We start from the raw sequence: 72089 nt of genomic DNA, 5'->3' as shown, positions 1-72089 counted from the left end.
TTTAGTCATGGTCAATTGTGAGTTCACCAAAGGGAAAATAAGAAGTTTTTTATAGGAAACATGGCATGGGTCAAGGCAAAAACATGAAGATCGGAGAGAAAATACATTCATTTTTTGTGGCACATTGATATTGAAAGGAACTATAATAATTATCTAAAATTTATTCATGGGTTTGGGATGAAGCCATTAGATAATTGGTTGGAGATCCAAGAGCCAATGCCTTGATGTATATTGTGTTTGAGTATGTGGAGCCGCAACATTCAAAATTAAAAGTCAGATGTTTATTGATAAAGATCACACTCCAATGGATGTCTCATAGTCTCAATTAAAGGATAGTTACACATGAGAGCATAATATTACACAGTGAGTAGTAAGCTCAGGTGTGGCTATGGCTTGGTTCAATAGAGTAAGGATGAGCCAAATGTTAATAGGAGCATATGATCAGTCTGACCATAAAAGGCAACATAGAAAGAGCATGTACATGGGCCAATGGTGATCATCTCTATCTTAGAATGTATATGAGACTTGGAAGCACGAGTTATGATATGCCAATTATTTGACATCATGTCAATGGATATAATGCTCATGATGTTAGGTAACACAAAGTGTTTGCAAAAATGCCAAAGATTCTTGAAGGCCATCAAAACATGACAGGTTTTTCATTATTATTTAAATCAAGTGGTGATGAGAATATGGCATCAGGAACTCAAAGGGTGATAAATACTGGTTAAGGATTCATATACCTATGTGATGGAACTACCATTTCTCAAAAAATTAAAGTATCAAAGATCATCAATATAAGAATGTGATCATTGGAATCATAAAGGGCAACTTTGGATCATGTTGCCCAATCATCCACATCATTGTATTACCCATATACCATGTGAAGTCAAAATGGATTTTTATAAAGTCCATCATAACCTGATGACCAATTGGAAGCTTTAATAAAGTTACAAATCATGATATTTGATTATTATAAAGAAGATAAACATTGTGTTGCCGAGAAATAAAGGCAATGTGAAATTGAAAAAATACATACACCAAGAATTAGTTATTTAAATTACTGGGAAACTAATACAAAGGGAGAGACCTATTTATTGAAGATTTTCTCATATCACAGGGGTTCCACTTTTCCTTTCAGTGACTATAGACTATGTGCTATAGTAGGAAGAGGAAATTTCTAGATTTGATCTATTTTCTTGTGAGGCTATGAGAAGGTAGAGCTAGTGTTTATTTTATTTCCAAACTGTGTGTTAGAGATAGGATAGATTTTGATTTTTTTTATGTAATACAAAGGGAGAGTTTCAGTTATCTTTCGATAATGACATGGACTATAAATGTATATGAGGATCTTTGCTGTCTTTTGCATTTTGGAGAAGGGAGACTAAAATATAATGGCATCAAAACTTTGATCATGAGGAAATTTCTTGCCACTAATCACGATCTTTGTATTGTTTTCAGTTTTCTCTGAAATACATTCTAATGTCACTATTTTTTTATTACATTAACATTTCAAGATATCTTTGAATAGCTCATATTTTTTATTTTCTCAAGAGGATGGAAGATATATTCTTCGTTTCCACTTTGTAATGTAGCACCTAGAAAATAGATTTTGTGTTATTTGTTGTTCTTTCCTTTTCAGTCACTTACTTTCCACATCTGCTTTGTGTTTACAAGTAGATGTTTGTAAACCTTTTGTGCTTTTTGGTTAAAAACATCCATATCCAAATTCATTGTAGATCACATATGGGGAGCTGTACCCGAATAAATTCTGAGGGCACTTACACTCTTTCAATAGTGAAGTGACCCAACTGTTAGTGTTGATTAGTATTCTTACATGGGCATTTAGAGTTATTTTTGCATGCATTTTCTTGGAGGACAATCTGTTCACTAACATTAGTATTTCCTAATTTTACTTCTTTTCCAAGGCTTGTTGCATTATGCCTATCTATTCTAATATTATGGTTGCATAATGATACTTAGGTATCACTATTTCTTCATCTAGAGTTACATCTCCATAGTGAATTACCTTAGCAACCTTGGAGGAACTTTAGCTTGGTGCCAAGATCTATATTGGTACAGCTTCAATGCTTGCCTCTTGAAGGACTTTTGTAGGAGTTCTAGATGTTGGCAATGTTACCAATGCTTGAGTGGCCTCTTGTCACTTCTCCTTTGGTATGTCCTTACTTTCTTTAGATCTGCTATGATCAATTAGAATGATTTTAGTTGCGCCTAGTGGTCTTGTTGTAGGTATAGATGTGTCTTTTTGTCCTATTTTCTCTCTTGTGGTTTCCTTTTCCTCTTCTCTTGCAGTCTATTGTTGTTCAACCAAATCAACTTTAACATTTGTGTCAACCTTTGTGGATGTGTCTACTAATGTTTGTATTAAAGGTCGAGCACTAGTAGCCAAAGGGATGGCAGAAGGTGGTTCTTGTGTATTCACCTTATGTCTTGTAATGTCAGCTACTACCGTCTAAAGTTCATCAACGCTAACCAATATTGGATTTTCACATAATCTAGCTTGTAGTGTGGATTGGTAAAGAATCTTCTTTAGGTCTTTTGTAGTTAAGGGATTGATGTTCTAAGCTAAATTATTGGGAACATCTTTAACATTTATAGTTTCTACAGACATGCTTGTGTCATGTGGAGGGCTCATGCTAGTCATTTGTGTGTCTTGCACACTTTGTTCTTCCTACTACTCTTCAGGTCTAGCCATATTATCTTTTTCCTTTTGTGTCTCTTTTATAGTAGTATTCTTTTCTATATCTTCTTCTTCCTTACCATTGTTGTCATCATCATTATTTCTTCCCTTAAAGGGATCTTCTTCTCCTTCTTTGATAGTTGTCAACCAATACATCAATTTCCACATTTGAGTGTATTATCTAATTCAAGTGGAGTATTCTTGAATTTAGGCATCATTGCACATATTGATTCCTCAATCAAATTTTGTTCTTCTTTACCAAGTTTCCCAAAATCAATATTTTTCAAATCTCTCAAATTTACATTATTTCTAACATTTTCATAGAGATTCTCAAGATTAGATTTTGGTGGATGACTTACCAATTTAAATTGGCTTGTATCTTCAGATTCTATTGTTTCATTATCAATCTTTGGCTATGCAATGTATTTTCTCCTTTGCTTCTTCTGCTCTGGCCCTTCTTGTTTTTTAGCCTTGGCCTTTTCTTTAGCTTGCTCTTTGGCCTTTTATTTAGTGGCCCTTGTGTTTACCCTAGTTTTTGGTGTTGTAGGATTTCTTGGCTTGACTTAGCAATCTTTTTAGCCTTTGTTTTTGCCACAGGTTTTGCTTTGGCCTTTCTCTTCTTTGTTCTACCTATTCTGGTGCTTCCTCTACTTCCTTGACACCTTCTTCTTCAATGTCCTCACCCATGCCTTGGGTCAAAGAAAGAGGTTCTTGGGCTTGTTCTTGCTCTACCTCTTCTTCCTCTTCATCATCTTCTTCTTCCTCTTCACCTGCACCTCCAAATTTGGCCTTTAACTTTCTCACCAATTTATCTTTCTTCTTTATTTTGCAGGAGTTGTCTTTAATTCCATTTCACCTTTGGATTTCATAACATCATAATTACCAAATATCCTAGCACATTTATCAATCTCCTCTGCTAGGAGTGTAGTGACGGTAGATGAGGCTTCATCAACATTGATTTTTTTGGTGTAAATAGATATTTACTGTCAACACTTTACTTAAGTTTACCTGGGTTAGTACATTATTTTATTATTTATTTTTTGAGACACTTAGGAGTTTGTGTACCTTTATGAGTTGTCATGTTTACAACATAGAAGTATGCAACTCTAATTCAACACATGGTGTCTACAACATTGGAGTTTGCATCATTCACTGAGTTTTCATGCAAACAACATAGTTATTCGCACTCCTAATTTAGCACATGGTATCTACAACATAAATTTGCATGCTACACCATTGTAGGCTTATCCTCTCATCATCGCACTTACTTCCATGCTTAATGGAGGATAACCCATAGCTGGTGGACATGTGCCTTGTTGTATGACTTATCATGATGCTTATTCTTAGAAATTCTAGAAGCATCTCAGAGGTCTTTATATACAAGTACTCCTAGTGTACTTATACATTGAATTGAATACTATACAGTTACTCTGATCATATTTTGGTCTCTTTTGTGCTTGTGTTTGAGTTCCTTGATCTTGAGTGAATTTTGCCCTAAGGAAAATTCTTACATTGTATTAGAGTTGAGGGAGATTCTCATCTCAAATCCATTGAAAACCTTTTTGTTCATCTCTTGTAGGGACCCAATTTAGATCTAGCGTATCTACAACAATTAGGAGCATCTATTGTTGAAGTAGACCACACCATTGCTTCTGGAGTGATGATAGGGTGAAAATTGGCTATAAATTTGCCTATTTGAGGCAAAAGTCAATTTTGAGGCAATTTTTTTTGCAAACCAAAACCCGAAGACCTGATTTGCAAGTTGGGTATGCTCTTTTATTTGATCTGCTAATTTATTATTTAGATATGATTATTTTTGCATTTTCAAAAAAAAAAATTGAATTTTTTTGCCTAGTAGAGCATGCAAAGAATTTTTTTATGCAAAACCAGGCAACCAAACCTTGGCCTTGCAAGGAGGAATATTTGACATATTCTATTATAGGTGGCATATTCCTTTAACAAACAACATTCACATTCCATTGATAGACGAGCACCCACCGACGACCGCCCAAGAAAATTCAACATCATTTAACCATGCACCACACATTCTAGCCACAACATTGTCTACTTCTAGAAACCTTTTGTTTTATGTTCGGTGGCCATTTATTTTATACATTACTATCATCCTTGCTCCCATGAATGTAGGACTATTCACATAGTTCCTAACATTTTAAAACTCCCACCAGCATTGTATCACCAACCACTATTGAAAGTCTCCACCTGCCAATAAAAACATTTTGGCCACCAAAATTTAGTGCTACTAAACCATACGATTCTAGCACCAACATTTACTCTTTTGGCATGGAAATTGCAAACATCAAACGATCAGTAGTGGCATCATATCCAACATTCTAATTGCCTAACAAACCACAACATCACCAACACTCTACAATGACCAGATTTACAAACTCTATCACTGAATTCTTTTTTGGTGTGGGTGCATTTACTTCGAGAACTATTTTCAAGTTTCTGGCAGGCTGTGATTTACTAGGGCTTAGCTTTTCCTTTTGCAATAATCATTGCTCCCTCTGTGTAGAGTCCACACAGCACAACCTAAGCTACCTACATGACACTCATTGCTCACAGACTTCTGGACATGTCACTGCTTCCAAAGCTGACATGCATCCACCATGTGGACATCCAACCTGAAAAGCCACATCATCTACTAGCCTATCACCTACATCAGCAGCCAAAGTATAGTTAGCATTGAATTAGTAGTATATGTTAGCATTTTTTGATAATTTGTATAGCTATCATCATCAACTATATAGGTGACATCATTGCCACATCAGCAAGGGCCTATGTTTTCACTGACATTAGCAAACTACTAGCCTAAACTCGATGGTCATCTGACTGTCATTTAGAGGCATGCTTGAACTGCTATGACGGTCATTTGACTATCAAATTTAACATCATGTTTTCCTCTCTAGACCCCTCTTTAGGTGTAGTTTTGATTTGGCAACCCGACTTTGAGAGGCCATAACTTGGTCATATGAACTCTAAATTAGGTGCAATTTTTTTGATTTTGGGTAAAATTTTGTAAACTTTTCAATGGTGCATCTTTTTTCTAGTTTTGGTGCATGGATTTGTCAAAATAAGTGTTTTTTGGTGACTATACCTATCCAATCTTTCATTTTGCAACTTCAAATGCATTGTACGGGCTCATCTGGACTCCTTTTCACATTTCATTTTCTTTGAAAGTGCATATTTTTTTGTCTACTTTTTAAATCCGTAGTCAGATTATAGGCTTGTGTGGACAAAAATACCACTTTCAAGAATATGTCCTATTTTGCATTGTATTGCTTCACAATTGTTGTATTTTTGAGCTACATTGTAAAATTTTAGATTTGTACTCTATATAGTAGTTATAATTAGAAAAATTAGAAGCCCACTTTGTCCATTTTCACAAGTGGCCTATTGTACACACATTACTTATAAAGTGCCAAAATCATTCATTTGGGGAGGGGGAGATTTTTTGATTGAGTGAAAAGGGGGGGTGTGTACTGTGTATTATGTCTCCTTGATCGTGTGCTCTTTTATTATGGGTGTTACTGCATTATGTAATTGGTGTAGCAAAGAAACCTCCTGTTGATGCTAATGAAGCTTAGAAAGAAGATTGGGAATCTAAACAAGAGATGGCCCTAGGAACCTTGTTGAAAAATATCTCTAATCCCATCAAATTTCACATTAGGAAGCTTACTGATCCAATAGAGGTATGGGCTAAACTTAAAGCATTGTATGGGACAATAGATGAAGACATGACTTACACCATAGAGGACAAACTTCTCAAGTTGGATCCTAGGAATTTTGACACCATCAAAGACTATCATACCCAAGTAGACATGTATAGGGCACAACTTAAGTATTGTGGTGAACCCATCAAGGATGGAAATATGATAAAACACATCATGACTCATCTTCCACCTGAATATGGTCCCTTTTTTTCTAGTTTTAATGCACACAAATTAACAATAGGTAGTGCCTATGTTAAGCCTTCATTCAAGAAATTTTCAAAAATATTGGTCTTGGAACATGACAATCTAGTGGGTATGGGAATTCTCAAGTCTTCCAAGACCAAAGCCTTGGTAGCAAATGAAGGTAATTCAAGTGGTAAAAACTCCAACAACAAGCAGAAGCAATGGAAGGCTAAGCCACAAGATGACACACTTCAATCCTCCTCAAAACAACAATCTTCCTTAAATCAATCTTCTTCCACTCAACAATATTTTTCACAACAAGGAAAGTCTTCTTCCAAAAATAACCAAAAGGGAAACAATTCCAACAAAAAGGAGAAAGAAACTTGTTCCTATTGTAAGAGGAATGGTCATGATAAACATGAGTGTAAGGATAAGCAGATTGATGAATTGGTCAACATAATGAGGAAACACAAAATTGATGTACCAAATCCATATAAGGATGAGGGATCTTCAACCACTTCAAAGGGTAAGGGACAAGCTTTCGTAGCAAGTACAAACAATGTTGAGGAATGGGTTCTTGATTCAAGAGCAACACATCATATGGGTGCTTCAAGGGAGTAGTTTTCCTCTTTGAAACCATCAAATGTACCTTACATCTATGTGGGAAATGATACTCAAGTGTAAGTAGAAGGTAAAGGAAATGTTGAGTTGGAAAATGGCATCTTCAAGGATGTACTACATGTTCCTAACCTTAGCACCAACCTTCTCTCCATCTATCAGATAACTCACTATGGATGTGGCAAAAAAGTGGAGTTCCTCCTCGATATAGTTGTGGTGAAAAATCTCCAAGATGATTCTATGGTGCTGGTTGGAAAGGCTAATCATGAGACAAGACTTTATTCTTTCTCACATTTTGTGCCTAAGTCCACTTCCCTTGCCTTGTTGACTCATTCAAATACACAAAGTAAACTATGACATGAAATATTCGGACATCTTAATTTTCACTACCTCCAACAACTTAGCAACAAGGAAATGGTCATTGGTCTACCTCAAGTCAACTATTCAGAGGGTGTATGTCTAGGTTATGGAGTAGGCAAGCATCTTGAAGAGAAATATGACAAGGGGAAGTCTTGGAAGGCAATTGTTGTTCTAGAATTGGTTCATAGTGATGTAGCTGGCCCACTTCTAGTTCCATCATTTGGTAAGGCCCACTATGTTCTCGCATTTATTGATGACTTTCCACAGTACACTTGGGTCTTTTTTCTTTCTCATAAGAGTGAAGTATTTGATAACTTCAACACCTTCAAAGCTCAAGTTGAGAAAAAATTAGGGAAAGCCATCAAGATCCTACAAATAGATAATGGTAGGGAATATGTCAACTCTAGGCTTATAGAATTTTGCACTCATAAGGGTATTGATCTTCAACATTCATTTGTATACATGCAATAGAAGAATGGTGTTGCTAAAAGGAAGAATAGAACCCTTAAGGAAATGACCACTTGTCTACTTCAACATAAGTCTCTAGATCAAGTGTTCTGAGTAGAAGCCATGTGTTGTGCCAACTACATCCAAAACATAAGTCCACATAAGGCCTTAGATGGAATAACACCTTTTGAGGCTTGGTGTGGAAGAAAACCAAGTGTAAAGCACTTCAAATTTTTTGGTTGTCTAGCATGGGCAAGGATACCTCCACAAACGTGAAAGACATTAGAACCACAAAGAAAACCATGCATATTTGTTGGATATCCTAACCATCTCAAGGCATACAAACTAATGGATCCAGAGACTGATGAAATATTTTATGAGAGGAGTTTTCACTTTGAAGAAACTTGTCCAAGTTTGGCTTCTTTAACTCCTCCTTCTTCCTCTTTCATGGACAGTGATCATAGTAATGATAGTGACTCAAACTATGAGATTCCTCCAACTTTGACTCATAGGACACCACCTTCGCAAGGTCAAAAAAAAGTTGAGGACATTCCTTCTTCTTCCACTAAACCTCATTGGGCATGTCAAACCATTGATGCAGTAGGTTCATTGGTGGGAAATCCTTCAAACACTCGAAGGAAAAGGTTAGAGCACAAGTTATTTCCACATGCATATATAGCCATTGCTTCAGATCCACAATCATTTAAGGAAGCATTAGGGATTCCAGAATGGGACAAGGCTATGGAGGAAGAATATAACTCTTTGATGAAAAATAACACATAGGACTTAGTTCCCCTTCCTAAGGGAAGAAAGGTGGTTTAATGTAAGTGGATCTATCGAACCAAATTTGTAGTGAATGGAAGTGTGGATAAGCATAAGGCTAGACTAGTTACCAAAGGTTTCTTGTAGGTTCCAGGTATTGACTATATAGAGACTTTTGCATTGATTGCCAAGATGAACTCCATTCACCTGACACTAGATATTTATGTAGCTCATGGTTGTGTTGTACACTAGATGGATGTAAAGAGTGTTTTTTTGAATAGTGATCTTCATGAGGAAATTTATATGGAGCAGCCACAGGGGTTCGTATAGGATTCTACTATGGTTTGTAGATTGAAGAAGTCTATTTATGGTCTTAACCAGGCTCCTTAGGCTTGGTATGCCAAAGTAGATTCCTTCCTACTCTCAGAAAGATTCACCAGGTGTCATTTTGATGCAAATGTCTACATTCTTCACAAAGATGACTCACACTTGATACTAGTGCTTTATGTAGATGACTTGATCATTATAGGGAGCACTTCATCCATCATTGCCAATGTTAAGAGCTCTCTACAAGACAGATTTGCTATGACAAACTTGGGTTTGAAACATTAATTCCTTTGTATTGAGATCACATAGTCTTCACCAGGGATCACACTTTCTTAGTTTCACATGAGTGACTGCAAGCCTGCTCCTACTCCCTCCCTATCAGGTATCAAGCTAGAGGCCAAGTGCACCACTCCACTTTTTGATGCTAGCTTGTACAAATAGTTAGTTGGCAACCTTATCTACTTGACACATACACACCCTAATATAGCTTTTGAAGTTGGCATATTTTCACACTTCATGAAAGAACCACATACGCTTCATTAGAAGGTTTCCAAGCACATTTTGCACTACATAAAGGGTACACATACAGATGGGATACATTATGTAGTAGGTATAGGACTTCAACTGGTTTGATATACAGACTCAAAGTATGCAGGGGACCTTGGTTCTCAGAAGTCTACTTCAAGATATATATTTCACCTTAGTTCTGACCCTATTTGTTGGTAGAGTAAGAAGAAAAATAATGTTGCTCTTTCTCCCACATAGGTTGAGTATCGAGGAGCTATTAATGTAGCTACAGAGGCTCTTTGGTTATAGCACATCCTAGAGGAGTTTGGATTTGATCTACCTAAACCTACAGTTGTTCATTATAACAATTAGAGTGCCATTGAGATCTCTAAGCATCCAGTTCAACATCAATGGACAAAGAACATCAAGGTTCATATGAACTACATCAAAGAGCTAATAATGAGTAGATCATTGCACTACAGTATTGTCCTACAGTAGAGTAGGTCACCAATATCTTCACCAAACCCTTCACTGAGGTCAAGTATACTCATTTGTGAGATCTCTTGGGGGTGTGGAATGTTGTAGAAAGGGGAGTTCCTTGACTTCTCTCTTCTTCTTCTTTTGGGATGGATCCTTTCCTCATTTGAGGTCTTCTTCTCTCTCATCTTCTTTATTGTACTTATCTCTCTTTTTGGAGGAGGGTTTCTCCCATGAGGTTTTCCCTCTTTCTTCACTTTATGAGATATTGCATTACATCATTGTATGTAGAGCATTACTTTTGTACATGGGTACCTATCATGGCCTAGTAGCTGGGACCCATCATGCATTTGTGAGCTTAAATGCATTCCCCTAAGTTGCACTTAAGGGGTCGTGCTAGTGTAAATAGATATTTACTATTTACACTTTACTTAAGTTTACTTAGGTTTGCATTATTTTATTATTTTGCATTATTTTATTATTTATTTTGTGAGACACTTAGGAGTTTGTGTACCTTTATGAGTTGTCATGTTGACAACACATAAGTATGCAACTCTAATTTAGCACATGGTGTCTACAACACTAGAGTTTTCATCATTCACTAAGTTGTCATGTAGATAACATAGTTATTCACATTCCTAATTTAGCACATGGCATCTACAACATAAATTCGTGTCCTACACCATTGTAGGCTTATCCTCTCATAATCACACTTACTTCTGTGCTTAATGGAGGATAACCCATATATAGTAGACCTGGTTGTATGACTTATCATTATGTTGATTCTGAGGCATTCTAGATGCATCTCAGAGGCCTTTATAAATAGGCACTCCTAGTGTACTTATACATTGAATTGAATACTATATAGTTATTCTGATCATACTCTGGTCAATTTTGTGGTTGTATTTGAGTTCCTTGGACTTGGGTGAATTTTTCCCTAAGGTAAATTCTTATAGATTTCTATTCCACTCGGAATCTATAGAGACTTCCCTTATTTGGAAGCAACTATGGACTCTGCTCTAATTGTCTTTAACTAGTAGCTCATCACTCACTAGTATTTCAATCAGCATACACAAAAAACTTTTTGTGCTTGGCAACAACATGAAAAATTGAAGATTTAACCTTGAATTTTCCACAACCTCTTGCTTCTTATTTTATGCTAATGTAATCTTTTCAGTATTAATTTCTTTTGGAACTGATGTATAATGCAACACTTTTAAGTATCAACCCCACATACCTCTTGTTTTCTTAGTTTGATAAAGTGTGACCACTTGACCCATTGTGTGAAGGGATCCCTTCTCCATTTGATGTACTGCTAGCATCCTTTTTCTTCCATGTCTTGTTCATCTCATTCCTAATATGTTCAACATCAGCCTTGCCTATACCTTTATCAAATTCACAACATGGTTCCTTGGACCTAGTTAGATAATTCTTACTTATGTGACCAATCTTGTGACAACTGAAACATGTGGTTTGACTCAACCATCTTTTGTAGTTACCACTGAAGTGAGTCCTAATGTAGTTTTTAGGTACATGTCCATATTCCTAACAATAGTGATAGATATATCTTATATTGTAGTCCCAGTTGTAAGAGTTTCCATAGCTTCTTACCATTGTTGGCTTGCTTGATGACCATGTGAACTTGGATCTTCATTCAAAGGCTCTATGTCCATACTTCTGACAATTGTAGCAGTGCCCTTCAAATTTTGATACATGCATGGTTCTAGTTTTTCATTCATGTGCTTGATGACCTTGTTTGTTGTAGTTGTAACAATGAGTCATGTTCTTAGGCTTGACATTCTAATTTGTATTCTTGCTCCTGCACACATTAGGTGTATGTCCTTTCTTACCACAATGATGACACATATGTTTGGAGTTCTTACCTTTGTTGTTCCTTTCCTCAATGGATTTGGATGATTCTCCTTCTTCAATGCTTGTGTAGTCAAATCCTATGTATCTCTACTAGATCTAGGGGCTTTCAGTAGTTGCTCAAATTACTTGATGGCTTCATTTGGCTTGTTAATTTTTTTAGCAAATTCCTTTTCTCTTTTTAGTTCTTTCTATAGTTGTTCATTCTACAACTTCAATGTATTTATCTCAATGTCCTTGACATTCAACTCATAATGAGCAATCATAATTTGGCTTAAGGTATTCAATTGCATGTTTGAGATTTTGGGCAGCTCTATTGGCTTTTCTTCCAATCTGTTTGCCAAAATTCTTTTGTATTCTTCAATCATGGCCTTGTCTTCTTTAGCTTTCTTCTTTTGTTCAGTCACTTCACCTAGTAGTATAGCTTGTGATTCTTGCTCCAACTTGAGATTTATGATCTCTTCAGCTTGTGCTCTATTCTTTTCCATTGGATCTACAATTTATACATCAAATTCATTAGAGTTACCATCTGCAAATAGCTTTTTGGTGTTAGTCTCTTTGTATTGTGTGTCATTTTCTACTATAGAAATCTCTTTCCCTCTCTTTAAGGAACTCTTCAAAGCATCTATGGCTTCATTCAGTTGATGTAGTATAGCATGTTTCCCAACTTGTAGACTTCCATTTCAAGATCTTTCCACTAAGATGCAAAGCTTCTTCTTTTGAAAACTTGGCTCTAATACCAATTATTGGAATTACAAGTAAGAAAGGTAAACATGTGGGGGGAAGGGGGGGGGAGAGACAGTGGTGAATCAAAAGTAAAAACATGAACATATAAATATTTTCACCACTCATCCATCTCATGCATTCTATAGATAAATTGACATAACATCTAAAGCACATACATCTAAATCATGTAAACATATAAGCATTCACACATTTGACACCGGATATGATTACCAAGAAAACCTCCAAAGAGAAGGTAAAATTGGGGTGGGGATGACACCCACAAATCTTCACTACTACAGCAATAAAGTGTAGCCAATTAAAGTTACAATGCTTTGACCATGAATCATGATCTGCCTTGTAAAAGGCCTACCCTATTAAAGGCTTACATGACCTATTAGGTCCTACCTTGTTAGAAGATTTCAACACCCTGTTAGAAATGTGCCTAGCTAGAGGACTTCAAAAAATCCACTTAGAATGTCACCCTACTAAAGGATTTACAACAGTCTGTTAAGACTACTTTGCCTAGGAGATTTAACTAAAATCACTTGTTAGGATGTTTTAGCATGGATCGTGTGATTAGCTCTAGTAGCCTGATTAAAGATCAAATCCATATAGTGTCCTTCTTGATCCTTCCTGATCTGATTTAACAATAATTGTATTCCTCTATTCTTTGTTCTCCTCTAACTAATTCTACAATTCACTCTCTATAACTTCTACGTCTCCATGAATGCTATGTTTTCCACATGCAAACTTCTGTATACTTCTCCTTCAATTCCTTACATGCTCATATGAATTTTAGGGCTTCGTCCTCATTAAGAAGACTAGAAGACTTAGGGTTAGGTATGAATCTATGGCTGAGATTCATCCTTTTATCCACTTAATCCTTTCCTTTTTCTAATTGGCTATGTGTAATTTCATAGGGAATCCACATACAGATTCATTCTTATCTTCAAAAGACCATATTCTATCCTTTGGTCAGATGAAAAGTTGTTTACATAGTTGTTTGTGCAATCACAAACAAATATGTCCAATCTATGTTGCTCAACACTTGAAGTTATTGATGCTTGGCACATACTGTAATTCTAATTCTAACTTGGCACCTAAACTACTCAGCATCTACTATTTACTTGGCACTTGAATCACTCGGCATGTATTGTCTATCTGCTTAGTACTTGAGTGACTTGGCATAGTCTTGTATTTACATATCATACTCAACATGCATCACTAGTTCAACATGAACTTAGTAAATGACTTAAGTGTTTTGACACTCAATTGTCAAAACCAATCTAAGATCAACAAATAAGGAGAGTCTAGATCGAAAAGATGATAAAGGCAAGAATATTGCAAGGGCAGAGTGCCCTATCAAGAACATTGTGGGGTATGAGGTGTAAAAGTCTGATGAGGAGTCAGAGGAGACGAATCGAAAGATTAGGAAAATGTGGTTTTCACCCCTAGCCAACATGCCCAAAACAATATTGATAGGGAAAAGGAAAAAGAGGAGGCCTCAATTGTTTGAAAATAGGGTTATCAATGAAATCAATGTCATCAAAGAGGTACTAGGAAACCTAGAAAATAATTTTCAAAAAGACATTGAAATAATTAAAATCCTTGAAGAAGGCCTCCCCGATCAAATGCAAGACTTGAAGAAAGGCATTAGGAATGGTGACACAAAAATCCAAGGGCTAGTGTAGAAATTGATTGTTGGCAAAGGAAAAATGGATGAAAATGGCATTGAGCTTTGGGTGAACCTGACGGGAAAGGATAAAGAGCAATAGAAGGAGGCCATGATCACAGGAGGACCTAGTAAAAGAACAAGGAGAAAATTAAACAAGAACAAATCAACTATTGCACTAAAAAACATGAAGGAGGATCTAGAGGTAGTTGTGATTTAGGTGGCTAAACTTCTCAAGGAGTTGGCTTAGTTATGGTTCTCTGTTAGTTTTTATGTTTTGTATTTGGTCTAGTCTTTTTGCTAGTTTTCTAGTTTTCTTGTTTTGGTCACTGGTTGTATAGGTTGTTGGAGTTCATAATATTTTGTCCCTATTCCAACATAGTTTAAAATTTGAACTTAAATGATCGTATTTTGTAAACTTATACTTTTGGATTACAGGTCCTATTAAACCTATTTTTACCTTAATCCAAGAACAATGTCAAACACCAAATATTTAATGCCCACTTTTTTACTATGCTAAATTTAATATCAAATATAAATATAATGTCATCTGTAGTATTGTATAATCGATATAATAAGCATGTTCTAAACATTTAGTACAACCCACATCTATCTTAATATCACACATTAAAATGTTTACAAAATCTATATAGCTTTGTTCCAATAGAGCAATAATTTCTCTACAAAATTAAAAGACCATCCTCTAGGAGTATAGAGCCTACAATCATTATTCCCAACCCACCACATTTTTTTGGATGTGGCTGTCCTCTTTACAAAGTATACAATTGACCAATTTTCAAAAAATCAAAAACATCATGGATTTTTTCAAAAATTTGAGCATTTGATATTCATGATCGGCATAGTTGGTAGTCGAAAACCAAAAAAAAATATGAAAAAAATCACTATGTTTTCATGTATCTAGAAAAACTAAAATTTGACTTTGTTTTGTCTTTAATGCATTTTGTCTAGAGATTAGCCTATCCCCATTTTTTGGCCACCCTTAAACATCACATACTAAGGAGATAATTGAGTTTGAAAAAAATAAGTCAACTTTAAATTTTTTGACACTTATAATTTTAAAATGTAACTTAGTATGTGATGTTTAAGCATTGCCATTTTTAAGATGTCATCAACCCTCTGACCTCCTTCGTGCCCGAGCCTATAGATCCACTCATCACAAAATTGTCAATAGTTTTAAACTCTTGTCCAAATGATGACTCCACACATTTCGGTCATATTCTTTGAGAGAGTTAGAAGAGTGCCACGCTATAGAAATAGGCTAGTTACTCATTTCAGTCCCCATGACAATGGTGATTTGCAGTTGAAGGCGTGTTACTGTGGGAAATCAAGAGTTTTGAAAACAAAACAAAAAAGATTTTATCTCAGAGCAGCAAGGTAAAGTAGCAATGTAATGAGCATATAATATAAGAGGCAGTAATTATGTGATGGAGGAATTCATGTTGGAATATAATGCGTGTATAATATAAGGCAAAGTAGTTCTGTGATTGCGATGGAGGAATTCATGTCGAAATGCATATGGTTTGATCACCAGAACTCAACTACTGATAGCTACGTTGTCGCTGATGCCATGATGAGTTTTAGTTGAATCAGAGAAAGGTTAAAGAATCGCTCCTGCTTTCATCTTTTCCTTTTTGGTTGTCATGAGCATTTTAGAAATGAAAGTGTAGTGATGAGGATTTGGCTGCAGTGGGAGGGACGTTACAAAAGGATAGGTGAATTTGCATTCGGTAGTTTTGTCTTCACAAATGAAAGAGAGAGAGTATTAAGGAATGTGGACCCTCATACAAAGCATCTGTTGTTGTACGCCATTCATTTTTTTCTATATTATTTTATGCCTCTGCTATCAGATATTGTAAATGCATCTAATGAGTTTCTATATAGGGTCTAGAGACGTGGGAGCCCTACACTACTCCCTTCTTTGTCTTTTCAGAAATGGTCACAAAATTTGCATGTTTGGATGATTGAGATATTTGGACTTCAAGAATGGTTCAAGCCTTACCATATGCAAGGATTCTTTTGGAAGTTATGCTGATGTTTCCATATCTCACTCAATGAGTTTTCAATTTTAAAGAATTATAAAAATTGTATCTCCAATTCGAATGTTCTATCACATGCAAGGATTTTATTTCAATTTTTTTTTAACAATATTCAACATTTGACATAAGTAGTATTCATTTTCAAATTATAGAAACTATCTGGTCTATGGATAAAAAATTTGTCATTTATATATTAGAAGTGTTTTTATATTGAATGGTATACGTAACAATCAATAGTAGCTTTGTGATTGTCATATTGTCAATTTTTTTGAACATAACTAATTTGTTTGTAAGGAGAGAGCTCACCAAAGAGAGATATCTCACAAGAAACAAAAGAAAACAAAAAAGTTTTCAACTATTTTAACCTCATATTAGCATAAACTATCTTTTAATTTGACAAATCTTGACAAGTCTTTCTTCGCTTCAAAAAAAAAGTTTCTTGCAAACAAGTTGCTCCTAGTACTAGGCCTTGCATGTTTACTTTTATGATATGGAGCATCTCACTAATTCTACCATCTTGCCATCGTTTTCCTAGTTTTTAGTGATGGTTGTTTAGACATCTACTAGATCCATCCCAATTCACCATTCTAGTCCTCACAATATTTAGACACTAATGCCTTGCACTATCATCTAGCCTAGCTTCTCCCAAATTTTGACTCTAAATTCTTCTCTATGTCACTTTCTTACATCTAATGTTTTTCTTGTATTTATGTTCTATAGCATAACTCTTAGATATTAGTAATATTGAATTTCATCATCATTAGCATAGTTCACGACACATACCCAATAATCCCTATCCTATTATGTACAACAATAAAGGGCTTGAAACTAAGTAGCTTAGTTCTTGCTAAGGATATTATCTAAGCATGTGTAAATTCTCCTAGTGGTTTTTGGAAAGAGCAATGATCTAGATTTGTACATGGATTCCTATAGAATTCCCTTCCTATATTATGTTTTGGTGATCCTAATCTAGCTTACATTCGCAATATTTTTAATTTAGTTACATATTATCTTGCATTGAATTACTTACTTAACTAATTATATTATTTCATTTAGTTTATTATTCAGCTTATTAAATATTTTTGTTTAGTTTGTGAATTGAGTAGATAAGGTCACTCACAAGAATGTTATCTTCAAGTTTCCATTTTCTTAGAACTTTCATGATTTATACTCTTAAGTTTGGGAATGACAATTAAGGAGGCCAATTCTTAGTAGTGAGTAAATAAGGGAAATAAATTAATGATTTAATTTCTTATTATAGATTCATAATTGATGATATTAAAACTTGAAGTTAGTTTGACTTCATCCCAACACAAGGTACATATTCTCTTGACATAATTTAATCATTGGTGGTAAAACAAATGTGGCACATAATAATAACAATGTGAGGGGAATACAAACCATTAGTTAATGATTTCATTTAATGGATTATTGGCAAGAGACAATACTCTTAATGACTTATATGTTGTCATTGATGGAAACTATGTGCATTCCAAATAATCAGTCATCATAACTTGATCATACCAAAGGATTCACGATGGAATGGTAAGTATGACAAGAATAGAGTATATGACTATGCTTGAGAAATGCTTTGATATGGACATGCAGTTTTGATTTATGATGTGCAAACCTAGAAGGAGCATGACAAAGGTGTACTCTATCTTATTCTAGCATCATAACACTTGATGTTTTTATTAGAGCGATTTATGATGATCTATGTATTAGTTTCCTAGTTTTCTATGAAGAGCAAGGGAAAAGTTTGGTAGATGATTATGTGATCCTATTTGATTGATTTGTTGATTGTTCCATGAGTTTGACTCATAATATGGTACATTATATGTTCTTAAGGCCATCATAGTGATGATCTTAAATCTGCTTATTGGTATACAAGATTGATGTGTTTAGATGTTTGGACATATATGAGGGGTAATGTGAATGCTATTTATGTGAATATGATATAATCAGAGGTTTAGTTGACTTGAAAGTAGTGAAAAGTGATAAAGTTTATTGACTCAATTTTTTGTGCCTAAATGTAACTCCTATTGCATTTATAGATGCGATAATCAAGAATTGAAGAATAAGCTAGCTATAATGTAGATAGTAACAATATGTGAATGATAGATTTGTATTTATAGACAATATATTGACAATCATAAAATATAATTAGAAACATCGATTTTAAAAATGAGCACTTATCAAAATAATGTTATAAGAATTTGACATTTAACTAACACTTAAAAATTTGATGGAAGTTATTTATTTTAAGAGATCAGCTAAATTCCTCCCTAAAGTAAAATCAGACATGTTAAGTCTAGTACTAGAATCAAAGAAGTTGGCAAGGAAAGAAAAGTAATTAAGCACTTGTCGAGATTCATCAAATAAAATTATAATTGATACTAATAGGAAGTGGAGGCACTTGAATGGATTGCTACGAAAACGACGAACGAGAGAGGTGTGAAGGACTCCCACGTTTGCAGCCGCTAAATAGAAATTACTGATGATTACAAGTATTTACATGATTTGAAATAGCAGGGGCGTGAAATAGCAAAGGAAAATGAATGGCGGGAAATAGCATAGATGCCCTGTCCTCGATACTCTCTTACCTTTGTGAAAGACAAATAAAAGTACCAAACACCCACCTGTCCTTCTGTAACGACCCTCCTTACTGCACCCAATTGCTCATCGCCAAATGTTCATTTCTGAAGCGCCCATGAGATTCCTTTCTATTTCTCAAAACCTTTTTAAGTGTCGAAAACTATGATGTCGTAGCACATGAGGTCCTCTAAGAAACCATTTCGTAAAGAGAGTGGAAGTGGTATACTGTGATCTGCAAAAGAATATTAGAATCATGTTAAATTAGCTGAAGGTGTTTTTCATGCAATGTTACATTTAATTTTTTTTTGAATAAATACATATGTATATACAAAGGAAACATAAATTTTGTACATAAATAATCGCTTGGAAATAATTTTAGTAAATGAAGAAAACTGTGAATGGATAAACTTAGTGATTGTTGCATTTGGTAGATTTTCTAGAATGACAACTGTTAGAATCTTAATAAATTGTATTAGATTTTTTATATGTTGTGTAGCTTCATTTTAAAGTGAGTATTAGTCAATAAATAATTGGGAGTAAATTTTCTTACTTCAAATCTGTAAAATGTTGGTGTTGAAAAATGTTCAAAATAATTGATATAATTTTGACTTGTTACCTTTGTAAATTCAAATGTCAAGATGCTAATGGCTAATCATCAATACAAAGCTTAAAAGATTCTAACATGTCTCACCTTAAAATCTAAATAAATGAAGCATCTACCCATTGAATAGTCTTTACATAATTTAGCATCAATATAACCAACATATTGTAATGCCCTTACCAAGACTCAGTGAGCAGCTAGTCCTATAATCAACATAGTCCATTCCAGATCCAATCAATGTATGGTCCTAGTGCAAATTGGTGTTGTCTAAGTTTTAAGAAGAATACCTGCTTGGGTACCCATGTGCTTCAAAGAAGGTTACAACCAAAGGGGACACTAAAAAAACATCTTGATTTCCTATTTTAGTCTTTTGAATTCTCTATTATTGCAAGGTTCAGTTCTCAAAACATTGATATTATGGGTTGATTGAGTTCCAACTTTTAAGATCATCTTCCTAAAGTCAACCTTGAAGCTCTATTTTATGGAATAAGAGCCTCAAGTTTGGTCACACTCTCAGTGCAAGGATTGAGTAAGAAGAAGATCAAGCTTCATTTCTATCCATTTATTTCTTGAAAGGCCAATATCCTTGGAATGGCCTTTTGATGTCCTATTAAAGTTGATTCCTTAATGGACTTTGTGGGCTAGAAAAATCTAGTTGCCTCATGGAGGACTTGCTAAGCCTTCTTAACATATATAATGCTTCTACAACAACTCTAGTATTTGCCTAGACATTATTCTTGTTTTGTACATTAGCATTTTATGGCATCTCAAAAAGAACTCAAGAATTTGGACACCTTGTGCGTATACCTAGAAAATGGTTTTCTTTTATTATTTGAAGCTAGAAGTAATTGTTTTAGTTATTCTATCACTATACCAGTTTCTTTTATACTTGTACTTTTTTAGCGCACACAATGTTTGTAGATTATGTCAAATCCAAGCCTAGCTAGTACTGAAGGTGCCACACATTTAGCATAAGAATGGTTTGAGAGTATTAGGAAAATTTTGGTGGAAATAGATGAAATAAGGCTTCCAACTTTTGAAGCATCTAATCTAGAATGGGCAAGAACATCCTTAGTTTTGTTGCCGTAGATTGCTTAGCATTTATTATTCTTTTTCACATTTTTTTCATAGAATTATTGTGTGTTGGTATCTAGAGGAAAGTATGGAAAATTTCATTGACTTCCTTTTATCTTTAAATGAATATTTTGATTCAAAACATGGAGCAAAGATCTAGTCTACTAAAACAAGGGACTGACATGGATATTCTTAATGAAAAAAGCCCCATGTGAAGAAGTTTCTCCCCTAGAAAACTTCAAAAATGTTTGCAAGGAAGTTTTGTTTTGAGAAAAAAGACAAAGCACGAAGAATTCTAGCCAAATATTGACAAGGAAGTTTTGGGAAAAAAGAGATAGTGGAAAAAAAATTGAAACATAATATGCAAAATGTGCAACCATTGATAGATTATATGACCAAGGAAGTTTTGTTTTGAGAAAAAAGAGAAAGCACGAAGAATTCCAGCCAAATATTGACAAGGAAGTTTTGGGAAAAAAGTGATAGTGAAAAATAAAATTGAAACATAATATGCAAAATGTGCAACCATTGATAGATTATATGACCATTTTTTTTGGATAGTGATGATTTATATATTTGGAGCACAAGAGTAGTATTTAAACTCAATATGAGTGTCAATAGATGATTTGAAACTATTTTTAAATAATGAAAATTTAAATTATATTAGTTACTTTGGATAAAAAAATATAAATTTAATCAAGAACTAACCATTGTGAAAACCCCATAGATAGAAGCATTCTTATTACAATTAAAAAATTGGTCCGAACTACATGTGAAGTCAAACTATTTAAGACTTCTAAAGTTGGTTGGCCTCATCTTAATTATAGATAATTCTGCATTAATAAACATTACAACCTTAAAACAACTCAATTTGTGATAATATTTCAGCCTCAAAACAATCCAACAAAAATTTCATTATTCGCCTTAACCAATAGAGTGAAACCTCAAATAGATCTAACAACTTATTGCAATTCACATAGCCTAAAAAAATAAAATAAAAATCCTATCTCAAATTTATTGACAAAAGACTTCACAATACAAGGTAATGAAGATCTGGTGCCATAACAATCTTTTTGGCACCTTGACATTGTGTTTGCTAAGAGGCTTAGTGGCATACTTAGACCACGTAAGTTAAAGATTTGATGGATGGAAGCTCCATTTGAAACTTTGATTCTTCTTTCTTTTTATTCTTAGTTTTGTGCTTAGTTCTTTTCTTGGATGGTTATTGAAAGCCAAAGGAGTTGATTGTGAGATTATTCTAGGATCCAAAATATCAATTTTGTAAGCATAGATATCCTTCAGAAGATCATCATTTGAAATGTTATCCATGTTTGAAGGAAGAGGCATACATTAGAAGAGTACATTTTTAGTAAAGGAACCCACCACCTTGAGTCTATTAACATGCTTGCATGGCAGTGATGGAGGGTCAAGGCAATCCAATGAAGTGCATAGCTTCTACAATGCCTTCATGTGTTTCTCTAGACTTGTCATCCAGTTGTTCCTCCTCTCCTCCTCCTTCTTCTTCATCATCTTCCTCATGTTCTTCCCTTTGTTAAGCATTTTCTTCTCGTCGTGCCAATTATGGTTTACTCGTGTGTAGTGGGTTTGTTGTGTACAGTGGAAACGTTGATGGCACCCTCAAAATATTGTGGGTTAGTGATAATGATTGTAGTCTCCATGCTCGAAGCGGCCAGAAATTTTAATATTTTAGTAAAGAGATTGCTCTCTTGGAATAGAGCTATATAAATCTAAGTTGATTTCGCCAAAATTCTTGTTTACTGTTTCTACAAATTTTAGTGTACATATGGGGTATATGATATTAAGATAAACATGGATTAGTATTAAATATTTAGAACATATTTATTATAATAATAAATATATTTTATGATGGAGGATGACATAATTTCAAAAAAATCTTTGAGATATTTAAGATAATTTTAATGTTTGTACATATTTCAATGTGTGTAATAGTTATAATATGTTTAATGTATATAAATATAATGAAGATTGTTATATTAAATTTTAAAAAGCTAAAAAGTGGGTTCCTATCAAATATTTTACAGTTGTCATTGGATATTTATATATTGTTGCAATTTTTTATGAGATATAGATATTTATTTTATTTTATTTGTTAATATGTTTGTGGTCTATAAGAAAGTTCTAATAGAAACTCAACTTTATAAGACACTAATCTCTAAGTAAAAAGTAAGTTGATAAATTTTCATATAAATATACATGTGTTACTTTATTAACAATAAATAGATTTAAAAATTAATTATTGTAATGACACAAATATCAGAAAGATTTGAATTTTTTTTAATATTTTGAACATTATTTATTGTTTATAATACTTACAATATTTATAATTAATAGACAATTTGATATTATTACAAATTTAAAAAAGTAAAATAGTGGACTAGTAAAAATATTTAGTTATTTTCATTGAGTTGCATTCTTAATACTTATCATAAATATTTGAGATATGTGTAAAGTTTAAGCATATTTCAATCTATGTTCTACATACAATATATTTGATGAAGAATGTCATATTAAAATTTAAATGAATCTACAAAAGAAAAAGGTAGGTTAGTATTAAGTATTTAGTACTTATCAATGATTAAAAAATAATTATGATCCTCTCATGCGACAGGTTACGAAGCAAATGTTTGAGGTATTTTAGAGACTTATTATTTTTTGGTTGGCAAAGAAAATAGTAATATTTTCTCAATTTATTGGTAGAATATAATAAGACCTCAAAAATTTTAATGTGATACACTTTCAAAATAAAAATAACTTTATAATTTTGGATACATATTATACATATTTCACTTTTTCAACCATTGAAATGCAAAAAATAATGTATGAAATACAGTTTTATTTAGAATTGAAAATACATTTACAATTTTAGATGCTGAAGATATTAAATGCCTATGATCGAATTTTAAAAAATTTATTCTATTTCATGCATGTGATTTTTAGATCATTTGTCTATATTGTGTCATTTTCAAAAATTAAATAATGAATAATATGTTGAATTAATTAGTAATATGCATCCTCTCATCTCACTGCGTGTAATCAATTTTTCCTTTTGATCACATCCAATGATTTTTTTTCTTGATGTGTTCCTTAATTGCTTAATTTCATCAATTAGGAGTAAATAACCATTCATTCCCCCCTTTCCCATTTTTTTCATAATGAATTAGTCAAGTGTATAATTTTGAAAATATAAGGGATTTCTAAATTTTAATAACTTATGTTCTCTTCATTTTAAATTTCCACATTTTATGTCTATTTTCTTATTTTAGGATTTTGTACATTGACTTTAACTTCCATTTCATTAAACATTCCACCCACTAATTTAGCTTCCCATTCCTCCTCAAGCTTATGAAAATTCTCCAATTGTGCATTCAATCATGTCAAAAATTTTCATAATAATAATTTTCTAATTGCACATTCATTTTTTCATAAAATATCACAATTATGACATTTTCCAACTGCATATATTACACTTGTCATAACTCCCTCATTTGTCATTTTTGAGTTGTTTTTTTATGATCACAGTCTTTGATTAGATTCTAATCTTGTCCATTCATTTGGGTGCCAATACTCAATAAATCTAACTCAAAATCCTCATTCCTATAACTAGATAAGTAATCTTTCCTTGATTATAATTTCATCACTATTTCTTTCATTATTGGCACATTTTGTCAAAATGGAAGCACCATATCACTATTTAAAAAAGAATGATCACATTAATGATAAACTACGAGTTTTCTTCACTTAAGTTTTTTAAATGTTTATGCACTTTTTCTCAATGGATGTAATTGTTTGATCTCAAATTTATTTTCCTAGTGTGTTTTAGTCTTTGTCATTGGATTATTTCATAGATATTTTATAATGTTTTGATTTCCTAGTCAAGATTCTAGTGAACCTAGCATGAAACATTCTTATAGTAATTGAATTTCATCATTTTTTATGGGTTTGTAGGTACATATCTAGTATTTACAGACTTGGAGGATTGTGTTGTATGGTTGGTAGTTTTGTTGACTTGTTAGATAGTTGAGATGTTGTTTTTGTGCACTAGGGAGAAGTGTTTCACAATTACAATAATTTTGTACAGTCAAGAAGGTACAATCTATTTCTAGGATTTAGTGTCTTCTTTATATTTTTAAAAGTTTCTAAATTCTATTACAATAAATATTTTTTTGGCACTAATAAATTATGCAACAATTAGGAAATTTTGGTCTGAAGAACTCTTTATCAAATTACTAGTGAGCTTGCTATTGAATTTATGACAAATACCTTGTGTTTTTTAGAAAACTTATTCTATCATCTTAAAATGGAAGGAATTCCATGTTAAGAGTGTTTAGCCCTCTGAGTAATTGGTCTGTGATCATGTCAAGCACCTTGAATGAGTCTTTGCATGGATTTTTTTGTTTTCCCTCTCTCTCTCTCTCTCTCTCTCTCTCTCTCTCTCTCTCTCTCTCTCTCTCTCTCTCTCTCTCTCTCTCTCTCTCTATTTCTAGCCTATTTCTGACAAGTTTCCCTATGAAATTGAGGCCTTTGACATTTTTGGTCAAGGATAATCTTTTAGGTCAAGTTGAACCTCAAGCCTGATCTAGGTCAAGGACAAGCTTGACCCTAACCTAGGGAAGGTTTGAGCTCATCCTTGAACCCAGGTCCAATTTTCAAGTTCCAAGAGTTTCAAGATATCAGTCTTTGGAAAGTTTCATTTTCCTACTTCGAGTTTGAGTGTTTTAGGTTTTAGAATAGTAGACTCTTAAATTACATTTAATCTAGGTCCATTACTAGGGGTTAAGGTTAAATAGTATTTATTACTCTCATATCATCCTCCTGTAGAATTTTGTGCCCTAGATCTCTATATAAGGAAGCCTTCTTCTCTCATTTTGACACCTACAATCTATGGTGTTTTCATTTACCATCTACTTTTCATAAGGAGACAATTCAGAGATAACTTTCTATTATCAATAATTCTATCATTCTAGTATTCAAGTTTTCTATTGAAGATCAAGGATTGAAACATTCAAGCCTTTGAAGGGATTTGGTTCAAGCATTCAAGATTTATTGTTCAAAACCCTAGATCTAACCATCATTGTAGTGTAATATTCCTTCAAGATCCTTTTTTCATCTTCAAGATATATTTATTCTTCTATCAAGGTGGATTCCAAGCATTAAATCATGGAGGTTTTGATTTACATTTTCTATTTTTTGTTCAAGCTTTCATATCAATATACTTGTTTACATTTTGAATACAATTGCATATCTATTAATATCATAGCTTCATTATTAGATTTACTTCTACTACTTGCTAGCATTCTCTATTTGAATTTCATTTTTAAGGTTGATTCCAAACTTGGGTTTGACCATGGTAAAAACCTCATCTAAACAACAAAACCATTTTTCTTGTAGATACAAGTGTTGAATAATAAATTAAAGTGCAAATTCAGATACCCTTTTCGTCGAACTTGCGGCACCTAGAAACAAAAATTTGGTTAGAGAAGTGTAGGTCATGGTCAACTTTTTAGGGTACAATTGTGCCCTGAGGTAAGATTGTGCCCCTCTATCTAGGTCAAGGTTGACCTACCTTCAAAAGAAAAAGAAAAATCTAGGTTTTCTACATCTTGACATTTCTAGTCCAAAATAGGTTGCAGAAATCAACATTTTCTAGATTTACCCCACTTTGAGGTTAGTATTTCTCTTCTATTCATTCCAAACATCAAGTACATACTTTTCCATAGCAAGATTATATGATCTCCTCCTTTCTTCCTATTCTTCATTTCTTAATCCATTTTTTCATTGATAACTTCTTTGTGGTTAATCAATTTGGATCATTCCTTTTGGGAATTTGGGTTGAGGATAGGTCCTATTTTCCCTATTCACTTACGTGTTTTCTTTCATTTGGTTGCATTATACTTCAATTTCTTAAGTTCGTGAATTTTTCTTGATGTATTTGGCTTTTTGACACATTTTTTACAATGGAACCCAAGTAGAGAAGTTTTCCTTGGTGGGAAAAGGGGTACACACTACAAGGACATGAACTTAAGAAGGCTTGCAATTCACTTTTCTATATAAATGAATCTAATAAGGAAAAAATCAATATGATCATTGTATTAGCACAAGGTTTACCTTTTAATGCAAGTTCAAAAGGAGACATGCCTTTCTTATATAAAAAATCCTTCTAGTTTGACTATTACAAGTTTAAATGGCTTGTTGGATATAATTAAGGTGTCAATTGAATTATCATTAAAAAAAATTATTTTGGTGACCAAGTCCCTTTTATTTATTTACTCAAGGACTATGATACGTCCATCTCAAAGATTCCAGTTATGTACTCTTTAATTTGAGATAGAAAATTTATCAAGATATTTAGGTATTCAGGAATATGCTAATAAGTGTGCCTAAGTAATATATCGCATGTAATTGTTGAAGTTGATGAACAATCAACCCCACAGCTCCCAAGAATCACCTACATGCAAACACCTGTTACAGAAGAGAGAGGCAAAAAGCTATGGAGGCAGGAATTGCCAGATCCATAGATGAGACATTCTTGATGAGAAAAAAGAAAGATTGCTATTATCAAAAGTGAATTCTCAAGTTAAGTTTACAATAAGAGATCATCCTTATAAAGGAGATCAAAACCCTAAAAAAGGTCTAACCTAGGTTGCATCAAAATAATTAATAAAAGAAATTAATTATTAGATGCCTAAAGTTTAGCTTAAGCAACTAGAGTTAATTAGGAAATATCTAATAACTCTAACACCCCCCCTTAAGATAAACATAGGGAGTAGCTAAAAACCTAGAAACTACTGCTGAAAGTAGAAATGGGTCCCGGCAAACAAAGCCTGATGAGGTACCCAAGCACAACCAAATCTCTGAAAAGAGGAGAAATAGAGAAAACCACATGGGAAAAACCCTACTCCAAAAAGAGACGGAAAACATGCTGAAATAAACTAGTGAAGGACTGAAGAAGCCTCCAAACTAGGGAATGTCCCAGAAGATAGGAACAAAGATAATTATGTAGAACACCACTGAAGCATGTAGAAGCTGCAAAGATCTGTCAAAAGTAACTGCTGATCTGAAAGACCTCTAGAAATAGAACATGACCAGGTAGAGAAGACTATAATCTGCATCGAATCAGGAGGCACACAAAGGCAAACAACTAAACTCGAAGATACAAATGGCATGAAACACCAAAGCTTGAAGAGCTGATCAATCGAACCAAGGAAGCATGAGAAAAAATAGAAGAACCCCCCCTAATGCAGACAAGGGTGAGGTGACAGGCACCTGAAATGTGGGCCAAAAGAACTGCATGTCAAGGAACCACGATCAAGATGCACAAAATAGTACATGTGTGTGTACTGAGGTGATCAATCTTAGACACGTCATGAGGCTAATGTCACGGAAGGGACACTCACTAGACAAAGGAAGATGGCAAACAAAGGCAAAAACATCAACCCCCCATGGCACTTTATCAAAGTAGTGCATGTACAATAAGGCATAAGATATAATGAATCTCAAGAATACAGTAATCTGTATGAGTGTCCTCAGATGACACTACTCGAATCAGAAGGCAAAAAAAGGCAAACAATTGAAATGAAAATACAGATGCAGTATGGCACTTTATCTCAGTGCGTTTCCAATAATGCATACAAATGATGGCTAAATAGATCAGAAGAGACATAAGACTAATACAGTAGATAGTACAAGTCATGATGAATCATCTAAAGAAAAGAAATCGATCCTCGGACCTGAAACAACCAAGTTATCCATCAGAATGCAAAAGTGCAGAAGACTGAATAGAATGTGCCTAGAGAAGAATTTGGAAAAAAAACCAGCATCACTGAAAAGAGGTCAGAAAGACCTTTCCAATGATATAAAGAATTCTCAAATCGAAGATCGGATGCTCAAGAAATGCCTCTCGGAGTGCACAACTATACCGCTGAATTTGACAGAAGAAAAAGTTATAAAAACAGCATCAAAACTGAAAACTAACTATACCACTATGACGGGCTCAGAACCAGCTTTCCGGCAATATCTCGTTTGCAAAAAATGGAGTCCGTTTGCCCAAGATATGAGCAAAAAAGCAAAGGTAGGTTCAAATAGAGGCTGAGGAGGTGACAAGAGTAGTGATGCAGTGCTGATATCAGCAGGTGACGAGCCCAAAGTTGACGGTCAAATGGCCGTCAAGGCCAAAAATGCCATAAAATGACCCCTGTTGAAAAAAAAATTCAACCGCTGGAAACAAAAGCCGAACAAAGGGCCAGTGCCGGATTAAAAATCGGTGGCCAAAGTACATGTGGAAAAATGCCGCATGTGTGGAAAAATTGATGCATGGGCAATAAAACACCATATGTCATGCCAAACTCAAAAAACCACCATAGAAGGCGATATAATCACTTGAAGCACCAAATAAACCACCCTCAATCCAAAAAAAATTCCCAAATACACGAGCATATCAAAGTGGGCGGTTCCCAAGGTGTTGGAGTTGTGATGTGAGCAGGAGTGTTCCACAGAAAAAAAGAAATTAATTATTAGATGCCTAAAGTCTAGCTTAAGCAACTAGAGTTAATTAGGAAATATCTAATAACTCTAACAGTAATGTGGGTCAATGCCACTAAGAGTTTATTTATGTGATTAAAAGTGGTATTTTATTGTAAGGGCATTCAATAAGTATTGTTCTATTCAAAGTATAGGTTGCTAAAATGTTTGTTCAATAATTGAGAGAAGTGGGGGGTGGGGGGTGGGTGAATTAGATATAAATAGTTATCCTACAAGTCTTCAAACCATTTTGTAACAACTTCAACTTTATAAAATTTTAAGTCAATAAATTGATAACCACATCAAACATCATAATTCAAACCTATAAGAACTTAACATCAAAATATTATCTCATTGTTTGTTAATATACTGAGTATTAGAGTAATCAACTAGCTTATACCAAGTTGCAATATCAAATAGTTATCATGATATAAACATGCAACAAAATAAGAATTCAACCATTTGACATAAGTATTTAGCACTGAGACCTTGTAAAGGGAAAAATCACCTATGAACTAGCCACCCAAATATTTCAGTCTTCTGAAGTGAGGTCTGTCAGGAACCAACCTTGTCAAAGCTTACATGCACATTTATTGTGTGACCTTGTTAGAGGGTTTTCATCGAAGACCATCTAGACCTTATCACTCCCTGAAATTTCTAAAGAAAGACATACTCTATAAAACTTACAAAAATTAGAATTGGTTGTTACCATATAAGATTTCAAATACTTGTTAGGCCCACTCGGTTAAGATATTTTTCTACTACAATAGTAAGAATGTAATAGTGAAATAATCTATTAGGTTTTAGCACTACACCTTTCTTGTTCATATCTTTACTTTAATTTTTTGATCTCTTTCATAGATGACTCACACATTTCACACTTCAACTTAGCACTACTTCTACTTTCGCTTTTTGTCTTCTTCTTTAGATTTAACAACATTCAACAATGATTAGAAATAGTCAATAACAAGAAACATCTTGTTATCCCTTTAAATAGATAATTTTTTCAATTCCACCATATTTTTGCACTTAATTACAATTGTAAACCTCTATAATCTTCACATTCATTAAATCTAGACACTTGAGAAATAGTCTTCCTCCTTGAAATTTGTACTCCATTTCAAATTAATAAATCTTCTCCATTAGATATTCTTTGAATTACTCAAGTCATTGATCTCATAACTAACTTTGTCCTTATCTTTTAAAATTCTTGAACATTCTTTATTTTCACCAAATCTCAACCTTAATCTAATCATGTACAAATTTGTTCTTCATGTTAATTCTCAATTATCATTATAACTCACCTAGTCAATACTTGACTCAGTTAACAATAAACTTGAATGCTTATTTCTGATTTTCCTTGTGAAAAATGTAGAGCTTGGTTAATACTCTATTCATTAATTCACCAACCAAACTATATTGCATATACATCTTACATAAGATTTGTTGAGTTGTCATTTTGCATGATTCTTAATGACATGAATCCTTTCAAAATCCTCTCCTGAAAAGATAATCTTGGATCAACTCCAAGGTTTTGGGTGATCTTGTGACCTACTAGAATTCTCTCAAATGAAGATAAATGTGTATGTTCACAAGGATGCCTTTTCTAGTTTGAATAATTTCAAATAATATGTTTGATCTGATGTTTGAAAAGTAACCACAAAAGAGATATATTTTTGGTATTTTTTGTTTTATGATGAATGCAATTTATCAATGCAACTATATGAATTCCTAGTTTAACCAGGTGTTAGCAAAGCACATAACAAAGATAAGGTAACGAGAGTTTTAAAAAAATAACTTCAAAGCGAAATTCCTAACGGACATAAACCATGGTAACAGCATGTCTACAAGTTAAATTATTGAAAAGATTAGGTAGGAAACCAATGAAAATAGGAGCAGTGCTTCCTCAATTTCAATGATGTAATCATCAATGAGAACTTAAAATAACCGAAACATGTTTCACTTCTCATAAAATTGCAAAGCCATAGAAATTGTGCTCATGTGATACAAGAAGCTACGTAGGAGCAATAGGTGATCTTTTCTCCAATTTTCTATGTCCGAAGAATTTGTTAGCACAAGTTAAAAGCTAGAACTAAAAGGTTTCACAATCATAGCAACACAATAAAACCATTGGTTACAATATTATTCATAAACATGCATTCACAAAAATAGCTACACTCATAATGAGAGCACCAATATCATATATTCTTGCATCAAAATAATGGATTGGAATACATATTACATCCATGTATTTATAAGAAATCCTCTCCTCCTTTTTGTTAGGAGTGAGAGCTCTTAAAATACAAACTCAAGCTAAAAACTAATTAAAAAAATCTAATTATATACAATTTGACTCTCTAAATGGTGCTAAGTAGGTCTCCACCCTTGTTTATATTCACTAATGGGTGCACGAGCCTTTGCATGACATAAAATAATAAAAGAATGAGAAGATAAAAAGAATGTAGCTGCAAGATGATCTATGAGTCTCTCGAAGCTCTAAAAATGGAAGCCCAACCTTCAATAGGTGTTTTTGGGAGTTTAACTATCGTCAAAATGCATTTCCAGTGCATGGAATGCTCTAATTTAAGAACAAGTAGTTAATTATTGCCACACTACTTATTCTTCAAAAACTTTTGGTGCATCTCTGAGAAAAGAACACCTGCTCACATGTGGACCTTGGTGATAGGATCCAAAAATCCAAAAATTCTTCCAGGTGTAAAAACTTGATTTCTAGCATCTAGGTTTTCTTCCCCTTTATACCAAAATGATGTGTAGATGTTTCCCTTTGAACTTCTAGATAGAAGAGATGATTTCTTGAGGAGCTAGAAGCCTAAAGCTCCATACTTACTCTCACTTCCCTATGGAAATCATAAAGTGTGATCTTAAATACTACAGAAGACAAGGAAGCCATGGTAATGTTTAGGACCTTGGTAGGCCTATAGATGTTTTAGATATGTGCATCTGTGCACCTTCTAGAGATTATTCATTCACCAAATCCTCAAATTATGCACATACACACCTATGCACCTTCAGGGAATTATGCAAGGTGCTCATTTCACCAAAAAATCAAAGTTCTTAGTTTTGAAAATAGTTTCTGGGTTTTTCTCAAATGAGGTTTTTAGATTATTTCTGTGTACTTATTTTCATCTTTTTAATGATTAAGGTCTATTTTTGCACCTTGCACACCTGTATTTTTCTCTTATAAACTTATAAATTTGTGCACCTTGGCACATGCACACCTTCTAGAGTCCTTCAACTTATGCATATCTCAAAACTAAAATGTGCACCTATGCACTTTCTGGAGACAATCCATTCAACAAATCTTCAAATTGCATAGCTATGCACATGTGCACATTTAGGAAATTATGCAAGGTGTTGATTTCACCAAAAAATTGAAGTTCTCAATTTTGAAAATAATTTTTGGGTTTTTCTCAAATGAGGAGCACTCTAGTGTACTTATTTTACTCCTTTTTATTATTTGTACCCTCTTTATATCCCAACATTGTCTTAGACTTGAACTACTTATACTTCTTCTATCGAAAATCCTAAGCCACCTATTTTCAAAATGCACATGCAATACCATGGTAATTGTTTTGTGCTATGGATGGACCTATACAAAAGATAAAAGTCAATATACTAGTGTTAGGGGTTTTAATAAAAATGATGCTAGTTGACTACACTCCTAAACCTAAACTACAAACCTTCTACTCCTTAAGCCACCTGGGAAGATACCCTATTCTAACGAACAAGCTTTTATGAGCCAAAGAAAAAGGGGGTCCCCATTTCTAAAGTTGAAAATGGGGTGTGTGTTGTAGAACCACAATAAGATCATGTAAATAAATTAGACCAACATTATAGTATTAGAGTTTAACTCACTCAAGTGCCTACTAGATACCATACACTTATCAATAGTCTAACTCGTCATACTTTCTTCATATACTCTTCATCAATCAAGTGATATTACACTCTACGAAATTAGCATAATGTCTAACCAAGGCTTAACATCAATGACGACATAAAAAATAATATGAATCTTACATATATATTAAAAACATTATTAGTTATGGAAAACAATCTCCTCCTTTGGCATTGATGACAACACATAAATGTAAGATTTTACATTACAAAATATTACATCATAATATAATCAAATGTATGTAAATTGAAAACAACACAACTAGATTCATCTCTCTAACTTGATTCAAGTTCTCCACAAAAGGGTTAGCATTTCCAACTCAGTGTCCATTTCAAAAAGTTCTCCCCCTTTAGGTATAATTTACTTTCTATTTAGGATTATCATCATATCAACTTCCCCCCCTTAGGATATAATCTCTTAGCATACTTCTCTTTGAAAAAAATATTTATACCTCTCATTATTTTTGGCTTATTCATCTTCCTCTCTTACATATTCACTCCCTTCATATCACATTCTTGTTGGAAATGAAGAGAGTAACTGAGAGGGTAGGGGTGAATCAATTACCACAAAAATAATTCTTTGTCCCTAGATGTTAAAATAAACTTTTCATTGATAATGTGATATTGTCCAACTCAGTTGTAAATAAGATATTTTTGACACTCAATTAACCAAGAAGTCTTATGAATATTAATTTGTTTTAACCTTTGGTAACTTAGTTGCACTAGAAACATAAAGCATAAAGAAAAAAACATGAACATAGATGACAACAAGATTTAATGTGGAAACCCAATTTGGAAAAACTACCATGCAACTAGTTACAATGTTTTTCACTCTTGTTAAGTGAGCCCTATTAGGAGACAACCTTGTTAAAGGTTAGAAAACATAATGTTAAATATGACCTTGTTAAAGGATTTAGATCACCCTGTTAGGAGTGGCCTGGTTAGAGGTCTTCAAACACTTCGCTCTTGATTTGTCAACTTGTTAGAGGATTTACAATACAACTATTAAGTCAATTCTATTAAGAGACTTTTTAAAGCTATAATGGTTAGAAGGTAACATAAATTTGACTTGATTTATGAAGAAAATTCCTTTGTAGATTCAAATCCCTATTTTGGATTATTGACCTCTGGATCCTTATAGATCATAATATTCTTTGCAGCCTATCTTCCACACTTTCTTGCTCTACCTTACATATCCATCTTATTCCACATTTTACTTATGCATTTTATCCTGACTACTTGACCTTTCATATACATAATAAGGTTTCATAACTTGGCTAGAATACCCATTCAAATAATCATTACATAACCAAATATTTAGCCTCAAATAGTTAATTATTACACAATTCTATTTTATTTTTACTTGGTCAATACTCAAATTGAAGGCTTGGTCAATACTGGGAGTCCATTGATGCCTAACCACTCGGTTAACACTACAAGCAAGAACTAACTTGTTAGCAATTACTTACTCCATACTAAATATGCTTAGTTAATACTACAAGTCCTTCATTGCTCGATTAATACTAACATTTGTGCAACATCAATGACAACATACAATTTGAAGATTTTTTTCCATTAACATCCCTCTTTGGAATTGATAAAAACACAACATGTCAAAAAAAAAATGATAACATCAATTATATAATGTTTAGGTGAATGCACCAAGTTGTGGTGCCCAAAAGATGACACACCACTTAACTTTTCAAAATTCTAAAAGCATGAAAATGCTATAATGCACAAGTACTTATGCTTGGGCTCCCAAGACTAAGCACATGTGCACTATAGTGTATGCACACTTTTTTAAAAATTTATATATGGGCTGCAAACCCATGACTGATTCCATTTTCTCTTCTTTCTTTTTTTTTCTACCTTCTTTTCCCTCAACAATGCACACACAGTTTGTAGAAGTTGAAGAATTTTCACACTCTCCTCCTCAATGTGCCTCCTCTTCACCGAAGATCAAGATCGGGATCATCAAGTATGTTTTCTACTCTTGTTTTTGCATTGTTTTGTATGTTTTTACATTCTTTTTTATGTTTTTGCATTGATTTGCATATTTTTTAGTTTTTCTTCAAATTTGGTTTTTTATTTAAAATGAAATTGGATTTTTATCAAGAAATGTGAATAATCAACCACCAAATCCCCAACCTAATCAACAAAATCAAGATAAAAACCCTTCAAAAGAAGAGAAAGAACTTTCGCAACCTCCACTAGTTGAAAGACCTCCTCCTACCACTAAAGACAATATAATGAATGAAATAGAAAGAGGGAAAAATTAATTAGAAGAAACCATTGGTAGGTTGAAAGCTTGTGGGAATACTAATCCTATGAGAGCACAATTGGAATCCTTCCTTGAGTCTATTATGACTCATGTAGCTTATGTTAGTGGTTAGTTAGACTTTTAGTGTGTTAAGAGAGAAGAACAAAGATAATATTATGCAAACAAATTATCCTATAAAGATGTAAGAAAAAAGGACATAATGAAAGGTAGCATATGTGCATTTTTTAAAAGCCTAGAGAATAAGACATTGTTAAACATATAATTAAAAGCTTCTCCATCTATTAGTACATACATGATGATATTAGAAATAACTTTTGAGATAGATGGTGGATGGTCTTTGATGCCCCTCCGTGCAATAATCACAAGGTTTCAATGTATTTCTTAAATACATGATATTGTGAATTTGTCCTTGTAGAGATCCCCAATTATTTTTACATGTTCGATTCCTAGGGTAGAGGTGGGGGGGTCATCATTTGAAAAATTGAGGGCACATCATTACCCTAATGTAGTAAGGGTGAGTTTTGTCAAGCCACAAGGTGAGCATGTCATTATGAAGGAACATGGAGAGATTAGTACTCTACGGATTATCAATGCTTTGACATAGACCCTCATTTATTGTGCAAGTCCATTAGTCTAGGAGGAGTTTGCATCACGATTATATGTACACATCATGTGGATCCTTATGCACATTTGGCACTCATGTTGGAGACACTATGGATGATGGGCTAGTCAGTGATGAGTGCCTGAGTGACACATTTAGCATTGACATATAGGAAAATTACAATTATAATAAACTAATTTTATGGCATTTCATATGTACAGTGAATGACTAACTAATTTGCATGTCTTGATATTGTTCAAAATTTAGGGTAAGTTTGTTGATGGCCCTATTACAGATTCTCTGGCCCCATTTTGCATCCTGTCGACAAGTCGAGCGGTATGTATCTATTTAATCATTAAATTAATTCATATATTTATTAAGTAATTATATGAAGGATTGATGAATTATTTTAATCCATGTACATTAGTTCTCTACTAGACCATCAACATTCATAAGGGAACCTATACCTAGGAATGGTATGAGCTTCGTAGAGGTACATTTGTTTCATGTTAATTTAATTCATTTCATTATAGTATATTCTATAAAAAACATGTAAATTGTATTATATGATTCATAGTTGTTGATGTTTGAGACTCCTCCTCATCTTTTCTAGTGCATCAATTGTGAAGTTGTTTTCGTGTTGGCTAGTTCAAATACATGAAAAAGTTTTCATAGTTTTAGTTGTTATTTATAATAGTTAGTATTGAAATTTCAAATGGTATTTATACTTGTATGATTGGGTGATTATATTGATTGAATTACTGTAGGGCCTTGTTACTCCCAATTATTTGTGACCCTTTGAGGTGGATGTATAGAGTGACTATTTGATACTGGTAAAAAAAAATTTTAAAAAATTTGTGCACATATGAGTATGTGCAGGATCATGGTCAACCAAACTATGCTCTTAAGTGGCAATAAAAAATAGAAAATCAGGGTTATGTCAACTTGACATACAATTTTCTACTTGTTGTTAACTTTATATCAAAAAGTTGAGAGAAAATAATCTCTAGCAAATTGAATCTAGTTTCTAAACTACTAGGACTTATCTCAAAAAAATAAAAATTGATTGGTCAAAATTTTGAATTTTAATGCAATATTATAAAAATTTCAGAACAAAAATAAGTAGATGTATGTCTGACCACCTTAATCAAAATCAAATGATAATATTTTTTAATAATATTCTAGATACTGGTAGTAGGCTCATGCTTGGATGTGACACATTTTTTTTGTATTTTTATTCTAAATAAATAATAATTAATTAATTTTTGACTTTAGTATTTTTGGAATGAAAAAACTCTCGTGTCTAACCACCTTAACTAATTCAAAACTCTAAAAAATTAAATTTTTTATTTTTTTTCCTTATAGTAGAAGAAACATAGAATGTGATGCATATTTTGGATTAAAAAATGTTGTCCCATTTGAAAGATATAGTTGTTTTTCAAGTAGTGTATCAATCAACACTTTATATGTAACTCCATTAGAAAAAAAGTAATAATTACTTACTAATCTCATAATTTGACAAACCCAACATTTATGGAAAGATAAGAACATTCTTAAGAAACCCTTTTCATTCCATCAAATTTTAGTGAAAGAAAAGTCACTAGCTACATGTTCGAAGTAAAAATACATAAAAACAGACCAAAAGCACATTTTAAGAATGTTTTTAAAGCTGACCATATAGGTTTGGTATCAAAAGATATAGTAGAGCTTATAAAGATATTAATTGTTTTCATTTAGTATCAGGGTGGGTGGGAAAAAAGTTGGAATAGATTTTGAAATGGTTTGAGATATTTCAAAACTACAAATTTTTCAAATCACCACTTTTTGGCACACCATGATCCTACACATACCCATATATTTGATTTTAATGTATAATAATTATTGATTCATATATACTTTGATTGTATCAGCTCCAATTAGAGAGGAGCCTAAACAAGAGGATGAGTGAGTGTGTGAGAAAGACCCCATCAACCCATCATCTCCCTCCACACAATGACCGAAGACCTCTAGGTATTTGTTTCCTTCCCCTTATGGCGAGGAAAAGATATAGGGATGGACACATATGTATAACCATTAGTGGACATATATCTTGGATTTTATATAGTGGACATATTCAACATACATTTGATGTATATATCACATTTTATATTTGGCATATAACATATATTTGATGTATCAATTTGTTGATGTATGACAATATTGGTTATCACAATATATATCTTGTTTTCGTTGTTTACATTTTAAGTATTTTATGTATTTCATTTTAATGTAATTTTCATCCAAAATAATGGTAGGAATCATTATAATAAGCTTTGATAGTATCTTTTGACATGTGAATAAGGCTGTGATATTAATTTTTATTTAAATTATACAAGTTATGAGTACTTTTGATTATGAATAAATTATTTGGAGATTTTGTTTGGATGAGAACAGTAAAACTTAAATTCTTATTACTGTTATACAATTAACATTGAAGTTTGAGTCTTGAGTTGATTGCATTATGTAAATGTCTAAGCTTGAATCTTATTGTCACCATAAACATTTGAAGAGTTTATATTATATGTTTTATCTTCAAAACACGAGAAGACTTGAAATAAAGTTTTTAATTTATTCATGGAATTTGATATCAATATTGCTTGCTTATCCATCTCTTTGAGAGCTTCATTCAATGAAACACATTATATATGCTCTTTTTATGACTCCTATTGTTGAAAAAAATTATGTATTGTGTATTCCCTTTGATGTTACACAAAATGTCATATCATTGTTAGTCAGTCTATGCTGAGCTCACTTGGGTGTCAAAGATAGTTTCATGTGTCTATGGAGCATTCTAGAGTTTTTGAAGTTCAGAAGAATGTGTCTACCAAGTTCACTTGGTCATCAAAGGAAAGTTAACAAAAGTTGAGTGTTAACTGGGTTCACTCAATTAATGAAAGAAATGTTGGATGGAACCAATGTTAACCGAGATCACTAGGTTACCAAAGGAACTTTGTGAATATGTAGTGTTAAATGAGTTCACTTGTTTAACATAGAAAAATTATTGTCGAGTTAGTGTCTACTGAGTAGGGTCTACTAATGGAGGATTTTTTTTTTTGGCATATTGACTTCAAGTGATTTAGTTGTTGGTTACAACTAACTAAGAAGATGAATATTAATTATTTTAAGTTGTATTCAAACTTACTTGAAAATGTGTAAGATATAAATATAAGGTCAAGTTGAGGATTGAATGTGGTGAACTTAATAGAATATTTAATGATGTTTAGAGGAAGAAAATTGGAAGGATAAGTAGAATATTCTTTTTAAGCTAAAAAGATACATTCAATCAGGAAGGATCAAGTATGCAAGCTAGAATTGAGATATGTAATTCATAATTCGATTGCATAAAAAATTAGGTCATCTCATTGATACTTTCTAACCATTGTAGCAATGATCTAAATCTCTTAACCAAGTTTGCTTGATAATTATTTGTAAATCCTCTAACAAGGTGACACTTCTATTTGAAGAGTCGAAAGACCTCTAACAAGGCCACTCATAATAGGTTGATTAAATCCACTAATAGGATCACACTAATAGTGTGTTTTATAAACTTGAATAGGGTTGGCTCCTAATAGGGGTTACTTTAGAAGAGTAAAAATTAATAACTAGTTGCAATTAGTAGTTTTTCCCGAATTAGGTTTCCACGTTAAATCTTGGTGTCAATTGTGTTCACGCTATTTCTTTTATGTGTATGCAACTAAGTTAAGAATGGCTAACCATAGATAATATCTTAAATATTTTCATGTTAAGAATTTATAGAGTTATTTTAGTTTTTATCGTGTTATGACATTTTCTAGTGTAAGCTAAGTTCATGTGTTTTTTGAGTTACAACAAAATATAGTTTAATTAGAGTTTTGATTTGTATTGACATCTAAGAGATCTAAGATTTATTTTAGTGGTAAATAATTCACCCCTACCCTCTTAGTTACTCCTCTTATATTTCTAAAAAATGGTATCAAAGATACTTGGTGCTTGTAGAAAGGTTTCAAGGACCTAAGCTAAAGATCAGGATGTCTTACAGATGGGAGATCCCAAAGTTGAATAGAGACAACTTTGAAGCATGGTAGGAACTTATGAAGTTACATCTAGAAACCATTAGTGATTTAGGTTTGAAATACTTAAAGATTTCTTATAAGGCTCCTACTGGTACAATGTCAATAGAAGAAATTATTGAAAAGAAAAATCATAATATCATGATGATTGACATAGCATCAACTCTTAACTATCTTGAATTTGATGAAGTCAAAGGATGTGCTACTACTCATGAAATACAGACCAAATTGAAGGATATCTTTGGAGGTGGTGATAATGTAAACAGAACCAAGGTAGAAAGCTTGAGAGGCTAGTTTGATCAAATAAAAATGAGAGAGGATGAAAACATTGTTAAATATGTTGAAATAATCAAAGCCAGTGTTAGTGTTATCAAAGCCTCTAGAGAAACAATTGATGATGTAATAGTGGTAAGTTAGGTACTTAGAACCCTTCTTCCCATCTATACAATCAAATTGTTTTCTATTCAAGAAACAAGGTGTGATCCAAATAACAACATAACTTTAGATGCACCAATTAGAAGGTTGACAACATTTGAACTAGATAACTATGATAATTACATTCCTAGTTCTAGAAATCTTGAGTCTACATTTGAAGCCAAGGTATCACTCAAGAAGAAAGCCATAAATTCTAAAAGAAAACAATCTAAAAGTGAAGAGGAAGGTAGTTCTGACAGTGATCTTGAAGCCATTGAAGCATTACTTGCAAGAAGGTATCCCAAAAGAAAAGAAAATTATAAAGGTAAAATTCCTTTAATCTATTTCTCTTATGAAGAAGTTGGACACATTGTTTCTAGGTGACCAAATAGAGAAGAAAAAGATAAGAAATATTGTTTCATAACTAAAGATTTAGATAGCAGTGAAGATGATGAAATGGTATGCATTCTTGTAAAAGATAAATTTGATGATGAAGGAGATAAAATGGCACTTATCTCTCATCCTAGAAAAATTTATGTATGGATTATTGATATTAACTGCTCACATCATATGATTGGTGATGAATCAAAATTTGAACACATGGAACATTATGATGGTGGTAGTGTGAGATTTGGAAACAATGAAACTTGTTGCATAAAGAGAAAAGGTTGTATCTCACTAACCAATGAACTTAGATATACTAATGCTTACTAGGTTTAAAGACCAAAGAATAATCTACTGAGTGTGGCACAATTGAATAACATTGGATTCAAGGTGGAATTCATAAATGGGAAGGCCAAACTACCAGATGGAAAAGAAAATCAGGTTGGGTCTAGCAAACAAACAAAAGGTAATCTATTATACCTATATCTCATTGAAAGTTTACATTTTATTGCTCAAGTAGAAGAAAGTTGGTTATGGCATAAGAGGTTGTGTCATGTGAACTTTGATAATTTTGTGAAGATAAGAAAAAACAGAATGGTAAGAGGTATTCCTAGTCTGAGGAAACCCTAATATGGGTCTACGCAAAAGAGATATGGTCTGCAAATTACACAAAGCATTGTATGGTCTCAAGAAAGCTTTCAGAGCTTGGTATGAAAGACTTCATAACTACTTGATAAAGATTTGTTTTCAAAGAATAAATGATACCAATAGTCTATATATCAAAGAAGGACCACACAAGAAAATTGTGTTGGCAAAAATATTTGTGGGTGACAATTTATTTATAGGAAATGATGACTTATGCAAGACATTTTTAGAAGAGATGAGTAAATAATTTGAGATGTCTATTTTTGAAGAGATAGAATTCTTTGTTGGATTGTAGATCCAACTGAAGAAAGATGGTATCTACATTACTCAATCCAAATATATCAAGGAGACACTAAAGAAGTTTGGAAAGGAAAATTCAGAACCTATTGGAACACCTATGTCTACTATGTTAGATTGTGGTGACTAATTAGGAAAGTACTGTACATACTTCATAAATTCTTTAGGTCATGGCTGGCATTGTAGCCGACATATGGCCGACATGTTGTAAGCCTAAAATGGCATAAAATACTTGTATAAAAGGGTTTAGGGTTAGGTATTTTCATTATGTTGGGATGAAAAATTGCTTCTTACAATGGTATTGAGTTGTAAGGGATTACGGATTGTAGTCAAGTTGTAATCACTAGATTGTAATAATATTGGACTTGTAGTTTGGTGGACATAGCCTAGGGATTGGGTGAATCACGTTAAATCTTGGTGCCTTGTGTTCATTTCTATGTGATCTATTATTTTCTATTATTGGTTATATTTGCATGTAGTTTTTATTTATGTCTGTGCTTTTATCCTAACAAGTGGTATCAGAGAGAGGTTGTCTTTTAGTTATCCTTTGCAAGAAAGTCTCACAATTAAGTGGGAGTCTCACAGTTGAGTGAGAGCGATGGTAGATGAGGGTAAGCTCAAGGTTGAAAGGTTTAATGGGAAGAACTTCTAGTTATGGAAGATGCAAATGGAAGATTATCTTTATCAGAAGGATTTATGGAAGCCATTGGAAGGCAAAGCCAAGAATTAGGGATCTATGTCAAATGATGAATGGGATCTTTTGGATAGTAAGGCACTCGAAAGCATTCGGTTATGCCTAGCACCATTGGTGGCATTTAATATTACAAAAGCAAAGATGACAAAAGAGTCGATGAAAAACTAGCGACACTGTATGAAAAGCCCTCCGCTTCCAACAAAGTATTTCTCATGAAGCATTTATTTAATATGAAAATGGCAGAAGGTGGATCTGTTGTAGATCATTTAAATGAGTTTAATACTATTACTAGTCAATTATCTTCTATGGGTATCAATTTTGATGAAGAAATTAGGGCTCTCTTGATTTTGTGTTCTTTGCCTGAAAGCTGGAATGGCTTGGTAATGACTGTGAGTAATTTTATTCCTGGATCTAGTACCCTAAAATGTGAAGATGTGATCGGTGTTATTTTGAGTGAGGAAACTCATAGGAAATCCTTAGGTGGATCTACATCAAGATGTGCTTTGAATGCACAAAGCAAGGGTAGAACAATTGAGAGAGGAAATAACTTTGGAAATTGTGGGAAATCAAGAAGAAAATCAAAGGAGAAGAGGTCTCAATCAAAGGACCAAACGACTGTTGGTACTATGGCAAACCAGGTCATAAAAAGAAAGATTGCTAGAATCAAAAGAAAAATGAAGGAGATAAATTAGATGGATACAAGGAGGCAAATGTGGTAAGTAACAAATCCGAAGAGGATGCTTTGCTTCTGTCTTTAGAAAGTGTTGATGATTCATGGGTTTTAGATTCTGGTGCTTCATTTCATGCTACACCTCATAGAGGTTATTTCATTGATTATGTCCAAGGGGATTTTGGGCTTGTTTATTTGGGGGATAATGAACTCTGCCAAATTTTTGGAAAGGGAAAAATTAAGATTAAGTTGCAGAATGGGAATCACTGGCTACTACATGAGGTAAGACATGTTCCAAGGCTGAGTAAGAATTTAATTTCAGTAGGGCAACTTGGTGATGAGGGTTGTGTAGTTACTTTTAATGATAAAAATTGGAAGGTTTCAAAAGGTTCCCTTGTAGTAGCAAAAGGTGTGAAAGTAGGCACCTTATATCTTTTCATAGGTCATATTGTTCCTTCTACTTTGATTGTTTCAGAGAAAAATGAATGTTCAAGAACAATTCTTGCAATTGAGTAGTGACAACAAATAGTTGTTGTAGATTTTGATACAACACTATGGCACAATAGACTTGGGAACATGAGTGAGAAAGGTATGAAAGTACTTCATTCAAAGAAATTTTTACCAGGTCTAAAATGTGTTAATATGGATTTTTATGAAAGTTGTGTGTATGAAAAACAAAAGAGAGTGAGTTTTGTAAAGAATGGGAAGGAAATCAAAAAGGAGAAATTAGAGCTCGTGCATATAGATGTATGGGGACTAGCTTAGGTATCTTCCCTTGGTGGCTCTCATTATTATGTTACATTTATTGATGACGCAACTAGAAAAGTATGGGTTTATTTCCTTAGACAAAAATCTGATGTATTTCAATTTTTTAAGAAATGGAAATGCTTGGTTGAAAATGAGACTGGTAAGAAACTAAAATGTCTCAGATCTGATAATGGTGTTGAGTATTGTAGTCATGAATTTGAAGATTATTGCTCCACTAATGGTATTCATAGATAGAAAATTGTTCCAAGGACTCCATAGGAAAATGGAGTGGTTGAACACATGAACAAGACTATAATGAAGTCTGCAAGGAGCATGAGGTTGCATGTTGGGTTGCCCTTACACTTGTGGGTGGAGGCTATCAATACTGTAGTATATTTTATTAATAGAGGTCCCTCTACTCCTTCGGTCTATGGTATTCTAGAGGAGGCATGGACTGGTAAGAAGGTGAGTTATTATTTTCTCAAGACCTTCGGTTGTGAAGCTTTTGCTCATATAGACTTTGAAAATAGAACCAAGCTAGAAGCTAAATCAAAGAAATGTGTCTTTGTTGGATATGGCATTAATGAATTTGGTTATAGGCTTTGGGATTTTGAAAATCATAAAATTGTTAGAAGTTAGGATGTCATATTCAATGAGAAAGTGTTGTACAAAGATCTGTTCCAGCAACATGAGAAGAAAGAAGATGATTATGTAGTGTTGGATCATACTCCAAAAGCTGATGTTCTAGCCATTCCTCATGATGTGCAACAACTAAAACAAAAAATACCACACACACTAGTGAATGTTAGATGGTCAATGAGGAAAATTAGACCTCCACAAAGATTTTCTCCCTCTTTGTATTCTATTTTACTTACCGATTCTCATGAACTTGAAAGTTATGATGAAGCTGTGTAGGTGGATATAGTCATCCAGGATTTGAGCATTGGAATATTATCAAGTGGATTCTTAGATATTTGAGAGGAACATCCAATAAGTGTTTACACTTTGGGGGCTCTACTACTGATTTACAGGGCTATGTTGACTCAAATTTGGTAGGGGATATTGATACCAGATGAAGTACTACAGGCTATGTCTTTATTGTTGGTGTGGCAGTTGTGAGTTGGGTTTCTAGGTTATAGAAGATTAATGCTTTATCCACTACAAAGGCAACCAAGGAGATGATATGGCTTTAGTTCTGTAGGACCAAAAAAATGGATTAAATGCATAACACACTATGAGAAAATCGCAAAACTCAATCAACATACGTTAGCACCCACTAGTCTACCATGAAAGCCAAACTAAACAAAAGAAAGCAAACATAATCGAAAACTCCCTTTTCTGTTTGTAGCTCCCATGTCCTTCTTTCGTCTCTAAATGATTGTAGCTCCAAAGTTACGTATAGTGCACACAAAATTGAAGCAAAATTCTATGATGTGGATAATACCATGAGAATACTTGAAGTTGTGATTTGAATGTGAGAGATGGAGTGAGAAATCTAAAAGAAATTAGGACCTAAAGGCTTCCAAGAATTCAAGAAGACAAGGACCCAAGGACCCAAAATGAGAGAAAGAGTGTTCATTTTATAATCAACACTCAAAGTGAGGGCATTGGATTTTTCACCCATAGATATGTGATGTGTCAAGAGATTCCTATGACGCATATGACAAAATATGCCAATTATAAGATTCTATGAGACATGCAAGTCAAACTTGGCTAAATGTGGAAGATAATCTATGACGCATCATAAGACACCTCAACCCACTTAAAGCCAAGAATCTATGACAAAGAAGCCAAATAAAGACATGTGTAAGAGGTAATAATATTTGATTATGACAAATCTCAGCCAAGTGTCGAAGGAGAATCCATGAGGTGTCATATCCAAGTGTCATGATGATGGAGTATTTTATGGGATATTTGAATTAAAAATCCTCTTATTCCACAAAATAAAAATTAGTAGAAAATGGAATTAATGATGGAAAATGGAACTTAGGAAATTGTACATTTCCCTGGTTTGTAGATAATGAATCAATTAATTAATTGAGGATGATAATTGGGAAGAATAATTAGAAGGAATAATAGAATTAAATTATGGGTTATTTAATCCTATAGAGAAAATTAGCAGATGATTGGCCAAATTGATTAAATGAATGCGATAGTATCCTTTGATGAAAATGTAATGATGATGGATATGGAATAAGATGATGACTAGTAGATCAAAGCCATGATCAGATTGATTGATTGAAGTTGATAACATGCCAAGGACACATGACATGAATTGGTTGATATGTAACATTTAACCGACATTGTAAATGCTACAGGATTGAAATTGATTGATAAGGTTTGATCATAATAACACCGATGAACATTGTCAATGTTATTAAAATGGTTGATGATGTCATGATTTGACATTGAAAGCCTCAACAATGTCAAAGATTGAATGACATGAATGATAGCTTGACGTAGCACTGAGAGTCATGACAGTACTAAGGTCAGATTGATAAGATTGACAGGTTGATAGGTTTCCAAGGCATTGAAAGCCACAACAATACCTACGATTTGGATAAATGATGATTGATTTGGGATGTTTGATATGTTTCAAGTTGATTAGGACTGATTTTGAGTGATTCCAGGTTGATTTGGGGTGATTTTGAGTTGATTTGATATGATTTTGAGTTGATATGAAATTGATGTGAAAGGGGATACAAATGACGGAATATGGTCAATCTGGCCAAAAGATCAAAGTTAGTAGAATGAGAAAATGGGAAAAATTAGTATGAAGAACTGATGAAGTTGTAGATGCGAACCATTTTTGAGCATTTACATTTTGCCCCTCTTTGATACAATGTGATTTAGAGCATTGTGTCAAAGAATGCTAACAAAAAAGCAATAAAAGCATGCCCCAATGATGCGGTATATATTTATGCCCCCTCGAGTAATTGACCAACATAGGCATATGATAGGTCAATTTCATTAACAACAGAAAAACAAAGCCATAGGAACTGACGGATCAAAAATCAGAGTTAAAACGCAAAAGTTATGGCCTCCGGAGTGTAAATAAGCATCGCGACCAATATAGAAAGGCTCTTTGGAACAACCATCTAGGTAGTAGAAAGCTATAAAAGGGCTTTGAGAGGAGTTTGAAGGTCATTTTCACTCTCTCATTTGGAAGAAAAGAGCTCTGGATCAAGGAGGATGGATCGACTACCTAGGGAGCAACATCGTGGTGAACGGGTGCGAACCTTTTGACGGCGAGTAGATGCTGGACCTCCGGTGAGGACATCGAGGCCATCTTTGTAATTTTTACTTTTTTCATGATTTTTTCTGTATTTCAATGCTTTTTTTTGTACTACTTTTTAGGCACGTAGGAGTTTGTCGAGGGGAAAGGGGTCAGATAGGGTCAACCGGGGGTCTTGGGGCCAAGTAGGGCTTCCAAACACCCCAACTGCGCCCAAAATGCATCCAAGTGCATCAATGAAACATTTGGCATTCCCAAGTGCATCAATGATGTAGTTGGTATGACCAAGTGCGTCAATGATGCAGTTGGGAACCCCAACTGCGCCTTAGGATGTTCTGGGGCTCTGATCAGGGTCCGAATGGTCTCGGATCGACCTAAAACTTGGTACAAGTTAGCATAACCCTAGGGGGATGTTAGAAACATGAGAAAATGTAGTCAAGGTGGTCAACATGCTGAGAATTTGGTCAAACATAGGGAAAATGTGGGTCAAACTGAGATAAATGCTGATAGGGAATCATGCAAAGGGCCCAAAAGGGTGCAAACAGACTCGGAATGACTCAAAATTTGGAATACATGTTCAAAACCCTAGGAAGAGTTCAAAACATAAGTAAAATTAGTCAAAAATGTTCAAAAAGTCAAAATTATTCAAACTCAGTTAAACTTGGGTCAAAAGTAGGGTAAACTAGATGCAAACCATAGAAGGTTGACATAGGCTATGTGATAATGTAGGAGGAGCTACCCTTGTTATGGGTACAGGGACATAAGCCATAGAGCCTTGCACTATGTCATCAGATGATACCTAGTGAGCAAGGGATATTAGTTGGGTTGGGATTATATCATGTGACATTCATGCCAGAGGTGAGGGGGAATAGGGCTTTGCTAACAGCTTTGATGGAGAGGTGGCATTCAGAGACTAGTTCATTCCACCTACTGACTAGGGAGGCAACTATGACATTAGAGGATGTATGGAACATCCTTAGGATTTTGATCCATGGAGAGCTAGTAGTGTATGACCCGACTACAGGGCGAGTAGCTCTACATCGACTATTTGGGTGCGGAGATGCAGAGCTAGGGATCCGAGATTATGATATTGGATGGGACTTATTAGTGGCATGCCATGAGAGACTGATAGTTGTGATCTGTTTAGTGGTTGGTGGATTGTTGATACATGATAGATGGGGACATGGATTTCCAGTTGGATGGGGTTAGGTACTAGAGCAGATGATTATGGAGGGCACGATGTTTGCTTGGGGCCCATGCATGTTGGGGATGTTATATTATTATCTACATCAGGTAGCATATAGAGGGGGACTATCCTTCAGCACTGGTGGCACATTATTATAGATTTGGGCATATGAGCATATTGTAGTATTTAGGCCTCTAGTAGATCGAGTGTTGGTGGATGATATGCCATATGCTTATAGTTATAGAGGTGTCCTAGCCAGAGGACCATTGGGATATGTGAGGTATTTTTGCCATCAGATAGACATGATGATTTAGTTCATATGGAGACCATATAGATCTTGGCTCGGATGGGATGATGATGACATCCACTTACCATATTGCAGGTAGGAGCGCTACCTCATAGGGTGCACAGTGATTGGTCACCTGGTTATAGAGATGTACCTACCAGAGCAGGTGCAGAGACAATTTAGGGAGACACAGGATATAACTACAGGGTTAGCACTGTTTACTCAATCTAGAGCAGAGGTGTGAGAGTGGGGACCACCTATGAGGACACAGGTAGCATATGCATAGTTAGCAGAGTTATAGCCAAGGCTATGGCGGGTAGCAGTAGATATAGTGGATGCAGGTACAACAACAACATATGATAGGTGGTTTGCACAGCATCGACCGAGACCGTTGACAGATCTAGCAGTACCAGTACCTCGAGGGAGGCCATAGGATGATGAGGATGAGGAGGAAGAGGAGGATGGGGGAGAGGATGAGGAGGGATTTGATGATGATGATGATGAGGATGGAGATGACACTGAGGATGATGAGAGGGGGGATGGGGAGGGTGATGATGAGGGTGATGAGGATAATGTGGGGGATGATGAGGGTGAGGATGAGGGTGATGAGGATGATGTGGGGGATGATGAGGGTGAGGATGAGGGAGATGATGAGGAGGCTTCTATGGGAGAGGATGAGGGAGCTGATGATGAGGAGGGGGATCCCGTGGATGACACTGAGAGAGCATTAGTACCAGTACAGGCAAGGCCTAATCATTTAGATCTCTTGGAGGTTATTAGAGGGCTACAGATTCAGTTGGGTCAGGTTATAGGAGAGAGAGATGTAGTTACAATGGAGAGAGATTAGGTGATGGCTAAGAGAGATCAGGCTAGGGCTAAGAGAGAGGAAGCTATGCACAGGGTAGAGATGGTGGCACAGGAGTCTCAAGAGTTCATCAACAGCATTAGGGATGCAAACTTTCAATATCTAGCAACGATGATGAGCAAGGCTCACATGGAGGCATAGTATTGGCAAGATCAGTATGAGAGGGTGGTACCACCAAGGCAAAGAGTAGAGAGTTTCTATGCATCGAGGTCTCATTCCCACAGGACACAAAGGAAATAGAGCAGTGCGGGGGTGATGGGGCCTATGAGGTCACCATAGAGAGCAGAGGGATCATCCTCGAGGCCAGACAGAGACCATGAGGCTAGGGATAGTACAAGATGACACTGACAGTCTCACATATAGAGGGGCCTCTCTATGTTACTTTTTGGCTTGTATTATGCTCTTTCATGGTTCACACCTACAGGCAATTAGTGTCGATGCAAACCATGGTCACATACTCTGATACTTTTGTGCGACATTTATGGGATGTACTTATGTTATGATGACTATATGTTATGGATTAGATGACAACTTATGTTATGATGCCTATATGTTATGTTATTCATATGCTTTACATAATTTATGTGAATGCATTTATGCTTTTTGTGTGGACTTATATATGATGACATCATGTGTTGATTTATTGTATGTTAGGTGTAGGAAATGCCATCTTTTATTTTATTTTTTGCCACATGTTTTTCTCATGAATGAATACTTAATGTAATGTGAATGATATGGAAAGGATGTAAATGAATGCAAATGAAATGTAACATTGATGAAAATGAAATGTGAATGTCATATTTATTGCTTTGGATCATTCTGACATATGCAGGAATGCAGTATGACAATGTTTTTGGTGTATCAGAGTACGAGACCAAGGTAGCAGATGAAGAAGATGTAGAAGATCAAGGAAATGAGGTGAAGAATTGTTAGTATGATGGGAATACTTTTGCTTGTAGAAAGTGCACTATATGTCAAATGGAGCTTTATTTGATATGGCAAACAGAATGCAACACATCATGGCATAAAGGGCCAGAGCGCAAATGCAAGCATTTTGCGTAAACAAGCATGATGTAGACAAAAATGACCTTGTCCTTCCTAAGGCATATATACATGCCCCAGACTCTCAAAGGTACATTGTAATAGACAAAAATGGAAAAAAGATGACCATGAACCATCCCGGCCAGTCTCATAGATTAGTTTTATATCATCGAGTGGCATAGGAACATGATCAAAGAAAAACAAAGTAGAAAATAAATCACTCACTAAACAGCACGAGCCAAAAACTATTCTTGTCCATTATTACATACTTGTTAATGTTTTTAGGTGTGTAGATAGTGTTTGACATGTTGATAATGTGATAGTTCTAGTTGTGGATTCAGTTGATAAGTTCATAGTGACTGGTTGGATTGATTGTTGGTTCATGTTGTACAAATATTGTGATTGGCATTGAAGCGTAGCGCTTTGATTTTTAGTTTGCAAAGTGCAAGTGTTTATGCAAAACGGGTGGTTATCCATAGTGAAAATGTGTAAAGTTTATTGCAAATTTTTGACGAGTTTTGTGATTTTTAGGGTTTTTGAGGATATTTGATGTTTTTGTGTGACTAGTTTCTTCAGGACATTTTATGATTTTTAGGGTTTTTTCAGGACATTTTATGATTTTTAGTGATTTTTTTAGGACATGTTATTAGTTTTAGGGATTTTTTCAGGATCATATAAGCATAAACAAGTGTTAGCTCCAATCCATTATGTGATAGGTCTAATGGATAAAAAGCACTTAGGGATATGCCCCCAGTTCAAATTCAAACTCATGCACCATGTAGGTAATATGCCCCCAGACAAGATGCAAACTATGTACAAAGGCCAATGAAAGAGTGTGTGTGCAGACTGGTGATGCTTAGGCAAGGTAACAAAGGACATTAACTAGTTCATGAGCCATGATAAGGGACCAAGGATGTCTTGCAATATGAAGGATATGATCAAGGAATAATGGAGGGGGAAAAGACCAGATGGAATCCTAATAGATGGAGGAGCAACATTGATTACACATGGCGCCTGTTTGCCAGGTTTTCACCATGGTACTTGCCCAAAGCGCCTGTTTGCCAAGTTTTCACTTTTGGATGGAATTTTTCTCTTGACTCAAATTTTTGTGCCAAGATGCCTGTTTGCCAAGTTTTCATCAAGGCATCCATTTTTTCATGACTTTTTTCACTTTTTTTTTTTTTTTTCATGACTTTTTACTATTTTTTTGATATTTTTTCAGGACATTTAGATGAAATCAAGAATGTCATTGACAAATGCTGAGAAGATATCTGTTGTTGGTGCTGCTAGCTGATGAGCTCTAGATCCATGACTGACCATAACTACGCAGGATTTGTTCCAAGTTTGTAGCTAAAATAAAACCACTAGAAAGGCCTTGAGAGATACCGTCGTGTACCATATGTAAGACAATATCTATCTCTTACGAATCAAGGCATCTAAGGATAATTGGGTCAATAGAAATGTCATGTGGGATGTTACTGATGATGAGATATGCAAAATATTGTTGGATAAAGGATTGATTTGGTTATTGGACAAAGTAGGTGGCTGGATTTGGGGATAGACAAAGAAATATAAGGGAGGGTTGGGAGGGTTGAGACCAATGACCTTCCGCATGAATGCTGATTGAGAGAGCTCCAAAAGACTTTGTGGCATATTGAACACTGGAACACTAATATTCATGGCATCATATTTTTCATTTTGTATCCTTGGGAGCTTCTTAGCTTTTGATATTTTATGGTTTAATGGTGCCTTTCAATTTTCACCAAGAGACCTATGCTTGTTATTCCTTTCTCTTTTTGCTTTGTAACTAGAAGGTGGAGTAGGCTCCCCAAAATATGCCAATGTGTTCTCTTTAGGAGAAACTGCTTCTTTATGATCTTCAGTCATAATACCCTCAAATTCTATTATAAGAGTGTCATCATTGTCGAATCGATCAAAAATTGGTGGTCCATGTTGGTCCCAATCCAAAAGTTCAACATAACTTGAGGAGATTTCATCATTAGTGTTGAATGGGCTTTGATTGAAGGTAGATATATGGGTAACTAATTCAACTGTGTCATTGGGGTTATGCTCAAAGGCTAGGGGATTGTTGGTTTCAAGTGGGATATCCTCAGATGCGTTTTCATCATTCAAAACATTTGTAGTCTTACACATAGGTACTGTGGTACTAGGAGGACCTATTTGTAATGGTTTAAATCTGAGCCCCAAACTAGGTCATCCTTTTGTAGTGATGGATTCAATGATTCCTTGTTTCTGAGATCCAAGACCACTATAGCCATCATAGCCTTATTTTTGCATGATAGTAAACCCAAGTCCATACTTGTTAGGAGATATCAAAGTGGGTTCTTGTTCTTCTTTTGCTTTCTCAATACATACGGATGTATTCTCATTGATAGAAGTATCATTCTTTGTACTCATCTCTGAATGTTGTGCTTGAAGTGGTTGTGATTTACCATGAGATTAGGGAGAAACTAGTGACTCCCTAATGTGAGAGACTTGAGACATAAAGTACTCTCCACACCCATTGTCTTCAATCTTCATCTTTTCCTTGGCTTTACTGAGTAGTATATCAGCATCCACATAATTAGAGGAATTTGTGGGTTGTGCTTCATTGTTTGTTGGGATTTGGAATGCAGTAGCATCTCTTAGATTAGCACAAAATTGGAAAGGATCTAGATCACCGGGGATGGTAACCTCTATGTTGTGATAGGAAAAATTCAAACATTGATGATATGTAGAAGGGACTACTTTCATAGCATGAAGCCAAGGGCGTCCTAGTATCATGTTGCAATTGATTTTGATGTCTAGGATATGGAACAATGTGTCTTTAGTAGCTAGACCAACTCTAATAGGTAAGATGATAACCCCTGTAGATAAATGCTCACCATCATCATAGGCCTTGATTGTGATCCTTTGAGATGGATCCACATCATTTTAAAAATATCCCAAACCTTTGACTACTTTAAGTGTACAGATATTCAGCCCTGCTCCTCCATCTATCAAGACACGTCTGACTTTAACATTGCGGACAAAGACTTCAAGGTGGAGGGGATCATTGTGGTTAGATTTTTCCTTAGGAATATCTTGAGGTGAAAAAGTGATATGTTGTGACGCAGATAGGTTCCCAACCATGGCTTGGAATTGGGCAACATCAATGTTATCTAGGACTACTGACTCTTTAAGGGCTTGCTCCAAGATCTTTTGGTGTTGGGGAGATGCACACAGTAGGTCCAAAATGGATATTTGTGCAGGGGTTTTTTTGAGTTTTTCAACAAGGCTATAATCAGATGAAGTAGGAGTAGTAGGTCTACCTGGGGGTGCAAGTCTAGTAGAAGCAGTAGGTCTAGATGGGGCTCTAGGTAGGGTGATCTTCGGCCTTCAATGTGAATGTGGATATGCAGAAGTCAGACTCATTAAAGCAATTGATGGTGTAGTCATAGCCGGTGCATGTGTAATTCACATTACCTTGCGAGTTTGAGTTTGAACTTGAGGGTTTCTCTTTGTCATGATTACCCAAAGGATCTTTGAAAATAGTGTGATCAGAGTTGGATGCTAACAATGATGAATCAACTGTGATGACACCATCATCAATAAGATTTTGTATTGCATGTTTCAATTGGAAGCATGATGAAGTCTTGTGTCCTTTGGTGTGATGGTAATCACAATACTTTTTTTCATCCCACCAATCGACTTTAGTCAATGGTTCATCTTTGATTGGGGGTAGCTACAGGAAGTTATTAGTCAGTAACTGTTGTAATGCAGTCTCAAGAGGTATCCCCAATGGTGTGAATTTTCTACCCTTGCTTCTAGGATGTCTTTTTTCTTGTGTGGAAGTATTAGTTTTTTGTTGTTGAGGTGTTTTTTGATTAGAGGTTTGTGAATTTGTAGGGTTTACACCTTTCAAAGTCATTTGAGGTTGTACTGTGCTAATCGTGTGAGCATCTACAATGCCATCATTAGTCACATTCTTGTTTTTGGAGAAAATTTTTGCCTTGTCATTAGATGAGTTGGTGTTTTTGTTTTCTTTGTTTATCTTGAGGATTCCCTTACAGATAAGAGCATCTTCAATACTAGCCCCTTTTTTCATTAGTTTAGAAATGGTGCTTGGACTCTTGATTTTGAGTTCATACATTAAGTCTAGGACTAAGTTCTCAATGCATAGGTTTACTTGTTGTTCTTTAGGAATGTCTAGTGAGCATTGACTAACTAATTTTCTCCAACGCAGTAAGAATGTGATGAATGATTCTCCTATCTTCTATTTAGTTGAGCACAAATTAGAAAGTGTCACCTCATTTGTAATGTTAAAGGCAAAGTGGGAGATAAACTTGTTTGCTAGCTCTGACCAAGATTTGATATAACTAGGAAGTTTGGAGTACCATTCAAGTGCAGGCCCACCTAGAGAATGAGGGAACAATCTCATAAGGTAAGTGGGCTCATCACTAAGTTCGGTACATGAAGCACAAAATTCTTCAATGTGATCAATAGGGTTTCCTTTTCCTCGATATTTTTCAAACCTTGGAGCCTCAAAGTATTTTAGGAATGGAGGCATATATAGATTTTTATCAAATGGATTAGGACGTAGGTCCCTTTCTATATATAGAGCCTATTTCTTTTGGACTCTCAATGCCTCGAATTGTTTGGAAAGTTGTTTGAATTGTTGTAATAGTTCTTCATTGGGGTTTTGCATGATGGTCTTTCCTTCAAGTCTTTTTTGTCTATGAGTAGACTGTTTGCTATGGCAAGAACTATGTCTACTTGGTTCTGACATTTCTATGTCTAATGAGTTTGATGAATTGTCACTAGGTGGTGGAGGTATGTTGGCACCTTGAAGATAGAAAGGTCCCTTTTGTTGGGAAACTTTTTGTGGTATTTGATGTGGCACTTGTTGTGGGATTGACTATGATTGTTGTACCATGTGTTGTTTTTGTGCTATGTGTTGTGGTTGTTGTTGGGATACCTCTGTTGGTTGTATGTGAGACCATGTGCATGCTTGTTGTTCTAGAGGTATTTTTTGAGGTTGTTGTGGTAAATGTTGTTGTTGGTATGCAATTTTTTGCTCAAGGCATCTTTGGTATTCCAACTATTGCTTGAGTTGCTCTTGTTGTTTAGAAAACATCATTTGTTGTTGTTGGAATTGCTACTGAAATTGTTTTTGATAAATTGTGTGTAAGTCGAGTGGGTTTACATGGGACTGCGTATTAGGAATGTTGGATGTTTTCCTCACTTGAGGTTGTTGTCGTGGTGGTTGATGTTTTTGTTGATATGTGGGATGTGTGTTAAGTGGATGTATACTTGGTTGTGCCTTGGAAGTGTGGAGTCGTTGTACCATTGTAGGTTTTTGTTGTCGTGGGGGTTGACTAAGTCCTTGAGAATTAAACACCATGTTTGTATTGTTGTTTTGGTACCTTTGTGTTTTAGATGTTCTTTCTTGTGACATCATATTGACTTGACTATGAGATGTATCCCTATTAGGAATGGGCATAATTTCAATAAGACTTTTCCTTTGTGCATCTATAGGGATGGTTGCACTTGATGTTTCACATGTTGTATTTATGAGAGGCTCCATAGTGTTTGATGTCATAGCACGAGGTAAAGTTAGAAGCAAAGGTGTACTTTGTTGATTTACCTCCAAAGAAGGTATGTCTGACATCCGTAGAGCATGGGTCCCTTTAGGTGCATATTGTTGTTGCATCATGTGACTAAAATCAAGTCTTAATGTCCTTTTGGGGTGTTTAGGGATTTGTGGTATTTCATCAAACAAGGGGTTAACATTGATGTGTTCAAATGTACTTTGGAGGATTTCGATAGTTGACTCTTGATGGGACTTTATAGGTGCTATTATTGTGTTTGAAAAATCCAAAGGTTGTTTTCCCTTGTCTAAGTCCAAATTTATCATGGGTTGGATGTTTTCAATTTTTGTCTTGGTTTGATTTTTGGACCTAGGACCTTCCAAGTTTGGGTTAAATTTGACAATTTCTTATGCTGCCAAACGTTTGAAGTTCTTGCAAAAAAATTTGTCTTGACATGACCTAGCCATTTCTATAACAGTGATGCCATAATCAGTGTTAGAGTCATCACTTTGGTGTACAATACCTTGTTGTATGTTTGATGTGTTAGGTTGGCTGAATTCAAATGCATGTGATTGTTCATCTTCAGGTGAGGTTGGTACACTTCCTCCTCCTGGTGGCATTGGCATGAATATAGGTTCAAAGTTAGGACTCCATTGAACCATCCCATGTGTGGGGTAAGTGTTTTGAGGAAATCTCATGGTAAGTGTATTGTTCAAGGTTTTTTGTGCCATAGCTTGAGGATCTTGCGGATACATGTTCAAGGGGTCTGCTAGTAATGGTTGTGATGCCTCGATTTGGTCTTCATCAAAGGTTTGTTGGATTTTCTTGCTGTTTCTTTGTCTTGGATGAGGTTTTTGTTTTTCTTGTGCCCTAAAAAAAACAAAGGTTGATAGAGTTCCTTGGGTCTCTGAGCTGATTGTCTCCTAGTAAGTGCTGGCATGATACCTAAGAGTGCAAATGCAATGGAATTTTTGAGTGTTTTGGGTGATTTTAGAGTGGTGGGTATGCAAGATATGAGTGCTTTTTGGATTTTTAATTTTTTAGGAATGTTATGAAATGTGAGGAAATGCTAAATGAATTATGTTTTTGATGTGCCAAGTGAAAATTTCCTAGGGATATTATGCAAATGCAAAATGCAAGGTGATGTTTTGAAGTTTGACTAGAGAGGATGAAAATGACTCTAAGGTATGTAAAATGACAATTAGGGTTATGTTTTGGACTTGTTAAGGATGCTAAAGGTTGATGTATGCAAGGTATATCATCCAAAGGATGATATTCTAGAGTTCTTAATAGTGTTTGGGACATGCAAAATGAGGGTAAATGCTCAAGAAGGTAATTTGGTTGATGGACAATTTGATAGGGTTTGGTAGTGAAAATGATGTTAAGGGTTTTGATCAATGCAATATGAAGGGGATATACCACTAGGGTAGGTCAAAATAAAATTTGGGGATGCTAGGGATATGATTATGCTATGACAAGGGTATATGGAAAGTTTTGAACTTAGCTAAAACCTTTTAGAAAGTATTTTGTCCAGGAGTTTAACCTTGTGATAAAGGACTTTGGATCTTGACCAAAAAACTGATAAAAGATGGCAAGGTCAAATCTATCAAGACATAGAAAAATTTTGACCAAAGAAAATGATAAGAAAATATCAAAAGACTAGTCAAGATCTATTATCTGTCAACACTAGGAGATACTCTAAGACTCATACTTTGTTTAGATTTTTGACTAAATTCAAAGGTTTTGAGGGTTCAAAATGACCTTTAGAGGACTCAAAATGGTGGTCATGCTGAGTAGATATGTGATACAGACAATGCCTAGGATGCAAAAGGGGATTTTGGGTGCAAGATGCGGTTTTGGGTCAAGTGCAGAATGGGTAGGTCTAGAGGCTCCTAGATGCAATTTTGGGGTCCTAAAGTGCAGTTCGGAGGCCAAAAATGGTCATGCAAGTACCCAAGCGCACCCTAATAGTGCCAAGTGCACCCTAACAGTACCAAATATGCCATTGATGCAATTGGAGCTAGTTTGGGCATAGTTGGTAGTTTCTAGGCGCAGTTGGTATGCTAGGAAGAATGTATGTGTATTCTGAAGGGTATAGTTACCAAACTGAGATGCCAAGAAGCTAAGATGCTAGGGTTGATGTTAGGATGGTTTGGGAGATGAAAAATTAAGGTTATGACATATATAATGATGTCTTTAGTGAAGGTGATGAAGATTAGGTGTTGTAGAATGCAGATCTGGGCAAGCTAGTGCAAGGGGAGCTAACCTGGAACCTAAGGACACTGTTGAAGCCCCGAAATGTTATGTGGAACCCACAACTAGATCTCAGGACCACCAAGTGTGCCTAGATAGTGAAGACTATTTCAATGATTTAGTTGGGGCCTAGTGAACACAATTGGTAGTTTCTGGCCGTAGTTGGTAAATTGGGCTGAAATTGAGGCAATTCTGGGAGCTATTGTTTCAGGATTGATGTCACAAAGAGGTAAACAATAGAGGATAGTGTTAGGGCCAGTATGAAAGCTCAAAATTATGGTTAGGACACCTAGAATGATCGATAAAGTGGTCAATATGCTGAATAGGTATGCAAGGATGCAAGGTGATGAGTGCAAAGTGCTGATTTTGAGATGAGAATGCAAAAAACTAAGGAAAGTAAACTAAACATAAATGGATGCAATATGAAAAGTAATAGATACTAAATGAGGACTAAAAGGTGAAATATGAAGTTTATATGATGGAAGAATGAAGCCTGGACTAGGGTGAATGCAAGTGAAATCTATGCAAGTGTGAGATGTACGTTTTGCCAAGCACATTTAGGAGCACAAGTCACCATGTTTTCCAAGGTTCGAGTGTGTTGAATCAATGTTTGCAAAGTTTGATAAAGGTTGAAATATTTTGGCAATGTGTGGTGTTTTGACAAGTTCAAATGATATCCAAGGTGTAAATTTAAAAGTTTGGCTTTTATCTTGATTATGTTTTGCACACACGCAAGACACATTAAGACAAGAATAGCTATTGTAAAAAGTTAACAAACACACCACAACCTAGGATTTTAGGACTGTATCCACTGAATTCCTACTTGAACTAAAGTTTAGTCATGCTTATCTAGAGTGGAAAACCTAGGATCTTGGCACCACAGGCTCCCCCTTATAGTGCACTCACTTCTCGGTGCTACCAAGATCTGCTTCCCAAGGGACATGACTTCCCAAGGGACTATTGCCTCTACTAACGACCACGAGAATGTAGGATGTCTTCACAGGCATGGGTGATCCCTTGAGCCAGTGGATAGAAAGGATTTTGGCCACTAAAACATAGTTTTTAGTAAGGGCATTCTGTTCGGCAAGTGAATGATAAACTTCTGCAAAAGGTCTCCCAGCCCAAAGAATCGGGGTTTGATACACCACAAGGGTACTGGAGGAGAGCTATCACGTAGCAATACCATCGACATAGCTTTTACCGTAATCAAATTTTATATAGCAGCTGGAATGTTGACCTGACTTTGGCCCATTACCACTCTAAGGTCGTCCCTTGGCATACCCAATATCGAGTATCTTGGTCAGAGGCAGGCCTCCTATAGAAGTTACACGGATTTCTCTTACACCCAAGATCCACGAATGGCGAGGGGAGAGGGTATGTCCAATGCAACTCCTAGGGATTTAACACCATAGACATGCTAGGAAAAAAAGAAAAAGGTTCCTTTTAAGCACCAAACGAAATGTTATCTAATCTAGGAAATCTACACACATAGTTTTGAAAGACACACAAAGTCTTCGACAACATCCTGCAAAGCACACATTAGTAGTTTGTTATGATCATATCTTCATCCAACGATAACCACACACTACAAATAGACCATTAGTAATAAAAAATCGCCTAATCTATTTCCTAGAGAGTGATAGGAACTTGAAATGCAGATTTTGATTGGTGCATGTGCTTACTGTGAACCTAGGTGTGCTCTGATAGTGCAAATTGCTTCCCAGAAGGCCAAAATGGCTCTGAATATCCCCAAGTGCACCCAAATAGTTTAGACTATGTCAATGATGTAGTTGGGGCCTAGTTGGGTGTAGTTTGTAGTTTTAGGGCGCAGTTGGGAAGTTATGTGCAGGGTGTGGGGAAATGGTGCCCAGACAAGACCTAGAAACTAAAATTTTCAAAGCTTCACTCCCAAGTGTGCCCAAACAGTGCAGACTACATGAATGACATATTTGGGGCCTAGATGGGTGTAGTTGGTAAGTTGGAAAAAGAAAAATGAGATTTTGGTGGTTTTTGGGCTCCTAAAACTGCTCCTAAGGGTCCCAAGTGCACCCTAACAGAGCAGAGTGCACCCTAGGACAAAACGCTAATAAAATGCATGAAAGAATAGCATATAACCATTTTAATGGACCCCCTAATTAATCTAGGTGTGAAAAGGAAGAGCAGATAGTCATTATACCCTTCCAAGTGAGCTCCTTCCTTGCACCTAGAAGCACAAAACAAGAAAACCAAAGTTAGATATGCATGTTCACATCGAGTTCACCAAATGTAGGACCAAAAAAATGGGTTAAATGCATAACACACTATGAGAAAATCGCAAAACTCAATCAACATACGTTAGCACCCACTAGTCTACCATGAAAGCCAAACTAAACAAAAGAAAGCAAACATAATCAAAAACTCCCTTTTCCATTTGCAGCTCTCATGTCCTTCTTTCTTCTCCAAATGATTGTAGCTCCAAAGTTGCCTATAGTGCACACAAAATTGAAACAAAATTCTATGATGTGGATAATGCCATGAGAATACTTGAAGTTTTGATTTGAATGTGAGAGATGGAGTGAGAAATCTAAAAGAAATTAGGACCTAAAGGCTTCTAAGACTTCAAGAAGACAAGGACCCAAGGACCCGAAATGAGAGAAAGAGTGTTCATTTTATAATCAACACTCAAAGTGAGGGCATTGGATTTTTCACCCATAGATATGTGATGTGTCAAGCAATTCTTATGACACATATGAAAGAATATGCCAATTATAAGATTCTATGACACATGCAAGTCAAACTTGGCTAAATGTGGAAGAGAATCTATGACGCGTCATAAGACACCTCAACCCACTTAAAGCCAAGAATCTATGACAAAGAATCCAAATAGAGACATGTGTAAGAGGTAATAATATTTGATTATGAAAAATCTCAACCAAGTGTCGAAGGAGAATCCACGAGGTGTCATATCCAAGTGTCATGATGATGGAGTATTTTATGGAATATTTGAATTAAAAATCCTCTTATTCCACAAAATAAAAATTAGTAGAAAATGGAATTAATGATGGAAAATGGAACTTAGGAAATTGTACATTTCTATGGTTTTTAGATAATGAATCAATTAATTAATAAAATTAATTAATTGAGGATGATAATTGGGAAGAATAATTAGAAGGAATAATAGAATTAAATTATGGGTTATTTAATCCTATAGAGAAAATTAGCAGATGATTGGCCAAATTGATTAAATGAATGGGATAGTATCCTTTGATAAAAATGTAATGATGATGGATATGGAATAAGATGATGACTAGTAGATCAAAGCCATGATCAGATTGATTGATTGAAGTTGATAACATGCCAAGGACACATGATATGAATTGGTTGATATGTAACATTTAACCGACACTGTAAATGCTATAGGATTGAAATTGATTGATAAGGTTTGATCATAATAACATCGACGAACATTGTCAATGTTATTAAAATGGTTGATGATGTCATGATTTGACATTGAAAGCCTCAACAATGTCAAATATTGAATGACATGAATGATAGCTTGACCTAGCACTAAGAGCCATGACAGTACTAAGGTTAGATTGATAAGATTGACAAGTTGATAGGTTTCCAAGGCACTGAAAGCCACAAAAATACCTAGGATTCAAATAAATGATGATTGATTTGGGATGATTGATACATTTTAGGTTGATTAGGACTAATTTTGAGTGGTTCCGAGTTGATTTGGGGTGATTCTAAGTTGATTTGATATGATTTTGAGTTGATATGAAATTGATGTGAAAGGGGATACAAATGATGGAATATGGTCAATCTGGCCAAAAGATCAAAGTTAGTAGAATAAGAAAATGGGACAAATTAGTATGAAGAAGTGATGAAGTCATAGATGCGAACCATTTTTGAGCATCTACAAGTTCTTCTTAGAAGAATTGGGACATCCTCAAAAGGATAATTATTTGTTCACAAATAGTCAGAGTGCCATTCATCTTGCAAAGAATTCAGCTCTGCATTCTATGATCAAACACATACAGTTGTGGTACCATTTCATTCATTCAATTTTGGAGGATGGATAGTTAAAGCTGGAGAAGATACATACCAATAAAAATCTAATAGATATGTTGACAAAGGTTGTAACAAGGGAGAAGTTGAACTTCTCTTTAGCTTTGGTTTGTCTTTTAGATTGAACATGAATAAAAGAATAGTAGAGTCCAGGGTGGTTTGATCTAGTGGGAGCCCCATGTGGTAGTGGTATTGCTCCAGGATCAGTCTCCAAGTGGGATTTTGTTGTTTAGTTTGGAGCCTGATCAGTCCCCAAGTGGGAGATTTTTAGATTGTGGTGACTGATCAGGAAAGTACTGTACATACTTCATAAATTTTTGGGCCATGGCCAACATTGTAGTCGACATATAGCCGACATGTTGTAACCATAAAATGGCATAAAATACTTGTATAAAAGGGTTTAGGGTTAGGTATTTTCATTATGTTGGGATGTGAAATTGCTTCTTGTAGCGATATTGAGCTGTAAGGGATTACGAATTGTAATCAAGTTGTAATAAGTAGATTGTAATAATATTGTACTTGCAATTTGGTGGGTGTAGCCCAAGGATTGGGTGAACCACGTTAAATCTTAGTGCCTTGTGTTCATTTCTATGTGATCTATTATTTTCTATTATTGGTTATATTTGCATGTAGTTTTTATTTGTATCTGTGGTTTTATCCTAACATACTAGACATAATATTTTCAAAAATGATGATTCCAAAGAAGTAGATTAGACCACATATAGATCAATGATTAGAAAATTGCAATATGTAGTGTACACAAGGCCTAATATTGTATTAGCAGTTGGTATGGTGGCAAGATTCTTAGAAAATCTCAAAGAAAATCACATGATGGAAATCAAAAGAATCATGATGTATTTAAAGGGTACTGAAGAAAATGTTTTATGTTACAAAAAAGAGGCAATATAATTTTGAAAGCATTCACAAATGTTGATTGGGCAAGAATTTTTGATGGTAGAAACAACATAAGTGGCAGAGCATTTTTTCTTGGTAAAAGACTAGTGTATTGGACAAAAAAGAAGCAAAATTGTATTTCTCAGTCCACAACAAAGGAAAAATATGTGGCAGTAGTAATCAAATGTTCAAATATTCTTTGGTTCAAGCAACTATTCACAGGTATGAAGATAGAAATCAAGGATCTAGTAGTTATCTTCTATGATAACACCAATGCAATAAATATATCCAAGAATCTTATGATGCATACCAAAAAAAAGCACATTACTATAAAATATCATTTTTTGAGGGAATTGGTACAAGATAAAGAGGTAAGTTTGGAATATGTGAATACTAAAAAGAAAATTGCTAATATGTTCACTAAGCCATTGCCTAAGGATGCATTTTTGTATCTAAGAGGTAACTTAGGGGTCACTTCCCTATTTGAAGCTCACTCAAGGAAGATTAGTGATGCATCAACTAGAGTGTATTGAAGACTAGCTAGTTGATGCGGTATTGACAAAAGAACTCTAAGAGGAAGGGGGGGCAGGCGGGGGGGTGGGTGAATTAGTACTTAAAAATTTCAACCTCAAATCATTCACGACACATTTATCTCACAATCTATACATATAAAATAAAATACCAAACTAAGAATATACATCCATAGCATGAAAATAAAATATTCAACTCATTTATGACACAAGATATTTGGTTATCCAGAAACCCTCCAAGGAGAAGGTAAAACTGGAGTGGGGATGTTACCCACAGAGCTTCACTACTACAATAATAAAGTGTATCCAATCAAGGTTACAATGTTTTGATCATGAAACATGATCTACCCTATGAAAGGTCTATCCTATTAAAGGCTTACAAGATTGTTAGATCTAATCCTATTAAATGATTTCAGCACTCTATTAAAAGTGTGCCTAGTAAAAGGACTTTAACTTACAATGAAGTAAGAACCCTATTAAAAGATTTGCAATAGTCTATCAAGACTTCTTTGTTAATAGATTTAACTAATTCACCTATTAGAATGTTTTAGCAATGATCCTTCAGTTAGCACATTGTTGCCTGGTCTCAAATCACCTCTTTCCTGATGTGTACTTGATACTTTTTCATCAGATGTATCTCTATTGTCTTTTGATTCCTTTCCTCTATTATCCTCTAACTAATTCTACAATGTAACTCAATTTATAACTCCTTAGTCACCATGAATTCTCTATTTGCACATGAAAAACCTCTCTCCTTTCTCCTTATACATTTATTAAAAAGTTTAGGCTGTTTCCTCCTTAAGAAGACCTAGGTGACTTAGGGGTAGGTATGAATCAACGATAGTGATTCACCTATATTTTTGCTTAAACCTTCCCTTTTTTTGATTGGATGTATGTAAAGTATAGGAATTAACAATTAAGAAATATGGTGACTTACCATTTTGAATTAGCTATTGTCATTAGATTTAGTCCTCTCCTTATCAGATTTAGCTAGAGCTATGTATTTTCTCTTTGGTCCCTTCTCGGGATCCTCTTCTTTGCTAGCTAATCTATCCCTCTTTTGAGTTCTCTTTTGACTTTTTCATCTCTTGAGCCTTTTTGGTAGTAGCGCTTGTGCTTGCTCTAGTAGTGTGAATAGTAAGCTTAGGTTTTGTAACCTTCCTTGGTTTGCTAACTTTTGGGGTTTTGGCTTTCCTCTTCTTTGTCTTAGGTGCTTCACTGGCTTCATCTTCCTTAACACTTTCTTCAAATTCTACTTATTCTACTTGATCTTCTCCTTATCCTTGAGTTAAGGCCAATGATGCTTGAGTAGGTATATGCTCTTCTTCTTATTCATCATCATCATCTTCTTCTTCTTCATTTTCCTTTGTTTCTTCATTGAATTTTTGCTTGAGCTTCTTGACAATCTTGTTTTACTTTCTTATGACTAAGGCAGTCTTCAAATCCACCCTTATATTAGATTTTTCCACATCACAATTACTAAAGGCAGTAGCCTTAGCATCTACATCTTCTAGAAGTAATGATGTGAATGCTGAACAGGCTTCATCTACATTGATCTCATAGCCTAGTCATCTTGACCAACTTACCTTTGGAACAATTGCTTGAACATATCTAAAATAGGTGTCAACTATAAATAAAATGTCATTGAAATGTTTCTTGACTAGTGAAACTAGTATCTTCAGTCTCTTCTTCATTGATTTCTTGAAGTCTTCAAAGTAGCTAGTTATAAAAGACTCAAAATTGTTTCCAAGTTGCTCAATAAATTCACCTATTTGGACTGCAATATATCTATTTTTTTTTCATGTGACTTTACCAAAAGTAGCGAATGTATTATGTACATAAAGTAATATACATACAAGAATTGAACAAAATTTACATTGTACACTCTTGGTCTTTCTTGTTGCTCCCAAATTGTCTAACTATTGCATCTATAACTCGGCCATGTCAACAACAATACAAGGTAAACTGTTGAGCCTTCTAGATTGATAGAATTTGTGTGCTATTATCCTCACTGCAATTAGGGGATTTGATATTGTGTCAATTTTCATTCCTCATCTATTCCACACTACCCTTGTATTCTTCTCAATAACCTCTTTAGATTCATGCTTCATGGTTTTAGGTCAGTCAAGGGTTGGATATCCTATTACTCTATGTACCAATTTCTTTTTTATTTTCATTGGTCCACTATCTAGCCATATAGAATTATCACAAATTCTGCTTAGAACTACTTTATCCATTGAGTCTTAAAAATATTGGGGAAATCTAGGGCATTGGTTAACCCTTTCCTCACTACAATTTTGAATTCTTCTTTCAACACTCCATTTTTACATAATTTCCCATAGGTTTCCCTTATTTCCATGTCACCTATGTTACCCACCTTGCATTTTTAACAACATCTCACATCTTGAATCATCAAAACTTGAGGTGGTATCATCGATAACACACTATATAGATCTTGTTTATAAGAAATATCAAGAATGGCTCTAAAAAATTTGATTGTCTAATCTCATTTCTTATCAATTATTCATTCAAAACTTCTTTATCCTCTTTAACCCTGGGAAATAAAGAACTAGATGCTTATCTAAAAAACTAGGGTTTGCAAAAATTCAAATTGTGTGGCTCAACACATGATAAATACCTTTGTAAATCTACTAAGATGATGTCAAGAAATTGTTGAATCCTATTTGCAAACACTTGGAATTATCTCTTCAATTTTCCTTCTCTTTGTGTTCTTCTTCAAATTTGAATAATTTCAAATGAGTAGAAATCAATCATATAGACCTTAAAACATCACATTTAATGCTCAATGCTTACATAGTTGTAAGCTCGGCTTCAATAAATATTTCAACTCACTTGGCTTCCATGAAGTTTCTTTTCCCTTATCAATCACTATGAGCTTGGTCAACACTATCACCTTTCATATCTCAACATCAACTAACATTTTATTCAACAACCATAGTGAAACTTTTTTTGCTCGCTAGTAACATGAAAATTAACAAAACTTAAAGATTTCTTCTAGATTTTTAACAACAATTTGCATCTTTCTTCAAGAAAATAAGATCTTTTCAAAAATAAATCATTGAAACTAATGTATAGTATATCTTTTAAATATCAATCCCACACATACCTCTTCATTGCTTAATTTGAGGAGGTGTGATCACCTAACCCATTGGGTGAAGTGATCCCTTTGAACCTGATATGCTGCAATCATCCTTTCTCTTCCACGTCTTGTTCATCTCATCTCTAACATTCTCAACATCTACCTTACCTTTTCCTTTATTGAACTCACTACTTGGTGCCTTTGACTTTGTTGAACAAATCCATGCTTATGTGACTAGTCTTCAAACAACTAAAACATGTGGTTTGACTCAACCATCTTTTGTAGTCACTTTTAAAATGTGTTTTTATGCAATTTTGAACATGTCCATATTCTTGAAAATAGTGACAACTATACCTAGTATTATTATCCTAATTATAAGAGTTGTCATTGTGCTTTACTTTTTTTTCCTTGTTTGATGACCATTTAGGCTTGGATCTACATTCATATGCTTTATGTCCATACTTCTAACATTTATAGCAATATCCTTCAAATCTTTATGTGCTTATGGTCTTGATTCTACATTCATGTGACTTTTGTCCTTGGTTTTTACATTTATGACAATGATCCATGAACTTCTATGTAGGACTCTGGTTTGCAATCTTGCTCCTACAAACATTGGCAGTATGACCTATCTTACCAAAATTATGACAAGTAGGTTTGGAGTTCTTACCTTTTTTACTTCTTTCTTCACCACTTTTGGATGATTCTCCTCTTCAGAACTAGTGTAACCCAATCTAGAAGTATCACTATTGGATCTAGAGGATTTCATCAATTGCTTAAAGTACTTGATGGCTTCACTAGGTTTTTTGAAACTTTTAACAAACTCTTTTTCTCTTTTCAAATCATTTCTGAGTTGTCAATTCTGCAACTTCAAAATGGTAATCTCAATATCCTTTACATTTAGTTCATGATTTGCAATCATCATTTTACTCAAAGTTTCCATTTGTATGTTAGCAATCTTATTTACCTTTGATGTTCTCTCTTCCAGTCTATTGGTCAAAATCCTTTTGTCATCTTCAATCATGACTTTTCCCGCTTCAACTTTCTTTTTTTCCTTAGTCACCTCACATACTAATATTGATCAAACTTCTTGTTCTCTCTTGTTCTTTTTGACCTCTTCAGTTAGAGTTCCATTCTTTTCCATTAGATATGCAACTACTTCATCTAATTCATTGGATTTTCCATCTACAAACAATTTAATAGTGTCAATTTCTTGGTATTGTGTGTCATTCTCTTCAATAGTTGTTTCCTTCTTTTTAGTGATCACTTTAACTCATTTCTTTCTTCATTCAACTAATGTAGGGCAAGCTATATTTAAGCCTCCTGGTTCTCAATAGTCTTTCCCAACTCGTAGACTTCCATCTCCAAGATCTTTCCTCAAAGTTGCAAAGCTTTATTTTTTAGAGAACTTGTCTCTAATACAATTTTTTGGAAATACAATAGGGAAGTAAAATTTGAGATGTGGGGGGGGGGGTGTGAATCAACACTTAAAAATTTCAACCTCAAAATCATTCACCACAGATCCATCTCATAATCTATGCATATATACTGGAATACCAAATTAAGCATATACATCCATTGCATGAAAATAGAACATTCAACACATGTATGAGACAAGATATTTGGTTACCTAGAAACCCTCCAGGGAGAAGGTAAAACTGAGGTGGGGATGACACCCACAAATCTTCACTACTATAATAATAAAGTGTATCTAATGAAGGTTACAATATTTTGATCATGAAACATGATCTACCTTATGAAAGATATACACTATTAAAGGCTTACATGATTGTTAGATCTTACCCTATTAAAGGATTTCAACATTTTGTTAAAAGTGGACCTAGTAAAAGGACTTTAACTTACAATGAAGTAGCCACCCTATTAAAGGATTTACAATAGTCTATCAATACTACTCTATTAATTATTTAATTGATTCACTTGTTATAATGTCTCAACAATGATCAGTCAGTTAGCACTCTATTTCTTGATGTCAAATCAACTCTTTCTTGATGTGTACTTGATGCTTTTTGATCAGATGTATCTTTTTTGTCTTCTAATTCCTTTCCTTTGTTCTCCTCTAAATGATTCTTAAATGTAACTCAAATTATAACTCCTTAGTCACCTTGAATGCTCTATTTTCATGTGAAAACTTCTCTCCTTTCTTCTTACACATGATTAAAATGTTTAAGGTTTGACCTCCTTAAGAAGACATAGGTAACCTAGGGTTAGGTATGAATCAACAATAGTGATTCACCCATATTGTTGTTTAAACCTTTCCTTTTTCTGAGTGGATTCATGTAAAGCATAGGGATTCAAAATTAAGATTTGTCCTTATTATCTAAGATCATAAAAAAATCCTTAAGTCAACCCAAAAATGGTTTACATACAAGTTTGTGTCATTACAAACAACTATGTCAAAATTGTATAACTTAGCACTTGAAGTCCTTAATGCTCAGCATCAACTGCAACTTCAATTCTGTAACTTAGCCTCTAAATGAGTCGACATCCACTAATCACTTGGCATTTGAATATCTCATCATATACCATCTTCTTAGCACTTGAGTGACTCGAAACTTACTAGTTACTCAACACATGCTAAATATTTGTTGCTTGATATATACTATCTAATAACTTATGCTCGACATGTATTACTTGTTTGACATGAATTTTGTAAATGAATTAAGTATATTATCACTCATATGTCAAAACCAATCTAAGATTAATAGTTTGTTGTCATATCTCACAAAAATTTAATCACTTCAAGAGATGATAAAGAGGTAGATATCAAAGAAGGAGAACTCAGTCTGATATCAAAGAAGAAATTTTTTCTATTAAAAGATGTTGAAGACAAAGTTTTGCTAACAGAGGGTGAAATTGAAGGTAAAGGAAGTTCACACTGATAGAGGGAGTTCTCATGGATGAGAATGAGAATGAAACTAAGGATATGTTCATTACTTTATTCTTGCTCTAAAAATTTCATTGTGTTATAACATGTTATGTTGCCATCAATACCAAAGAGGGAGATTGTTGAAAATAATTGATTAATTGTGTATTATCTTTGATGTTACACAAAATGTCATATCATTTCCAGTCTATGTATGTTGAGCTCACTTAGGCATTGAAGATAGTTTCCTATGTCTATTGAGTATTCTAGAGTTTGCCAAGTTCAGAAGACTATGTCTATCGAGTTCACTCTGTCATCAAAGGAAAGTTTATAGAAGTTGAGTGTTTACTGAGCTCACTTAGTTAATGAAGAAAATGTTGGATGAAACTAGTGTTAAACGAGCTCACTTGATTACCAAAGGAATGTTATGAAAATGCACTATTAATTGAGTTCACTTGGTTAACATAGGAAAGTCCTTGTTGAGTTAGTGTCTACCAAGCAAGGTCAACCAACCAAGGATTTTCTTGTGTTGGCATATTGAGTTCAAGTTATTTAGTTGTTGGTTCTAGTCAACTAAGGAGATGAATATTAATTATTCTAAGTTGTATTCAACCTAATTTAACAATATGTAAGATATAAATATAAGATCAGGTTTAGGATTGAATGTGTGGAACATAATAGAATATTTAATGATGCTTAGAGGAAGTGAATTGAAAGGATAAGAAAAATATAGTTGTTCAGCTACAAACATACAGTTGATTAGGAAGGGTCAAGTGTACAAACTTGAATTGAGATCTACAATCGATAATTTAATTGCATCAAAAATTAGGTCATCTCATTGTTACTTTCTAACCATTGTATTAGTGATCTAAATCTCTTAACCGAGTTGTCTTAATAGTTATTTGTAAATCCTCCAACAAGGTGGCATTTCTATTTGAATTGTCTAAAGACCTTTAACAAGGCCACTCCTAACAGGGTGATTAAATCCTCTAACAAGGTCACACCGAACAATGTATTTTGTAACCTTTAACAAGGTTGGTTCCTAACAAGGCTCACTTCAAAAGAGTGAAAATTAGTAACTAGTTGCAATTGGTGGTTTTCCCAGATTGGATTTCTACATTAAATCTTGGTGTTAATTGTGTTCATGCTATTTATTTTAGATGTATGCAACTAATTTATGTAAAGTTAATCACAAATAATATCTTGAAGGTTTTTGTGTTAATTAGTTATCAAGTTACTTCAGTGTTTACAGAGTCAAAATATTTGTTAGTCTAAGTTGAGTGAATGTGTGTTTATCGAGTTACAATAGAATATAATTTAATTAGAGTTTTGATTTGTATTGACATCTAAGGGATCTAGAGTTTATTAGTAGTTACTGATTCACCCTTGCCCTCTTAGTTACTCTTCTTATATTTTCAACACCTATAGCTATAGTTATTTCATTTTTTCTTGGATATCTCTTGTACATCATTATCCTAGTGCAAGGCACCTAAAAACCCTTGTTTTAGTTGTGTTTGAGTTGTTATTTCTTTGAGGCTTGTTGTGACTCTAGTCAAGTTAGGGTAGTGTGTTGGTGTGCTTAGATAAAGTTGGCTTGACTAAGCCTTGTTTAGGTATGTGCAAGCTAATAAACACTAGGTTTTCAAAGTGGGTCAAGGTTTATACAATGATGTTGTGGAGGAGGACCCTTCAAACATTACTACTCATGAGGAGGGAAAACCAAAAAATTGGGCAGACAATTAGATGGTTCCATTATTCTTCCACTAGGAAAGGCAACATTTATAAGAGGTAAAGGAATTGGTCAACCCATGAGAGTTAAACTCAGTGGAGAGATTTCTAGAATATAATTCACGATGTGTGGAGCATAATGTAACTGTGGCTGGAATGGAGCTAGAATAATATTGTATGATATTAGCAATGTTGTATTCACTATTGGAGGGGCAATTGGGAAAGTCGATGGGTGTGGAGGGAGGGTCATGTATTGTACTGCATGAGGAATAAATTCTTGCACCCATGGATTCAAATTGGCAATCATGGGTTTCTACAATTGTTGTGCCTCCAATATTCCTCAAAATATATTTTTGTAAGGGCAATGATAGAATGAGAAATCTAATTTTGAAATTTGTGGCAAGGAAAATGTTTCCAAGTGGCAACTCAGAGCTAACAGAACAAATAGTTCAATCCCATGAAAAA

This window comes from Cupressus sempervirens, chromosome 7, assembly GCF_028749045.1.
Source record: "Cupressus sempervirens isolate cs-2001-9-10 chromosome 7, ASM2874904v1, whole genome shotgun sequence".
Classification (NCBI taxonomy): Eukaryota; Viridiplantae; Streptophyta; class Pinopsida; order Cupressales; family Cupressaceae; genus Cupressus; species Cupressus sempervirens.
This window is presented reverse-complemented; position numbering follows the sequence as displayed.